At 48.4% G+C, this 71827-nt stretch overlaps 3 protein-coding genes across 5 annotated transcripts; all 3 read left to right on the forward strand.

Annotated features, from left to right (window-relative positions):
• The first annotated feature begins 1791 nt into the window (after positions 1-1791).
• LOC125541210 lies at positions 1792-5382 on the forward strand. 2 transcript variants are annotated; one of them, XM_048704673.1, is made up of 3 exons: positions 1792-2175; positions 3483-3557; positions 5204-5382. In XM_048704673.1, the coding sequence occupies exons 1-3, from the start codon at positions 1809-1811 to the stop codon at positions 5299-5301; spliced, it is 540 nt and encodes a 179-aa protein (XP_048560630.1). In that variant the 5' UTR covers positions 1792-1808; the 3' UTR covers positions 5302-5382. The 2 variants fall into 2 exon arrangements, with proteins under 2 accessions (XP_048560630.1, XP_048560631.1); XM_048704674.1 differs by lacking the exon at positions 3483-3557.
• A 3743-nt stretch (positions 5383-9125) lies between these two features.
• LOC125541211 lies at positions 9126-12878 on the forward strand. Of its 2 annotated transcripts, XM_048704675.1 has the most exons (3): positions 9126-9678; positions 10960-11034; positions 12687-12878. In XM_048704675.1, the coding sequence occupies exons 1-3, from the start codon at positions 9312-9314 to the stop codon at positions 12782-12784; spliced, it is 540 nt and encodes a 179-aa protein (XP_048560632.1). In that variant the 5' UTR covers positions 9126-9311; the 3' UTR covers positions 12785-12878. The 2 variants fall into 2 exon arrangements, with proteins under 2 accessions (XP_048560632.1, XP_048560633.1); XM_048704676.1 differs by lacking the exon at positions 10960-11034 and having other exon boundaries at positions 9160-9678.
• Positions 12879-43063: 30185 nt separating this feature from the next.
• LOC125536157 (15-cis-phytoene desaturase, chloroplastic/chromoplastic) lies at positions 43064-44922 on the forward strand. The gene has a single exon (XM_048699306.1). The coding sequence runs from the start codon at positions 43302-43304 to the stop codon at positions 44724-44726; it is 1425 nt and encodes a 474-aa protein (XP_048555263.1). The 5' UTR covers positions 43064-43301; the 3' UTR covers positions 44727-44922.
• The last annotated feature ends 26905 nt before the right edge of the window (positions 44923-71827 follow it).

Raw genomic sequence — 71827 nt, forward strand, 5'->3', positions numbered from 1 at the left:
ACTATTAATTTGAATCTGAAATTTGTGCACAATAAGTTGGTAAATTAGAAATTTGTGGAGACGGTCCAGGTGGGCCTAGCCAGGCCCATCTGGGCGACGGACGAACGAGAAAATTGAAGGTAGCGTACGAGCAGAAGCAAATCTAGAGTGCAGGTTGAATAACAAAATCCATATGGGCTTTTATGCAAAATTACGTGACAGTGAACTGCCGGAAGCACTGCGTGCTTTATTAATAGGTTTATTAATAATTTAATTTTATTCACTTATTCAGAAAATGACCTAGGTTCAAACCATGTTTGAAATTTTCAAAAACGGTATTTTAAAAAATGTTCCGCTTTCAAATTTTGTTCACAAATTATAAATTTGTTCATGATTTTTCAAAATTTATTCAGGTTCTTGGAAGCTTTTCGAATTTTTGAATATTTACAATTTATGATCATTTTAAAATTTCATGAACAATTTTTTAATCCATGAACTTTTTTGAATTTATGACCTTTTTAAAATTCATGAGTTCTTTTTGAATTTGTTAACTTTTTAAAATTAATAAGTAATTTTCAAATTAGTGAAAACGTAGAAGGAAAATCAAAACATTTTTTTGAGGAAAAAACAAGACGTGAATGACCAGGTGAGCAACAGCTAGCAAGCGAGGCGGCTCAATGGGCCGGCCCACCATGTTAGCGGTCAAGTGGGGGGTGTACGCGACACGAGCCATATTGCTTGCAGTGAGCAATACCCAGCAGCACCCGGATCGATCACATGCGGGCGAGCTCGTTGGGGCCTCACCGATGCGCCGACTCCATTCTCTAGGGAGGGGCAAAACTGAAGCGTCATTGTGGCTGTTCGGTGAAGCGGCTGAGTGATGCTAATCCACCAGGTGGAAAAGTCAATCATCGGTTCATGGAAGCATTCATGGTTGCTAATGTGCGCCACTTTCGAGCGGCAATTAATGGAGGTATGTGTTTCAATTTCTAAAAACGGAGTTGCTTTTGTATATATACTCCGTCGTCACGAGCAGGCTAGCAGCACAGAAGGAGACAGAAAGAGAGATGCAACAATGAGCGTCGGGCCTCACCTCTATGGCGACAGAGTCAAACTAGGTGCACCTTCGCCGCTATTATCTTCAATCGTACCCCATCTGATCTCGTTCTCTGCCTCCAGCTCGCCTGGCAACGGAGAATTCGTTGACGTGTCTGTGTCTCGATTGGCCTCTGGAGATGCTTTTCCTCCCATCTGTAACACCCCCAGTGTCAAGCTACAGTATTCCCCTACTAATGATGCCAAGTCATCACTGTTATTGTTGCTAATCTCACGTTGATTCAAAACCAATTCAAATTCAATTTTAAAATAAAGTCAAAAATTCAAATTTGCCAAACATGAAAACTAAAATGTTCAAAGTGTGGAAAATAATCACTGAGTAATTCTCATGTTGGAACCAACCTCTTCTGAATTCCCAAAATGCCCATGGGAATTAACTCAGTGCTCCAGCAGCATTTAATTTGGCCTTTTCAATTTCTAAAATTAGTTAGGCAACTCCTTTTGGCCCCAAACTTTTTGTGCCATCTAATATTGTTGTTCTTGATTTATGTGCAAAGTTTTACAAGTAACAAAGCTCATTTGGTAGCTAGAATAAATAGAAAACAGTAGCAGGAATATAAAACAATAAAAAAAAGAAAATGAATAAAGCCTATTATGCCACTGGGCCATAAGTGGCCTCAGCACACAAGGCCCAGCCCACCAAGAGCCATCCTCCTCCATGTTCACAGCAGGAGGTCGTGGCACACATCCGACCACCATGGCCGCGGCTGTGGATGCGTGTTGGACATCCTGCGGCTTACCCCGGCGCCTACTTGACGCCCCGAGCTCTCCTCTCTCTCCCTGGTAACCCTAGTCCCCCAAATCCCCTCTCGTCACTCATATCCGACGACCTGGAAGAGGCCAAACTCGCGGTCGTCGTCATCGTCGTCGATCCCGCGGCCACCGGCCTCCATTCGTCGCGCCAAGACGTCGAGGAGCTCCGCCATCGTCGTCTCCTTCGCCCTCGCCTTTCGGTTGGAGCTCGGACGGACTGCTGCCTCGCCATCGCACGGTCTTCTCCGCACGGCTGCCGCATCTCGTCGACGAGCGCGGCGCGTCCAGCCACCCCTGCACCTTCCAACCATGTCCATGAGCTCCACCGTGAGTTCCTCTCCCGACCCCCCCCCCCCCCCCCCCCCCCCCCCTTTCCCCTGCTCGATCCGCGCCGTAGCCGTCGTCCCCGAGCTCATCTTGGCCGTGGCCGTGGACCTGCTCCTGCGCGTGCCTGCCCGCGCCTAGCCCCGCGTCCCGCGGCGCCCCTGGCTGCGAGCTTGTGCGCCTCACCCACGCCCCGCGTCTATCCCGTACACGCGCGCCCGTGCGTTGTTGCTCGTGTTGCTTGCCCGCTGTTTGCCGCTCCACTGATGCTAGTTGCCGCTGCTGCTTTAGCTTCTTGCTGCTCTTGCCGTCGCCGCTGTTCTTGCACTGCTACTGCTCTTGCTTGCTGCACCGCTGCTACTTTGCTAGCGTTGCTTGCTAGCGCCGCTTGCTGCTGCTCTGTATTGCTACTACTCGCTGCTTCTCCATGGCCGTGTGTGTGCGTGCTCTGTGTGTGATGTGTGCTATGCTGCGTCCTGTGTGTGTGCCTATGGCCGGTTGGGTCTCTGGATGAGACGTGGCACTGTTTAGATTAGTAGCTAGCTTTTTTAATTTCACATCGAGTAACCCCCTGGACTGCCCTAAACAGTGGCTAAACAACTTCTAACAAGAGCAAAAATATTATTGGGAGGTAGTATACTTGACAAGGCTCAAATGTTTCAAGTGAACCAAATCCTTTCGATACGTGGATTAATTCCTATAAAAATCACAAAGTTCTATGTTTTGTTAAAAAAAACCAAAAACTGCTTTATTTTCATACCTACTTTAGAGCTATTGATGATCAGGCAAATGACCTCTAATATGGATGGAAGTGATACTAACATGTAGATCGCAGAGAAGTGCTCACAATTGATATAAGGCACAAAATCATAGGATATATAGAACAATAGCTATAGTCTCGAGAAAACAGTTAAGTGATGTTTTAAACTTTTGAATTCTTAGACTTAGTAGAATTTCAGGGATTTTGAGGATATTGTTAAATTTTTGAAAAATCATAGAAAATTAACCGTAGCTCGGATCGAAAAACTTTATATATGAAAGTTGCTCAGAGCGACGAGACGAACCCGGATACGCAGCCCGTTTGTCTGCCACGCATCCCTAGCATAGCAAACACGCAACTTTCCCCTTCCATTTTATCTGTCCGAAAGCGCGAAACACCGGGGATATTTTCCCGGATGTTCCCCCCCTTCACTGGTACCACCACTTACCGCATTAGGGCACCCCCCAGCACCGATATTTGTCATGTTATGCATCGCTATGCATCTGTTTGCTTAATATTTATTGTTTCTTCCCCCTCTTCTCTTTGATAGACTACGAGACCGACGCCGCTGCTACCCAGTACGACTACGGTGTTGACGACCCCTCTCTCTTGCCAGAGCAACCAGGCAAGCAAACCCCCCTTGAGCATTTCGATATCGCCCATTTCTTTCCCTCTCATTCTTGCATTAGAACTGCTACTGCTTTATGTATGATCCTACTCTGATGCATAGCATGTTGTTGTTACCTGCTTTCATACCTTACCTGCTTATCCTAAACTGCTTAGTATAGGTTGGTTAGTGATCCATCAGTGACCCCCACCTTGTCCCAGTTGCCCCGCTTTATGTTCGATGAATCGATCATCGCGATCGACGTCCAAGCCCCGACATCGCACATCACCCCCCCCTAGTTGGACAACTCTACAGAGTTACCGTCGAGTGCCGAGGGTGGAACCTCTTACATCACTTCTGATGAGATCTCTGTAGTGTAGCTATATGGTAGAGGTCATCGAGGGTGATTTCCTCCTTAAACACTTCCGTTACCGCTCTGTCGTGCAACCCCTCAAGTGTGAACCTCGAGGGTGGTTCCTCTTACGTTCACCTTGATGATAACATCGAGTTGGATTCACTAGGGGTGATTCCTTGGGTTTTCCCCTTGGTGTTAGACACACAGTTACTATGGTTACTATGACTTTGCACTGAGCCATGTTACTAAAGACGGGTCGACCCTAAGGGGTACACGCGCGAGCTTAATTGCGAGTGATGTGGAGACGGGTTGACCTGGAGGGTGCCCGTGAGATAATTACGAGGCGTGGCCGGGCATTCCTAGCCCTTGCCGCAAGTCCTCGAGACGGGGCAACGGGGTCACATCTTTCATGAGTCTCTGCTTGTTACCGCGCGTTCCTAATCCACTATGATTTGGATATTTGATCTGAGGGGCCTCTGGCCCGATAGCACTAACCATCACGTGGGCATAGTATGGGCGTTCTACGTCGTATGCATCAGCCGAAGCTTAATAGACATCAGCGATTGAGCGGCGCGCGCCGAGTTGGACTAGTAAGCACCTTCCTTTTTGAAGGAGGTAGCTAGGTCTGCTCACCGGCCGCCCTCGCAACGTGCAGGAGTTCCCGGTGAGATGGCCCATGATCCCTGGGGGCATAGGTTTAGTTCGGCGTGCTGGCCTCTCTATTAAGCCTAGATCGGGTTGCGGCGTATTGTTTGGCCGAGGCCGGGCATGACTCAGGAAAGTGTGTCCGGCCGGAGTTAATCGAGCGTGGTGGGTAAGTTGGTGCACCCCTGCAGGGAAGAAAACATCTATCGATAGCCTGTCCTACGGTAACAGACACTTGGAGTTGTATCCCGATCGATACAACTAGAACTGGATACTTGTGATGAGAAATGGATTGTGATGAGAAACAGATGGTGATGAGAATTGGATTATGATTGGAACTGGATAGTATGGCTCTGGGATTGCTTTCTCGGAGGGAGTCGAGAAAGGATCTCTAGCCGAGGTTGATAACACTTCTACTACTTTACTTTATGCTACTCTACTCCCTCCTGTTGCTTCAAGATGGTGGATTCCAGAAGATGCTAGTCTTCGATAGGCTAGGCCTTCCCCTTCTCTTCTGGCATTCTGCAGTTCAGTCCACATATACTACCCCTTTTCATTGACACCGATGCATATGTAGTGTAGATCCTTGCTTGCGAGTACTTTGGATGAGTACTCACGGTTGCTTTGCTCCCCCTTTTCCATTCTTCTCGGATGTCGCAACCAGATGGTGGAGCCCAGGATCCAGACGCGACCTTCGACGACAACTGCTACTACACTGAGGGTGCCTACTACTACATGGAGGCCGCTGACAACCAGGAGTAGTTAGGAGGCTCCCAGGCAGGAGGCCTTGCCTTTTCGATCGATGTTGCTTTTGTGTTAGCCTTCTTAAGGCAAAAACTTGTCTAACTTATGTCTGTACTCAGATATTGTTGCTTCCGCTGACTCTTGTGTATTCGAGCTTATGTATTCGAGCCCTCGAGGCCCCTGACTTGTAATATAAAGCTTATATTATTTTAATTTGTGTCTAGAGTTGTGTTGTGATATCTTCCCATGAGTCCTTGATCTTGATCGTATACATTTGCGTGTATGATTAGTGTACGATTGAATCGAGGGCGTCACAAGTTGGTATCAGAGCCGACTGCCTTTAGGTAGCCCCCTTTCCAACTCCTTGGCCGAAGTCGAGTCTAGTTACTGAAAAACTTTTACTAACATGGATGTGTGCCTTACAGGCCCACGTTGCCATTTGGGTGGTATTAGGATCTTTTATTCCTCGTCTATACTCTGGGACTCTGATCTCTCTTCTATTCGGGTTAAATGGTTTTACTAACTTGAGCATTAGGATCTCGTGATCACATCCGCCCGGAGAGCCCCTTATTTCATATGATCGCCTGCTGCATCAGAAGATTCCGAAGATACTCTACGATATTCTCTCGAGACTTTGTGCCTGTTGCCTTTGCAATTCCCTACCACCGAAATATCCTTATGGATAGCTACACACACTTGCCAATTTTACATCCTAACCCATTGATCTTGTTATTACAAGATGCCCTGAACTGCTCTCCGTTGTTCCGAGAATCCCCTGAGCTTACTGCCTTGCAGTTCCTTGTCACCTGAATACCCCTTCGGATAACTTTGTGCACCTATCAAGTACCCGCTAATCCTCAGTTGATTTATGTACTTCACAAAAGCCTTCGTAATACCATTCGTTCTTGTGAAAATCCTCAACAGCCTTTTGTTCTTGAATTTCTTGCTTGCTTGCATTATGGTTAATACCATAAGTCTAGTAATCTTATTGTCATCCTTTGTCTCTATCATTTTGAGTCCGTTGATACAATATGTTGCGAATGATCGCAATCCTCAGTCAGATCCTAGAATTCATCCTTCCGGCTCAGATTTCATTTTAACATGTGTTGAATCTCGATCAATCAAATCGCCATCGATTGTACCTCTAAGGCTATTCTACCTATCCATCCCTAATCAGAGCATTGCTTATGATCCCTTGTCTTGGAATTCATAATTCCTTTGCAACTGAGCTCTCAGTTAGTCAGTTGTTTCTATAATCTGATCTCCTTGCATTCTTTCTTCCTCTGGTTGAATATTGATGCTCACATCAGATCCACATTGTGGACCACCAGACCCCTTTTTCGGATTTTATCCAACAACATTCTTCATATTCAATAAGCTTGTGAGCCTTTCCTCGGATACATAATGCTTTTGGTAAATTGTATCCTCCACTTTCTCAAGCATGCTCTACTACCGAGCTTGTGTTACTTATTCTCAAAATTTATGATATATGTTCCTAAGATGCCCCGATGGGTTGAACCTATGCCTTCCCTAATCTGTGTGAACTCGAGAGTTACGCGGGTTATACTCTACTGGCTTTTCGTCAGATAAAAGTTCAATACTATAGCTTCATCAAGAGCGAGAAGTAAAATGAAAGGTTATGCATTGTAGAAGTGGGAGTCGACCTTGAACCTTTGTGTTCATGCCCACGGACACGGTGTGGAACTTATCATGAAAGCTTCTTGCAAGGATATTTAATCATTTGAATAATTCTTCTGGTATCGTAAATTGGATCCCTTGCAGTTATGGTCTCGGCCATATTTCCTCCTTGATCCCATTGGGTAAGTTAAAATTACTTATCCTCTACAAATTGTTTCCCCTGTCCAACCTCTACTCCGATTTACCTTCTGGCATCACACCTAGTACTTGGTACTGGGAAGCTTTATACCCCATCACATCATTCCTAGCCTGGTCGGCTATATTTTTATCGTGTCAACTTTTAACTGTGTCACCTGGTCCTCCTTCCCGGAGCACAATTTTCGACGATGAGCTAAGCTTACGTCCATTTTCCTCATCATATCATTTCACCTTGAACAACAAGCTTGATTTCGAGTTTGTGACGTACCCATGGTTCCAATAACCTTTTGCTTCATCATTCCTTTGACTTGGTGTCGTCGCTGAATGATTACATCTTCAGGAAATCTCTCGACAAATGTGTCGTGATCATCATTAGCCTTATGAGCTCTTCTAGGATATCAATCGAATGAGAAATACAATCCTTCCCCTCGATGATTTATGTTATCATCGACAACATTCTTGCCTTCCCCAACACAAACTTGTTCATATAATTTTGGAAATACATCCTTTTTGGCATGTCGATGGATTGTGGCTGAGCGCGTCGGCCACACCCTCATCTTTTTCCTGCTAAAATTGTATGACTTATTTTCTAAGTTGTTTCCGATGGATCCTTGGTGTATCTAAAGTTTGACCTTTGCTTGAAACTATGTCAATGCTATCTCGAAGCATGTCTGTGGTAATCCGATCTCCAATAAGAACATTTGAAGCATGGTACTAAATTTTCTTTATCAATTTTCCAAACACCGTTGTATGGGTAATGTCATGAAATTTCTTTCCCTTTACCTAATTGGTTATCTACTTACTATCCTGTCATGGATATCTTGCTCTGTCTGTCCTTGGGAAGGATATACCCCTGAAATATGTGTTTAAACACATTTTCCTTTCCATTGTTCTATTTAATTGGACAATTATATTTTCCTTTCCATTGGTTTGCTTAACCTTTCTTGTGATCTATATATGTTATAAGCAGAAATAAATCCCTGCTTATGGAAACACCTCGGTATACAATTCTGTCAGTGTGACCCTGTTACTATTGCTGACGACATCCTGGTAACCCCCGATGGACGAGAACTTTGCCTATTGGTCCACCTCATTCAACGAGCAGGAAAATGGTTCTCTTCGTCCCTCTCCCTTGGTACCGACGTTGTTACCGACATAATTGACAGGCTGCCCTCTAACATGCCTTGCTATCATGATCGTGCAAAATGCTAGCGCCCTTTCTACTTTTAACCCACATGGTGGGCCCAATAACCCACAGTTCCACAGGATCGAAACCTAACTCTCCTGTACCCCCTGTTTCTAAGGTTATTCCTCCCGCTTGGCTTCGTATCATGTCACGAGCCACCTTCTAAGAGATGATCTATTCCGGATGCTCTGAACTCCTTTCTCACACTCGGTTCAGGTATCAATCGTTTGTCCATCCGCTTGAAACTTCCTATTGTACCTTCATATTTTGCCCTCGATGTTTTCTTAAGTTTCAACTCGAGAGACACTTCTGCCACATTCCCTGAATTGTTCACCAGATAATTAACCCTATAAGGGTCAGTTCTTTCGAAGTTACTCTTTACTTCCGCACTTAAATCTCGGGACGAGATTTCTTGTAGTGGAGGAGATTTGTAACACCCCTAGTGTCAAGCTACAGTAATCCCCTACTAATGATGCCAAGTCATCACTGTTATTGTTGCTAATCTCACGTTGATCCAAAACCAATTCAAATTCAAATTTAAAATAAAGTCAAAAATTCAAATTTGCCAAACATGAAAACTAGAATGTTCAAAGTGTGGCAAATAATCACTGAGTAATTGTCATGTTGGAACCAACCTCTTCTGAATTCCCAAAATGCCCATGAGAATTAACTCAGTGCTCCAGCAGCATTTAATTTGGCCTTTTCAATTTCTAAAATTAATTAGGCAACTCCTTTTGGCCCCAAACTTTTTGTGCCATCTAATATTGTTGTGCTTGATTTATGTGCAAATTTTTACAAGTAACAAAGCTCATTTGGTAGCTAGAATAAATAGAAAACAGTAGCAGGAATGTAAAACAAAAAAGAATAGAAAATGAATAAAGCCTATTGTGCCACTGGGCCATAAGTGGCCTCAGCACACAAGGCCCAGCCCACCAAGAGCCATCCACCTCCCTGTTCACAGCAGGAGGTCGTGGCACACATCCGACCACCATGGCCGCGGTTGTGGATGCGTGTTGGACATCCTGCGGCTTACCCCGGCGCCTACTTGACGCCCCGAGCTCCCCTCTCTCTCCCTGGTAACCCTAGTCCCCCAAATCCCCTCTCCTCACTCATATCCGACGACCTGGAAGAGGCCAAACTCGCGGTCGTCGTCATCGTCGTCGATCCCGCGGCCACCGGCCTCCACTCGTCGCGCCAAGACGTCGAGGAGCTCCGCCATCGTCGTCTCCGTCGCCCTCGCCTTTCGGTTGGAGCTCGGACGGACTGCTGCCTCGCCATCGCGCGGTCTTCTCCGCACGGCTGCCGCATCTCGTCGACGAGCGCGGCGCGTCCAGCCACCCCTGCACCTTCCAACCATGTCCATGAGCTCCACCGTGAGTTCCTCTCCCGGCCCCCCTTTTCCCCTGCTCGATCCGCGCCGTAGCCGTCGTCCCCGAGCTCATCTTGGCCGTGGCCGTGGACCTGCTCCTACGCGCGCCTGCCCTGCGTCCCGCGGCGCCCCTGGCTGCGCGCTTGTGCGCCTCACCCACGCCCCGCGTCTATCCCGTACACGCGCGCCCGTGCGCTGTTGCTCGTGTTGCTTGCCCGCTGTTTGCCGCTCCACTGATGCTAGTTGCCGCTTCTGCTTTAGCTTCTTGCTGCTCTTGCCGTCGCCGCTGTTCTTGCACTGCTGCTGCTCTTGCTTGCTGCACCGCCGCTACTTTGCTAGCGTTGCTTGCTAGCGCCGCTTGCTGCTGCTCTGTATTGCTACTGCTCGCTGCTTCTCCATGGCCGTGTGTGTGCGTGCTCTGTGTGTGATGTGTGCTATGCTGCGTCCTGTGTGTGTGCCTATGGCCGGCTGGGTCTCTGGATGAGACGTGGCACTTTTTAGATTAGTAGCTAGCTTTTTTAATTTCACATCGAGTAACCCCCTAGACTGCCCCTAAACAGTGGCTAAACAACTTCTAACAGGAGCAAAAATATTATTGGGAGGTAGTACACTTGACAAGGCTCAAATGTTTCCACTGAATCAAATCCTTTCGATGCGTGGATTAATTCCTATGAAAATCACAAAGTTCTATTTTTTGTTAACAAAAAAAATCGAAAACAGCTTTCTTTTCATACCTACTTTAGAGCTGTTGATGATTAGGCAAATGACCTCTAATATGGATGGAAGTGATACTAACATGTAGATCGCAGAGAAGTGCTCACAATTGATATAAGGCACAAAATCATAGAATGTACAGAACAATAGCTATAGTCTCGAGAAAACAGCTAAGTGATGTTTTAAACTTTCGAATTCTCAGACTTAGTAGAATTTCAGGGATTTTGACGATATTGTTAAATCTTTGAAAAATCATAGAAAATTAACCGTAGTCCGGATCGAAAAACTTTATATATGAAAGTTGCTCAGAACGACGAGACGAATCCGGATACGCAGCCCGTTCGTCTGCCACGCATCCTTAGCATAGCAAACACGCAACTTTCCCCCTCCTTTTCATCTGTCCGAAAGCGCAAAACACCGGGGATATTTTCCCGGATGTTTCCTCCCTTCATCGGTACCACCTCTTACCGTGTTAGGGCACCTACCTAGCACCGATACTTGTCATGTTATGCATCGTTATGCATCTGTTTGCTTAATATTTATTGTTTCTTCCCCCTCTTCTCTCCGATAGACTACGAGACCGACGCCGCTGCTACCCAGTACGACTACGGTGTTGATGACCCCTCTCTCTTGCCAGAGCAACTAGGCAAGCAAACCCCCCTTGAGCCTTTCGATATCGCCCATTTATTTCCCTCTCATGCTTGCATTAGAACTGCTACTGCTTTATGTATGATCCTACTCTGATGCATAGCCTGTTGTTGTTACCTGCTTTCATACCTTACCTGCTTATCCTAAACTGCTTAGTATAGGTTGGTTAGTGATCCATCAGTGACCCCCACCTTGTCCTAGTTGCCCCGCTTTATGTTCGATGACTCGATCATCGTGATCGACGTCCAGGCCCCGACACCGCACATCACCCCCCCTAGTTGGACAACTTTGCAGAGTTACCGTCGAGTGCCGAGGGTGGAACCTCTTACATCACTTCTGATGAGATCTCTGTAGTGTAGCTATATGGTAGAGGTCATCGAGGGTGATTTCCTCCTTAACCACTTCCGTTACCGCTCTGTCGTGCAACCCCTCAAGTGTGAACCTCGAGGGTGGTTCCTCTTACGTTCACCTTGATGATAAGATCGAGTGGGATTCACCAGGGGTGATTCCTCGGATTTTCCCCTTGGTGTTAGACACACAGTTACTATGGTTACTATGACTTTGCACTGAGCCATGTTACTAAAGACGGGTCGACCCTGAGGGGTACCCGCGCGAGCTTAATTGCGAGTGATGTGGAGACGGGTTTACCTGGAGGGTGCCCGCGAGATAATTACGAGGCGTGGTCGGGCATTCCTAGCCCTTGCCGCAAGTCCTCGAGACAGGGCAACGGGGTCACATCTTTCGTGAGTCTCTGCTTGTTACCGCGCGTTCCTAATCCACCACGATTTGGATATTTGATCCGAGGGGCCTCTGGCCTGATAGCACTAACCATCACGTGGGCATAGTATGGACGTTCTGCGTCGTATGCATCAGCCGAAGCTTAATAGACGTCAGCGACTGAGCGGCGCGTGCCGGGTTGGACTGGTAAGCACCTTCCTTTTTGAAGGAGGTAGCTAGGTCTGCTCATCGGCCGCCCTCGCAACGTGCAGGAGTTCCCGGGGAGATGGCCCATGACCCCTGGGGCATAGGTTTAGTCCGGCGTGCTGGCCTTTCTATTAAGCCTAGGTCGGGTTGCGGCGTATTGTTTGGCCGAGGCCGGGCATGACCCAGGAAAGTGTGTCCGGCCGGAGTTAATCGAGCGTGGTGGGTAAGTTGGTGCACCCCTGCAGGGAAGAAAACATCTATCGATAGCCTGTCCTACGGTAACGGACACTTGGAGTTGTATCCCGATCGATACAACTAGAACTGGATAGTTGTAGTGAGAAATGGATTGTGATGAGAAACGGATGGTGATGAGAATTGGATTATGATTGGAACTGGATAGTATGGCTCTGGGATTGCTTTCTCGCAGGGAGTCGAGAAAGGATCTCTGGCCGAGGTTGATAACACTTCTACTACTTACGTTATGCTACTCTACTCCCTCCTGTTGCTTCAAGATGGTGGATTCCAGAAGATGCTAGTCTTCGATAGGCTAGGCCTTCCCCTTCTCTTTTGGCATTCTGCAGTTCAGTCCACATATACTACCCCTTTTCATTGACACCGATGCATATGTAGTGTAGATCCTTGCTTGCGAGTACTTTGGATGAGTACTCACGGTTGCTTTGCTCCCCCTTTTCCCCCTTTTCCATTCTTCTCGGATGTCGCAACCAGATGGTGGAGCCCAGGATCCAGACGCCACCTTCGACGACAACTGCTACTACACTGAGGGTGCCTACGACTACGTGGAGGCCGCCGACGACCAGGAGTAGTTAGGAGGCTCCCAGGCATGAGGCCTTGCCTTTTCGATTGATGTTGCTTTTGTGCTAGCCTTCTTAAGGCAAAAACTTGTCTAACTTATGTCTGTACTCAGATATTGTTGCTTCCGCTGACTCTTGTGTATTCGAGCTTATGTATTCGAGCCCTCGAGGCCCCTGGCTTGTAATATAGAGCTTGTATTATTTAAATTTGTGTCTAGAGTTGTGTTGTGATATCTTCCCGTGAGTCCTTGATCTTGATCGTATACATTTGCGTGTATGATTAGTGTACGATTGAATCGAGAGCGTCACACCATCCCAGCGCACCTGCAAGGCAGTGTTGCATGTCTTCACATGGCTGTGGAAGACAAGGTGTTCTAATTAGGATTGGGGTGAGGTGGGTCCAACCATGCCTCCACTCCCTATGTAAATATGTGTTTCACGATTGGCCATGGGTTTTCCCTTCTCAATTTTTTAGCCCTGGACACCTTCCTTCTTGCTAGGTGGACTCCCTTCTATGCCCCCTCCTATTGTTGTATTTTGCATTCGTACTTGTGGGCATCATACCGAAAATATTAAGAGGTACAAATATTGTTCCACCTATACGACAATAACAACTCATATGTGTGTGAGAATACATTTATATTTATTTCCATCCTCCTCCTTCCCTGTTATGTTTATAGATCAATGTTCTTGCTTGTATCCCCTTTCAAACATCTTGGAAGATCATGTCAGAACTATTGGGGAACGCAGTAATTTAAAAAAAAATCTATGCACACGCAAGATCTATCTAGGTGATGCATAGCAACGAGAGGGAGGAGTGTTGTCCACACCCTCGTAGACCGTAAGCGGAAGCGTTATAACAACGCGGTTGATGTAGTCGTACGTCTTCACGATCCGACCGATCCTAGCACCGAAGGTACGGAACCTCCGCGATCTGCACACGTTCATCTCGGTGACGTCCCACGAACTCTAGATCCAGCTGAGTGTCGAGAGAGAGTTTCATCAGCATGACGGCGTGATGATGATGATGATGAAGCTACCGGCGCAGGGCTTCGCCTAAGCACTGCAACGATATGACCGAGGTGGAAATCTATGGAGGGGCACCGCACACGGCTAAACAATCAACTTGTGTGTCTATGGGGTGCCCCCTGGCCACGTATATAAAGAAGGGGAGGGAAGAGATGGCCGGCCCTAAGGAGGCGCTCCAGGTGTGGGGAATCCTACTAGGACTCCCCAGTCCAAGTAGGATTCCCCTCCTCTTTCCTATTCGGAGTAGGAGAGAAGGAAAGAGAGGGAGAGGGAGAAGGAAAGGGGGGCCGCGCCCCCACCCCTTGTCCAATTCGGTTTGGGCAGCGGGGAGGCGCGCTCCACCTCTTGGCCCTTCTCCCCTCTCTCTCCACTAAAGCCCAATAAGGCCCATTACTTCTCCCGGTGAATTCCTGTAACTCCCCGATACTCCGAAAAATACCCGAATCACTCGGAACCTTCCCGATGTCTGAATATAGCCTTCCAATATATCGATCTTTATGTCTCGACCATTTCGAGACTCCTCTCATGTCCGTGATCTCATCCGGGACTCCGAACAACCTTCGGTACATCAAATCACATAACTCATAATACCAATCGTCATCAAACATTAAGCGTGCGGACCCTACGCGTTCGATAAGTACGTAGACATGACCGAGACACATCTCCGGTCAATAACCAATAGCGGAACCTGGATACTCATATTGGCTCCTACATATTCTACGAAGATCTTTATCGGTCAAACCGCATAACAACATACGTTGTTCCCTTTGTCATCCTTATGTTACTTGCCCGAGATTCGATCATCGGTATCACCATACCTAGTTCAATCTCGTTATCGGCAAGTCTCTTTGCTCGTTCTGTAATGCATTATCCCGCAACTAACTCATTAGTCACACCGCTTGCAAGGCGTATAGTGATGTGCATTACCGAGAGGGCCCAGAGATACCTCTCTGACAATCGGAGTGACAAATCCTAATCTCGATCTATGCCAACTCAACAAACACCATCGGAGACACCTGTAGAGCATCTTTATAATCACCCAGTTACGTTGTGACGTTTGATAGCACACTAAGTGTTCCTCCGGTATTCGGGAGTTGCATAATCTCATAGTCATAGGAACATGTATAAGTCATGAAGAAAGCAATAGCAATAAACTAAACGATCATTATGCTAAGCTAACGGATGGGTCTTGTCCATCACATCATTCTCTAATGATGTGATCCCATCTATCAAATGACAACACATGTCCATGGCTAGGAAACTTAACCATCTTTGATTAACGAGCTAGTAAAGTAGAGGCATACTAGGGACACTCTGTTTGTCTATGTATTCACACATGTACTAAGTTTCCGGTTAATACTATTCTAGCATGAATAATAAACATTTATCATGATATAAAGAAATATAAATAACAACTTTATTATTGCCTCTAGGGCATATTTCCTTCAAGAACACATAATATTCAAGTAGGAGACTTGATCTAATATGCAAAGAGATTAATTGATGATAGCAACAGACGTGTACTTAATGTATATTTTTCACAAGGAGATAGCTTTTTAATCATCTCCTTGCCAGATAGCAAACTCTTTATAGGTGCAACATATTGATTTTGTAAGTCTGAAGTCATGTTGTAAGTCAAATACGTACCTTCTAAATTTCCATCTTAGCAATTCATTTCATGTTGTAAGTCAAATAACTACCTTCTATACCATCTCTTAAATTTTAGAGGGGTGCTAAGGTACCAATAGGGCATCAACTTAATTAATGTTGTAGGTCTGAAGTCATGCTACCCTACTTAGCTCTCATCCTTTTCTGCAATTTTCTTTTCCTCTTCTGGAATTTAAGCAATTGACAGAAAACAAATGTCTATAAATGACGGAGCCAACAAATTATATACTCCCTCTGTCCCATAATGAAAGACGTTTTTTTATATTACACTATTGTTAAAAAAACGTCTTACATTATGGGACAGAGGGAGTAGCACAATATACAGTAGTCCAACACCATCTTCAATTTATGTTGCTATTATCACCATTTGAAATTTAATCTTGCTCATCATTGTGAGTATTTTGCCCCAAACCATGTGGTCCATTTTCAAGTATATATAAGTACACATGAAATGCACCACATAGGTGTGTAATGCAAAGACAATGCATGCTGACTTTTAGGTTAGATTGTGTATCTCATCTCCAAGTCAATAATATGGGGTTTTCTATTTTGATATCCCATATTTTTTATTTTGAAAAGGAGGAATACCTCCGGCCTCTGCATCAGTCGATGCATGCAGCCATATTATTAGAAATCATAACAGAGTCTTAACATCCAAGGAAGCACAAAATTCGAGCAAAAAAAGAAGAAAATAAATATGTAAAGCGCCACAACCGGCAATAAGGCGCCACATCTGGCGATAAAGAACAGGCTACGATGCCTACACACCTAGCCTATTATTAACTCGCCATCCAAATCGGCCGAAGATAGCCCGTGCTACCGTCTCCCAGCGGTTGCACCCAATAACCATAGGACCCCTGTAGTCTGCATGAGTGAGTAACGACCACAAATGGATCCAGGCAGTAGCTCTGTAGATAAGCTGCAAAAGATTGGTGAATGTTGTACCATTAAAAATCATATCATTTCTAGTGTTCCATATAGCCCATAATAAAGCACATATCCCTATCTGAATATGTTTAGCTATGTGTATGTCTACTCCATTAAGTCACGTCCCAAATAACGTGTTTATGCTCATTGGAGGTTGGATGTTAAAAGCTATATGAATAGATCGTCATAACAATTTTGCAAGTGGACACTCGAGAAAGAGGTGTTTAATCATTTCGTTTTGATCACAAAAACAGCACTTGGGGTTACCAACCCAATTCCTTTTCATCAGATTATCTTTGGTCAAGATGACTCCTTTGTGGACGAACCACCTAAAGATCTTGATGTAGAGTGGAACTTCAATCTTCCATGTGCAAAGACCTCGACAATGGCCCAGAGTCAATTAAGTCCAGATACATGGATTTCACAGAGAATAATCCATTTGTGGTTAACTTCCAACTAATTTTATTTGCCTGGTCTGAAAGATGAACATCCATCAACCTACAGACCAGGTGTAACCAAGCATTCCAACATTCTCCTACAATTGGTTTAGGTTTCTGATGGATATGAGTGGATTCAACCGACGTTAGTGGTCTTCAAAGTTTCTACAAATCCTTGTCGATGTTTTCTTCTTCGGGGCAGCGATAGCTTTGCAGATGGTTGATGACCCACAAGTATAGGGGATCTATCGTAGTCCTTTCGATAAGTAAGAGTGTCAAACCCAACGAGGAGCGGAAGGAAATGACAAGCGGTTTTCAGTAAGGTATTCTCTGCAAGCACTGAAATTATCGGTAACAAATAGTTTTGTGATAAGGTAATTTATAACGGGTAACAAGTAACAAAAGTAAACAAGGTGCAGCAAGGTGGCCCAATCCTTTTTGTAGCAAAGGACAAGCCTGGACAAACTCTTATATAAAGGAAAGCGCTCCCAAGGACACATGGGGATTATCGTCAAGCTAGTTTTCATCACGCTCATATGATTCGCGTTCGTTACTTTGATAACTTGATATGTGGGTGGACCGGTGCTTGGGTACTGCCCTTCCTTGGACAAGCATCCCACTTATGATTAACCCCTCTTGCAAGCATCCAGAACTACAAAAGAAGTATTAAGGTAAACCTAACCATAACATGAAACATACGGATCCAAATCAGCCCCTTACGAAGCAACGCATAAACTAGGGTTGAAGCTTCTGTCACTCTAGCAACCCATCATATACTTATTACTTCCCAATGCCTTCCCCTAGGCCCAAACAATGGTGAAGTGTCATGTAGTCGATGTTCACATGACACCACTAGAGGAAAGACAACATACATCTCATCAAAATATCGAACGAATACCAAATTCACATGGTTACTTATAGCAAGACTTCCCCCATGTCCTCATGAACAAATGTAACTACTCACAAATCATATTCATGTTCATAATCAGAGGGGAATTAATATGCATAAAGGATCTGAACATATGATCTTCCACCAAATAAACCAACAAGCATCAACTACAAGGAGTAATTGAAGGAAATATGCCCTAGAGGCAATAATAAAGTTATTATTTATTTCCTTATAATCATGATAAATGTTTATTATTCATGCTAGAATTGTATTAACCGAAAACATAATACATGTGTGAATACATAGACAAACAAAGTGTCACTAGTATGCCTCTACTTGACTAGCTCGTTAATCAAAGATGGTTATGTTTCCTAACCATGAACAAAGAGTTGTTATTTGATTAACGAGGTCACATCATTAGTTGAATGATCTGATTGACATGACCCATTCCATTAGCTTAGCACCCGATCGTTTGGTATGTTGCTATTGCTTTCTTCATGACTTATACATGTTCCTATAACTATGAGATTATGCAACTCCCGTTTACCGGAGGAACACTTTGGGTACTACCAAACGTCACAACGTAACTGGGTGATTATAAAGGAGTACTACAGGTGTCTCCAAAGGTACATGTTGGGTTGGCGTATTTCGAGATTAGGTTTTGTCACTCCGATTGTCGGAGAGGTATCTCTGGGCCCTCTCGGTAATGCACATCACATAAGCCTTGCAAGCATTGCAACTAATGAGTTAGTTGCGGGATGATGTATTACAGAACGAGTAAAGAGACTTGCCGGTAACGAGATTGAACTAGGTATTGGATACCGATGATCGAATCTCGGGCAAGTAACATACCGATGACAAAGGGAACAACGTATGTTGTTATGCGGTCTGACCGATAAAGATCTTCGTAGAATATGTAGGAGCCAATATGGGCATCCAGGTCCCGCTATTGGTTATTGACCGGAGACGTGTCTCGGTCATGTCTACATTGTTCTCGAACCCGTAGGGTCCGCATGCTTAAGGTTACGATGACAGTTATATTATGGATTTATGCATTTTGATATACCGAAGGTTGTTTGGAGTCCCGAGATGAGATCACGGACATGACGAGGAACTCTGGAATGGTCCGGAGATAAAGTTTGATATATATGATAATAGTGTTTGGTCACCGGAAGGGTTCCGAAAATCACCGGAAGGGGTTCCGGATGTTTCCCGAAATGTTTGGGTACGAGAACACTTTATTTGGGCCAAAGGGGAAAGCCCACAAGGTTTTTGGAAAGTGCAAAAGGAAGTTTTGCGGAGTCCAGGGGCCAGATGCCAGGGTCCCTGGCGTCTGGGTCCAGACGCCGGGATCCCTGGCGTCTGGCCCTGGAGTCCGAGAAGGACTCTTGCCTATCGGGTGAAACCGACTTTGTGAAGGCTTTAACTCCAAGTTTCGACCCCAGGGCTCAAGATATAAATAGAGGGGCAGGGCTAGCACCAAAGATAGATCAAGAAACACAAGTTGATCCACGTGATCTATTCCTTAGCCGTGTGCGGTGCCCCCAGCCACCATAGTCCTCGATAATACTGTAGCGGAGTTTAGGCGAAGCCCTGCTGCTGTAGTACATCAAGATCGTCACCACGCCGTCGTGCTGACGGATCTCTTCCCCGACACTTTGCTGGATCGGAGTCCGGGGATCGTCATCGAGCTAAACGTGTGCTCAAACTCGGAGGTGTCGTAGTTTCGGTGCTTGATCGGTTGGATCGTGAAGACGTACGACTACTTCCTCTACGTTGTGTCATCGCTTCCGCAGTCGGTCTGCGTGGGTACGTAGACAGCACTCTCCCCTCTCGTTGCTATGCATCACATGATCTTGCGTGTGTGTAGGAATTTTTTTGAAATTACTACGAAACCCAACAGTAATCAATACTACTAGCAACCCACAGGTACCAATCTGAGGTTTTGAGACAAAGATTGGATACAAGAGATGAACTAGGGTTTCAGATGAGATGGTGCTGGTGAAGATGTTGATGGAGATTGACCTCCTCTCGATGAGAGGATCGATGGTGATGACGATGGTGACGATTTCCCCCTCCCGGAGGGATGTTTCCCCGGCAGAACAGCTCCGCCGGAGCCCTAGATTGGTTCTGCCTCGAGACGGCGGTGCTTCGTCCCGAAAGCTTCCTTCTAATTTTTTTCTAGGGCAAAAGACTTCATATAGCAAAATACGGGCACCGAAGGCTACCAGGGGACCCACGAGGCAGGTGGTGTGCCCAGGGGGGTAGGGAGCGCCCCCACCCTCATGGACGGTGGGTGGCCCCCTCTGGTGTTTTCTTCGCCCAATATTTTTTATTTATTCCAAAACTGACTTTCGTGGTGTTTCAAGACTTTTGGAGTTGTGCAGAATAGGTCTCTAATATTTGCTCCTTTTCTAGCTCAGAATTCCAGCTGCCGGCATTCTCCCTCTTCGTGTAAACCTTGTGTCGGAGTAAATAGCCATGGGTAGCCTAGCCGGCTTCCCCTGGCACTTCTGCAAAAACTACGAGCCAGCCCGGCTCTCAAGAATCCAAGACATAGGGCCGCCTTCCCCTAGCCGGCTTTCGAAAGGCGGTCCAACTTTAACCCTCATGAGAGGGCCGACTCCAAGACGCCGGCTGTGAGAAGGCCGACTCCTTCGAGCCGGTTCCCCGCAAAGCAGTCAAGACCGTACCCACAAAGTTTGCACCCACCTAACGGCGGTACGACGGGGCGTGGCCACAGAAGAGCCTGCCACAGTGCGCCATACGGGGTAGGCATGACTCGTCCGGCGCAGCACTGTTGCCATGTTGACCCATGACGGGCCGCCAGCGCGGCCCACAGGCGGTGGGCCCCTTTGCGCAGAGAGACGGCCGAAGGCGGCCACGCTTCCAACCAGCCGGCCCAAGACGGAGCAGGCTCCCCGCCGCCGGCTCGCCGCCTCCCTCGAAGGAGACGCCCCATTAAGGAGACAAGATGCGGTAAGGCTACAGCAATCGTCCGACAGGCGGCGGCACTGTAAACGCGCTTACCACGATGAAGCTCACGTCAACAAGATGAAGCCACAATGACCAGCCGCTGACCAGGCCCGGGGCATTGGGGCCCGCTTGCTGACCAAGGAGCTGGCAGCCGGCGGGACCCACCAGTCGGCGGGCCCCAGCAGCCGGCGCAGGAGCCGGCGAGCACAGTCACAGACGGCTGGGCCAGCGCCCAGCCAGATTACCATTGTACCCCCGGGGGGTAGGCCTATATAAACCCCCCGGAGCACCCATGCAAAGGGTTCGACCCCCTGCTAGTTCTAGACACCATACAAGGAGAAGAAGCAGGCTAGCCGTGCCCTTTCTTCCTCCCCCCCCCCAAAAACAGCTCAAGGAGCGTTGTGTAGCTACTTGATTCATCGAGTGAGCATGCGGAGACCCCGCAGAGCAGCAGTAGGGGTGTTATCTCCTTGGAGAGCCCCGAAGCTGGGTAAGATCCGCCGGCGTGCATGTCTTCGCCTCATACCGCTTCCAGGCACCGGCGATGTCTTATTGGTTCCCACAAAGATAAGCCACCCGTTGGCATATGTCGCACCTACCACCCGACATTTGGCGCCCACCGTGGGGCCAGGCGCACCGTCGTCCGGAGACCTGTTCTGGACGGGAACCCTCTTCCTCCCCAGCGAGCGTAGCCAGCCCGGCACGCCCGATGGCGCTTGCCACGACGCGCTGCAAGGCGTCACCAGCATCTGCGCGGCAAGCGGCCTCGCCGATCTCCCCGACGAGACCTTCATCCCCGACGAGCTCGCCTCCGATGCGGGCACTGACCGCCTCGCCAACCTTCTCGGCCAGCTCCATGTCTCCAGCGAGCCCGCTGCGGACCTGGAGTCGGTTGGTTCCACCGACCCGATGCCTGTCGACTCCGACACGGCCTCCTACGATGCCTTCCCCACCAACGTCGCGATCTACAACGACCCGCTTCCTCGAGCCGACGGGCACGATGCTGTCGCCGCCGAAGTGATGGTTGTCGGCCACGGCGGCCCGGCCGACGAGAGCACCCGCGATGCCTCGCGCGCGGCGGCCCACGACTTGTCCGCTCCTCTCCCGGCCGACGCCGACGACGAAGCCCTGGAAGCACGCCGCCTCGCCCTCCTCGCAGAGGGCCGGAGGCTGGCCTCCGTAAGACGCCTCACTGAGGCCTACCGGCGCGAGGCTGACCGCGCCGCCTTCGGCACGCCGGCCCCGGGCGGGCCAAGCCGGGCCGGCCTTGTCAAGCAACGTGGCTCCGTCATCGCCGACACACTGGGAGTCGACTGCCCGGTCTATGCCACTCCGCTCGAGAACTTGCGTGCCGCCCAGGCGGCCGTAGACGAGCTGGACGGCCTGGAGGCCGAAGACCTTCCCCACATGACCCGGCGCATCCAGCAGTTGATTGGCGCCGCCACGCAGCGGCACGAAGCCGACGCTCGCGCGGAAAGCCTTCCCCCGCGCCGAGAGCACGGCGCGACGTCCCGGACGCCGACTACGAGCGATACCCGCGCGCGACGCGAGAAGGAGCCGGCTACCAGCCGCAGCCGGACCCGGATCTCCATCGAGCGGGACGCGGACGGTCATCCCCGAGCCATGGAGTGGCGGGGCGACCCGCCTCCGCCTCCGCCCCGTGGAGAGAGATATCCCGCCTCACCGCCAGTGGCGCACCCGACTCTCAGCGGCCGGCTGGGCCGCCGCGAAGGAATCGGCGAGAACGCCGCCTGTCATCGGATCGACCGCCTGGCGCGATCCCTGGCATTGGAAGAAGAAGACGATGTCGGCCCGCCTTGCTTTGGCCCCCGCATCCGCGACGAGCCATTTCCCAAAGGGTTCTCGCTCCTAAGAGACACACCCAAGTACATCGGCTCTGTGAAACCGGAAGATTGGTTGATCGACTACTCCACCGCAGTTAGCATCGCCAATGGCAATCGGCGCGTCGCCGTGAAGTACGTGCCCCTCATGCTGCAGGGCATGGCGCGGACCTGGCTCAACAGCCTCAAGCCGCGTAGCATCAACAGCTGGCTAGACTTCACAGAAGCCTTCATCCGCAACTTCACCAGCACCTACAAGCGGGCTCCCAAGCCTAGACAGCTTTCCTTGTGCGTGCAAGGCCCCGCCGAGTCCACTCGCGATTACCTCACACGTTGGGCCGAGCTCCGCAACTCCTGTGAAGGGGTGCACGAGGTACAAGCCATAGAGTACTTCACAGCCGGATGCCAAGAAGGCACCCTCCTCAAGCACAAGCTCCTCTGCGACGAGCCGGCTACTCTCGACGAGCTTCTGGACATAGCGGACAAGTACGCTACCGCCGACTCCTCGATGAAGACCGAGCTTCGGGTAGACGCGTCCGGAAAGGTGCTCAACCCGACGCCCAAGACGCCGGCCGGAGAACCCGGCCGACACCCCAACTCGAACGACAACAAGTGCAAGGGCCCCGCGCCACCTCCCGCTAGCCGGCAGGTGGCCACGGTCGAAGATGCGCCGCCTGAAGAACGACCGGCGCCCAAGAAGCCCAAGGGCAGCAGGCCGGCTTGGCAGCCCGCCTTCTCCTACGAGCAAACCCTCGACGCCCCTTGCAAGTTCCACAGCGGCGCGAAGCCGTCCAACCACACGACCCGGAAGTGCAACTGGCTCACCCGAATCTCTAAGGGCGAGGGGCTCTTGCCACCTCCGCCTGCCGGCCCGCCGCCTCCGCCTCCGCCGCCTCCGGCCGCTCGGCCCGCAGTCGGAGCCGTGCATGACGAGTTTCCTGATGAGCAAGCAACCTACGTCGTCTTCACCAGCCAGCCCGAAGACCGGCGCAGCAAACTCCGAGAGCACCAGGAAGTCAGCGTGGTCGCTGCCAACCCCGCTGGACACATGCATTGGTTAGAAAAGCCCATCAGCTGGAGCCGGGCCGACCACCCGGAGGTGATGCCGTCTCCCGGCTCTTATGCTTTGGTCCTGGAAGCCACCCTTGCAACGGACAGACGTGCCGCCCGCTTCTCTCGTGTGTTGATAGACGGCGGGAGCAGCATCAACATCTTGTATCGTGACACCCTGGAGAAGTTGAACGTCAAGACAAAACAACTCACGCCCACTCGGACAGTGTTCCACGGCATCGTACCCGGCCTGTCCTGCACCCCCATTGGCAAAATCAAGATTGATGTACTTTTTGGGGACAAGGAGCATTTCCGCCGGGAAGCGATCTGGTTTGAAGTGGTGGACCTGGAGAGCCCTTACCATGCATTGCTGGGCCGACCTGCCTTGGCCAAATTCATGGCGGTTCCCCACTATGCATACCTCAAGATGAAGATACCAAGCACCAAAGGCGTCATCACCGTAGCCGGCGACTACAAGAAGTCCTCCGAGTGCGCCGCGGCCAGCAGCCGGCTGGCCGAGTCCCTTATGATCGCCGAAGAGAAGAAGATGCTGGACCGAGTCATGGCCATAGCCGGCAAGCAGTCGGCCGTGTCCCCCGACCCCAAGGAGCATGATACTCAAGGGTATTTTCAGCCGGCCAAGGAGACGAAGAAGATACCTCTTGACCCCGAGCGTCCAGAGAGGTTTGCCGTCATCGGGGCAAACCTGAACAGCAAATAGGAAGGCGAGCTCGCCGATTTCCTCCGTGAGAATCGGGACATCTTTGCGTGGTCCCCCAAGGACATGCCGGGTGTTCCGAGGAAATTCGCCGAGCACAAACTACATGTTCGAGAAGACGCAAAGCCAGTCAGACAACCCCTTCGCCGGCTGTCGGAGGAGAAACGCAGGATTATAGGGGAGGAGATAGCCCGGCTCTTGGCGGCCGGCTTTATCATGGAAGTTTTCTTTCCAGAGTGGCTCGCCAACCCGGTCCTTGTGCTGAAGAAGAATAACAAGTGGCGCATGTGTATAGACTACACAAGTCTCAACAAGGCCTGCCCCAAAGATCCTTTTGCCCTGCCAAGGATAGACCAAGTGATAGACTCCACAGCCGGATGCGAGCTGTTGAGTTTTTTGGATGCTTACTCCGGATATCACCAGATAAAGCTAGACCCGGATGACCGCCTGAAGACCGCCTTCATCACGCCGTTCGGAGCCTTCTGCTACCTGACTATGACATTCGGCTTGAGAAATGCCGGTGCCACCTTTCAGCGTTGCATGCAGAAGTGCCTCCTCAAGCAACTCGGCAGAAACGCTCACGTATACGTGGACGACATCATGGTGAAGACGGAGAAGCGTGTCACCTTGCTGGAAGACCTCAAGGAAACATTTGAGAACCTGCGCCGGTTCCAAATCAAGCTCAACCCTGAGAAATGCGTGTTCGGGGTGCCAGCCGGCCAGCTCCTAGGCTTCCTGGTCTCCGAACGCGGCATCGAATGCAACCCGGCGAAGATCAAGGCCATCGAGAGAATGGCGATCCCTACCAAGCTTCGAGACATTCAGAAATTCACCGGGTGCTTGGCCTCCTTGAACCGCTTCATGAGCCGGCTCGGAGAGAAAGCTCTCCCCCTCTACCGCCTCATGAAGAAGAGCACTCACTTCGAGTGGAACGACCAGGCCGACCAAGCTTTCCACGAGTTAAAGAAGATGCTAACCACGCCGCCTGTCCTCGCGGCGCCGACCGAGAAAGAGCCCATGCTCCTTTACATCGCTGCAACCAGCCGGGTGGTCAGCACCGTCATCGTAGTCCAGCGCCCGGAAGAAGGCCGAGCCCAGCCGGTCCAGAGGCCGGTGTATTATTTGAGCGAGGTGCTGTCCGCCTCAAAGCAGAACTACCCGCACTACCAAAAGATGTGTTACGGCGTGTACTTCACCGCCAAGAAGCTGAAGCCCTACTTTCAAGAGCATCCCGTCACGGTCGTATGCACTGCCCCGCTAGCCGAGATCATAGGCAGCCGGGATGCATCCGGCCGGGTGGCGAAATGGGCCATCTAGCTGGCCCCATACACGATCTTCTACCAGCCCCGCACTGCCATCAAGTCCCAAGCACTGGCCGACTTCCTCGTCGACTGGGCCGAGACCCAGTACCTGCCGCCGGCTCCCGACTCCACCCATTGGCGCATGCACTTCGACGGGTCCAAGATGTGCACCGGCTTGGGATCCGGCATCGTCCTTACCTCTCCCAAAGGCGACAAGCTCAGATACACGCTACAAATCCACTTTGCCGCCTCCAACAATGTGGCCGAGTACGAGGCGCTCATACACGGGCTCCGGCTTGCCAAAGAACTTGGCATTCGCCGGATCCTATGTTATGGCGACTCGGACCTGGTAGTCCAGCAGTCATCCGGTGACTGGGACGCCAAGGACGCGAACATGGCGAGCTACCGTTTCCTGGTCCAACAACTCAGCGGATACTTTGAAGGATGCGAGTTCCTCCACGTACCTCGAGCCGACAACGAGCCAGCCGATGCCCTGGCTCGAATAGGCTCCACCCGGCAAACAATTCCAACCGGCATCGCTCTACAACGCCTCCTCAAGCCGTCCATCAAGCCGTCTCCGGAATCCAATTCCATCTTCGTGCCGCCTGACCCCGATGCGGCCAGGTCCGGCTCGAAGAATCAAGTAGCCGACCCCAAGACCCCCGTAGCCAGCCCGGCGACTGCGGTAGCCGGCCCGGGGACTGCGGTAGCCGGCCCGGGGACTGCGGTAGCCGGCCCGGGGACTGCGGTAGCCGGCCCGGGGACTGCACCAGCACTACAGCCGGGGCTGACTCCAGCACCTCACCGCCCAGCCCGCCCACCCTGGTGGCAGTAGCCACTTTGGCAGTAGAAGAAGTCGCAGCCCCGTCATGGGCTCAGTCCATCCTCAACTTCCTAGTAAACCAAGACCTGCCGGCTGACGAAACAGAAGCAAGACAAGTCCAGCGCCGAGCCGGAGCATACACAATCGTCAACAGAGAACTACTCAAGCGCAGCGTCACCGGAGTCCTCCAGCGATGCGTCGAGCAAGAGAAGGGCATTGCAATCCTCGCAGACATTCACCAAGGAGAGTGCGGCCACCATGCGGCCTCAAGATCACTTGTCGCCAAAGCCTTCCGCCATGGTTTCTTCTGGCCGACTGCTTTGGACGACGCCAAAGAATTAGTCAAGCATTGCAAGGGATGCCAGCTCTTCAGCTCCAAGCAACACATGCCGGCTTCGGCACTCAAGACCATTCCCCTCACTTGGCCCTTTGCCGTTTGGGGACTGGACATGGTGGGCCCATTCAAGACGGCGCGCGGCGGCATGACGCATTTGCTCGTCGCCGTGGACAAATTCACCAAGTGGGTTGAGGCGAAGCCGATCAAGAAGCTGAATGGGCCGACTACCGTGATGTTCATCGCGGACATAACAACTCGGTACGGCATGCCGCACAGCGTCATCACCGACAATGGCACGAATTTCGCCAAAGGAGCCTTGGCACGTTTCTGCGCAGCCCAAGGTATCCGGCTGGACTTAGCATCCGTCGCCCACCCGCAGTAAAACGGCCAGGTCGAGCGAGCCAACGGCCTCATCCTCTCCGGCATCAAGCCCCGACTGGTTGTACCTCTGGAGCGCTCAGCCGGCTGTTGGCTCGATGAGCTGCCGGCTGTCCTCTGGAGTCTGCGCACCACACCAAACAAGTCAACCGGCTTCACCCCTTTCTTCCTTGTTATGGTGCCGATGCGGTCATCCCAACTGACATCGAGTTCGACTCGCCTCGAGTAACCATGTACACGGAAGCGGAGGCCAAGGAAGCACGAGAAGACGGCGTCGACCTGCTGGAAGAAAGCCGGCTGTTAGCTCTCAGCCGGTCTGCAATTTACCAGCAGGGTTTGCGCCGCTACCACAGTCGGAAGGTCAGGCCAAGATCTTTCCAAGAGGGCGACCTTGTGCTCCGGCTGATTCAGCGAACAGCCGGCCAGCACAAGCTCTCAGCCCCTTGGGAAGGCCCTTTCGTCATCAGCAGAGCTCTAGGCAACGACTCCTACTACCTGATCGATGCACAGAAGTCGAAGGCACGCAAGAGAGACGACTCCGGCAAGGAGTCGGAACGGCCATGGAACGCCAACCTCCTTCGAAGATTTTACAGTTGAAAGGCAGTATGTATCACACTAACTTTTGTATTAAGTACAAGACAATAGGCTCCCCGAGGAGGGCTCGGGGACTGCCATCCCTTATTTATGAATGAAAAACATCATGCTTGTCGCATCATTTACTTATTCCGTCCGGCACCGAGTCCAACTAGTCGGCTCGGGGACTGGCCGACTGAAGTTATATTAGAAGTCCTACCCGCAGTCAGACAAGTAGTGTGCCGGCTCTCAAGCCTTCCCTTGCCAAAAGTCGCAGTTCGAAGAACCGGCTGTCCGGCTGGTAAGGGTTAAAGGTAGGAACGACCGCCCACACGAAAAACGGCTAGGGACTAACGGACTAATATAACAAAGCCGGTTTTTCCCACACCGCCGACCGGCTACCAGAGTAGCCGGCCGGCCGGTTTCCATTCACTTTACTTTAAATCCAAGAAAGCTCAAGTACTTGCCTCCCCAAAGAGGGAAGGCGGCAAAGGAAAAAGCCTAAGGATAAACAAGCATACGCGAATGGAAACCAAACATGCACATGATAATATTTACACAAAAAGACCTCCCAGAGGCCAGCATTCAACATAGTTTGGATACACCCCCAGTGGGTGGAACTGCGAAACTTAACAAAAGATTGTTCAAAGACAACAAAGCAGGAAAGATAAAGACGGCAGGTCAAGCTGGCGGAGCGGCCGACTGGTTGGCGGAGACGGTCGCGCCGGCTGACGAACTTCGGTTTGGTCGCCGCCTCCCGCAGAGGGCGCGCTTCCACGCGCCTCGTTGCTGGAGACACGATCGGCCTAAGGTCGGCTGGTTGTTCCACCAGCCGGCTCGACGTCTCCGCCGTCGTCGTCTTCGTCTTCTTCGCCCTCGTTGCTGGAGGCGATCTCCTCCGCCGAGTCCTCGCCCACTGCCGGGTTCAGCCCGAACCACTCCTCCGGCTGCGCGACACCGTCATCATCGATTTTGGGTGCGAAAACGCTGATGTCGGTGCACTCGGCGATCGTTGAAGCCCGCTGGGCGATAGCCGGCCTCACCGCCTCCAGCTCCGCATCGGCCTCCATCCGCCAAGTGCGCAGCTGGTCCAGGCTCAGCCCTGGGTACCAAGCCCGGATGAATTCCAACGCCCGCCCGGCTCCGAGGCGGGCCGCTGACGCTTTCCAAGCTTCGAAGCGACCAACTGCGACTTCCAGCCAGTCGGCAGTTCGGCTCGGAGTGCGGGGGATCATCTTGCCGGGCCAGAGGGCGGCCAACACTTGCGCCCCGGCACGTTGGAGCCGGCGAAGCATCCGATGAGCCGGCTGCAACCGTGCCTGGACAGCCAGAAGCTGCTCCTCAAGGGTCCGGTTTGCATCCGGCGCGATGTCGGCCCCCGCTCGCCGGCGCGCCTCGCGATGGGCCTCAATGCTTTGGGCGGCGAAGGCGGAGTAGCCTGGGAAGTAATCTGCAAGAAACAACAAGCAAGAGCTCAAGATAAGTCAAAAAACCCAAGCGGCAAGTGGCAGGAGAGGACCGAGGAAGGCAGCTTACCGTCGATCAAGTCTTCGATCCGGCCGAAGCCTTCGTCCAGGCCTCGCCGGGTCTCAAACCAGGTCGCCGCCGCCATCTCATACTCCGCCATCAAGGCGTCTTCACTTTCCCGCGCCACCCGCAGGGCCGCTTTGTGGCTTTCCTCTTGATCGGCCAGCTTCTTGGCCAGGCGATCCCGTTCCTGGGCCAAGGCAGTGCACTCGGCCTCTTTGGCGTAAAGGGCGGCCTTCGCTTCGCCAAGCTCCTTCCTCAAGTCGGCGTTGGCCCCTGAAGACAAAGAAAGAAGAAAGATCAATAAGGAAAGAGTCGTCAAGAAAGATTCGACCCGACTGCGCAGCAGTCGGCCCGAATCTCGGGGACTACACCCAGTGGGTGCGCTGACGCGCCCCCATAGGAGATAAACAAAACCAAGTACTTACTTCGGCTGTCGGCCAGGTCGTCGGTCCGCCGGCTCAACTCTCGAGCCTGGGAGTCGAAGGCGGCAGCACGAAGGTTGTGGTATTCCTGAAAGTTTAGAAAGAAAGCAAAGTAAGGTGGCCGTCGAGAAAGATCCGACCCGACTGCACAACAGTCGGCCCGGATCTTGGGGACTACACCCAGTGGGTGCGCTGACGCGCCCCCACGGAAGAAATCAAGAAAGCAAAGCAGCTAAGAGCGAAGGACTCACCCGGATAGTGGTTCGCGTTGACAAGAACTCTTGGTTGAGCTGTTGCAGCAGGGCGGCTTGAGCTTGTAGCCGGCTTCGGACCCCTTGAGCCGCCGCATCTAGCTCGCTGGTCCCCCCGCTGGGAGTCCACTCGGACACGGCGGTGCTGGCCGCCTCCAGATCTCCAGCCGGCTGGCCTGCGCCCGCGGCTCGGCGCAACTCCGGCGGAGCAGCGCCTCCTCCAGCACGCTGGCCCGTCGCCAGCTGCACCTCGAGGCCGGCCCTGCTCTCTGGCTCACCTCCGGCCGGCTCCTCCGGCGCCGCTGATGATTGACCGCCCTGGCCCGCTCCGGTTGGCGCCGCAGGCGGCGCTCTCCCGGCCAAGGCCACGGGCTCCTCCTCCCTCTACAACAGCGGCGGGTCTTGGATGATCTCCTCCGCCAAGGGCAACGGGGTGTCGGGGGCCACGGCTCGGAGAGGAACGGCGAGCAGCGAAGGTTGGCTGCGCAAGCTTTCCGCCTCCGTCTCTGCGGGAGCCACCTCCCTCTGAGCCTTGGCTACCGCTTCAGCCTGCCCCTTTGCCGCCTGGGCGGCCGCCTTCTCCGCCGCCTCGCGCTCTTCCCGCGCTTCGCGGGTGTTCCGCTCTGTGGCCTCCCTAAGATCGGCGCGGGGGTCCACGCGGCGGGAGCTCGAAGACCCTCCAGCCAGCCCCACGACGGAGCCGCCCGGGCCCCGCTCAAGAGAAAGCGGCGCCCTGTCCAGCAAGCGAAGAAAAGTTAAGAAGACATTCGAAGAAAAGAGAACAACGACGAGACTGCGGCAAAGCAATTAAAGACTTACGCCGAGACCGCCTGGGGCTGTTTCACAGCCTTGCGGAAGCGGGCCGCCTTCGCGGCCGCCTCTTCTCGCTTCGTCGCCGCGGCGGAAGGTTTGGACTTCTTCGGCCGACTGCCGAAGAGGCCTAGAGTGGCCCGACGTTTCTGCGCGCCGCCGGCAGCCGGCGCGACGGACGAGCCCGCGCCCTGTTGGTCGTCCGCCGGCTGGCGACGCGGAGCGACTTCGGCTTCAAAGTCGTCCGGCCAGTCCTCGAAGCTCGCGGTGAACCTTGAGCCTCCGGGCTCGGCACTGTCCCCCACGACGGCGTCTTCCATGGCAGCCGCCCCCAAGTCCGGGTCGTCAACATCATCCACCGTGCGGTCGGGGGCGTACTGGCGTTCGATCCCTGCCGCCCCGGCCGGCGGCGCAAGAAGAGGGTTCTGCACAGAGAACCGGCTGGTCAGAAGCCGGCCGTCACGAAGCCGGCTGACGACGAAAAGAAGATAAAGAGAGAAACTTACCACGGGTGGAGGATTTGCGCGAGAATACGGTGCCTTGCCGTACCGCCAGTCCCCGCTGAGCTTGCAATTGGCAATGTAGTTGACCATAAGCGCCACCTCCGCGTGGGGCATCTCCCATGTGCTCAGCCGGCTTGGGTCGAAGCGGCCGCTCATCTGACACATCATATGGGGCTGGCTCTGGAGAGGAAGGATCCGGCGCTCCACGAAGGCGGCCACCAAGTCGGCCCCGCGCAAGCCTTCCGACTGAATCAGCACCCGAAGCCGGGAGATGGCGGCGTTCCCGGCCGGAGACAACGACCGGGATCGGAAGCTCCACGAGGGCTGCCTCCCAGCCGGCGGGCCGGCTAAGTAAGCCGGCAGGTTGATGTAGTCTTCTTGCTCGGCGACGTTCTTCACATAGAAATAAGATCTCTGCCAGACCTTTACCGACTAGATCAGGGGGATGGGCGGGAACGGATTATTCTCGCTCGCCCTCCTCATGGCGATGAAGGCTCCGCAGGGGGCAGGCACGCCGGCGACGACTGTGCCGAGCTTGCTCTGGAAGAACTCTCCCCAGAGCTCCAGCATGGGGAGCAGCCCTAAGAAGCCTTCGCAGAGGGAGACGAAGGCCGACAGCAGCATCACCGCATTGGGCGTGAGGTGATGCGGCTGGAGGTTGTAGAAGTCGAGGAAGGAACGCAGAAACCCGCTCGCCGGGAGGCCGAAGCCGCGCAGGCAGTGCGAGCGGAAGACAACCCGCTCGCCCTCCTCCGGCGCCGGCGAGATCTCCCTCTCGGGCGCCAGGCGGACCTGAACGCGGTCGGCGCCGGGCAGGCGCCGGGTCTGGCGAAGGAACTCCACGTGATCCTCATGGACGTTAGAGACGTCCCAGGAGCTTGACAATGCCATGGGAGCGAGGTGGTGTGGAGACGCGACGGCGCTGAGACAGGAGGCTGCGGCGGCAGTGAGAGGAAGAAGACGAGAGTTAGGAGGGACGGAGTGGGAGGGAGCGCGCGAACCTCTGTCGCTCCCCCTCCTCCCCCTACTTATAGGCTCACGTGGCGGAGCCGAGGAGGCATGGCGTGGGGAAGCGTGGGGGTCGATCGTGCCCACTTCCCATGCCCCGCGATTACCGATCCTTAATGGCGAGACGAAAACTGCCTTGAGAAGGCGAGCGGCCCTGTGGGCCACGGGAGATCCGCGCCCGGACCGAGGCTCGCGAGTGGCGGGCCCGGGCCTGCGGCGGCGTCCCATCGCGCGCGTGCGCTCGCAGGATCCTGCCGCCACGTGGCCGCGAGAGGGCCCGTGGTCAGCATGCAGGCCCCCTCTCCTCCCGCCTACGCGGGGTTATCTGAAGTCGGCGTACGCCCGCGAAGCCGGCTCTTCAGGATAGGAAGCTGACCAAGCTTCTCGTCCCCTTGTTCACCTCAGAGCTTGATCAGCTTCGGGGACTACTGTCGGAGTAAATAGCCATGGGTAGCCTAGCCGGCTTCCCCTGGCACTTCTGCAAAAACTACGAGCCAGCCCGGCTCTCAAGAATCCAAGACATAGGGCCGCCTTCCCCTAGCCGGCTGCGATCTAGGCCGGCTTTCGGAAGGCGGTCCAACTTTAACCCTCATGAGAGGGCCGACTCCAAGACGTCGGCTGTGAGAAGGCCGACTCCTTCGAGCCGGCTCCCCGCAAAGCAGTCAAGACAGTACCCACAAAGTTTGCACCCACCTAACGGCGGTACGACGGGGCGTGGCCACAGAAGAGCCTGCCACCCTCGAATCCCGGGGCACGCCTGGCACAGTGCACCGTACGGGGTAGGCATGACCCGTCCGGCGCAGCACTGTTGCCATGTTGACCCTGGCCTCACCCACGACGGGCCGCCAGCGCGGCCCACAGGCGGTGGGCCCCTTTGCGCAGAGAGACGGCCGAAGGCGGCCACGCTTCCAACCAGCCGGCCCAAGACGGAGCAGGCTCCCCGCCGCCGGCTCGCCGCCTCCCTCGAAGGAGACGCCCCATTAAGGAGACAAGACGCGGTAAGGCTACAGCGATCGTCCGAGAGGCGGTGGCACTGTAACCGCGCTTACCACGATGAAGCTCACGTCAACAAGATGAAGCCACAGTGACCAGCCGCTGACCAAGCCCGGGGTATTAGGGACCGCTTGCTGACCAAGGAGCTGGCAGCCGGCGGGACCCACCAGTCGGCGGGCCCCAGCAGCCGGCGCAGGAGCCGGCGAGCACAGTCACAGACGGCTGGGCCCCACGCCCAGCCAGATTACCATTGTACCCCCGGGGGGTAGGCCTATGTAAACCCCCCGGAGCACCCATGCAAAGGGTTCGACCCCCTGCTAGTTCTAGACACCATACAAGGAGAAGAAGCAGGCTAGCCGTGCCCTTTCTTCCTCCTCCCCCCCCCCAAAACAGCTCAAGGAGCATTGTGTAGCTACTTGATTCATCGAGTGAGCATGCGGAGACCCCGCAGAGCAGCAGTAGGGGTGTTATCTCCTTGGAGAGCCCCGAAGCTGGGTAAGATCCGCCGGCGTGCATGTCTTCGCCTCATCCCGCTTCCAGGCACCGGCGACGTCTTATTGGTTCCCACAAAGATAAGCCACCCGTTGGCATATGTCGCACCTACCACCCGACACCTTGTAAAATAAGAGAGAATAGGCATAATTTTTGTGACATAATGTGTAATAACAGCCCATAATGCAATAAATATAGATATAAAAGCTTGATGCAAAATGGACGTATCAACTCCCCAAGCTTAGACCTCGCTTGTCCTCAAGCGAAAGCCGATATCGAAAAATATGTCCACATGTTTAGAGATAGAGGTGTCGATAAAATAAAATACGGACATGAGGGCATCATGATCATTCTTAGAACAACATATATATATATATATTGTCATATGATTTCTTATGCTAAAGTAACAATCTATTCACAATGTGAAGCATGAATCAGAAACTTCATTGAAAGCTAGCAGACTATAATCTCAGTCATTGAAGCAATTGCAATTTATCATAACATCGGAAAGATCCAATATAAGAGCTTTTCAGCAAGTCCACATACTCAACTATCATTTAGTCTTTCACAATTGCTAACACTCACGCAATACTTATGGGTATGGAGCTTTAATCGGGCACAGAGACAGATAGGGACTCATAATTTTGCCTCCCAACCTTTTACCTCAAGGGTAATGTCAACAATAATAGTTTATGAAAACCCACATCCAATTAGCTATATATATCAGGATCTTTCCAACACACAGTGCTTGCCAAAGGATAAAATGTAGAAAGGGAAAGGTGAAGATCACCATGACTCTTGTATAAGGTATAGGACAAAAATAAAAGATAGGCCCTTCGCAGAGGGAAGCAGAGGTTGTCATGTGTTTTTATGGTTGGATGCACGAAATCTTAATGCAAAAGAACGTCACTTTATATTTCCACTTGTGATATGGACCTTTATTATGCAGTTCGTCGCTTTTATTTCTTCCACATCACAAGATCGTATAAAACTTATTTTCTCCACACTAATAGATCATACATATTTAGAGAGCAATTTTTATTGCTTGCAATAATGACAACTTACTTGAAGGATCTTACTCAATCCATAGGTAGATATGGTGGACTCTCATGGCAAAACTGAGTTTAAGGATATTTGGAAGCACAAGTAGTATCTCTACTTGGTGCAAAGAATTTGGCTAGCATGAGGGGGAAAGGCAAGCTCAACATGTTGGATGATCCATGACAATATAATTTATTTCGGATGTAAGAAAGCATAACCCATTACATTGTCTTCCTTGTCCAACATCAACTTTTTAGCATGTCATATTTTAATGAGTGCTCACAATCATAAAAGATGTCCAAGATAGTATATTTATATGTGAAAACCTCTCTTTCTTCATTACTTCCTATTAATTGCAACGATGACCAAAACTATGTTTGTCAACTCTCAACAACTTTTATTCATCATACTCTTTATATGTGAAGTCATTACTCTCCATAAGATCAATATGATCTTTTTATTTGTTTTTATTATTTCTTTTATTCCCTCAAGGTCATTGCAAGATAGCAAAGCCCTCGACTCAAAACTAATCTTTATTATATACAGCTCACGGACTCGATTACATAGAAGGATCATAAAGCAAAACTTTAAACTAGATCATACTAAAACTTTATTCTGCTAGATCAAGATATTACCAAAAGGATCGAACTAAGAAAAACGGTAAAGATAAAAGTGTGATGGTGATACGATACCGGGGCACCTTCCCCAAGCTTGGCAGTTGCCAAGGGGAGTGCCCATACCCATGTATTTATGTCTCTTTCTTTGGTGGTGAAGAAGATGGTGGTGATGATGACAATTGTGCCTTCAGCTTTTTCATATTATAGTGGAGGAGAGCAATTTCCTCCTTTAAATCATCGACCTCCAACTCCAGCTTCAAGATCTTATCACATAAATCTCCTTTGCTCTTCTGCCAAAAACGAGAAGGAGGGGATCGGTTATTAGACAGGTTAGCCCTCTTAGGGAGACTAGACTTCTTGAACTTCACGCGCATATCCCTGGGTTAAGGTAGAGGAACATCCTCCTCCTCCGAACTTGAATCATCGATCCTCATCAAGTGAGCATCCTCCTCATCATCTGTAGTTCGGCCATAAGGAGATAGGTCCCCATAGGTCTTTGGGTCAGCAATGAGGTGTGAGACATAGCTCTCTCCGTTGGAGTCTTGAGATGACATCTTGCTCTAAATCTGCAGCAGAGACAGCTCGAAACACAAACAGAGGATATTTGCGTGGTACGGTGGTCAAAACCTTCGGGATATTATATAATGATTTTTTACCGAACAAAAGAAGTATCGTGCAAGAAATCGGAGTCCGGAGGGCACACGAGGTGCCCACGAGGCAGGGGGCGCGCCTAGGGGGGTAGGGCGCGCCCTCCACCCTCGTGGATGCCTCGTTTCCTTTCCAGACTGCTTCTTATTTTCCTATTTTCTTAAATATTCCAAAGCAGAGAAAAATTGCTATTAGAACTATTTTGGAGTCGGTTTACTTACTGTACCACATACCTATTCCTTTTCGGAGTTTAAACGTTCTGGAAAGTGTCCCTTATGTACTCTTCCGGGGTTACAGTATTAATAACATTGGTTTCAACATTTATGGGATTACATGAGATATAATGTTTGATTCTTTGATCGTTCACCACCCTCGGATTCGTGCCTTCGAAGTTGTTGATTTTTATGGCACCGGAATGATAGACCTCCTCGGTAACATAAGGACCTTCCCATTTAGAGAGAAGTTTTCCTGCAAAAAATCTTAAACGAGAATTGTATAACAATACATAATCACCAACATTAAACTCACGTTTTTGTATCCTTTTGTCATGCCATCTTTTCACTTTTTCTTTAAACAGTTTGGCATTTTCATATGCCTGGGTTCTCCACTCATCAAGTGAGCTAATGTCAAATAGTCTCTTCTCACCGGCAAGTTTGAAGTCATAGTTGAGCTCTTTAATGGCCCAATATGCCTTATGTTCTAGTTCGAGAGGTAAGTGACATGCTTCTCCATAAACCATATTATACGGAGACATACCCATAGGATTTTTATATGCAGTTCTATAGGCCCATAATGCATCATCAAGTTTCTTGGACCAATTCTTTCTAGATCTATTAACAATCTTTTTACAAAATTAATTTAATCTCCCTATTACTTAGTTCTACTTGACCACTAGATTGTGGATGGTATGGAGATGCAATTCTATGATTAACATCATACTTAGCAAGTATTTTACGAAAAGCACCATGAATAAAATGTGAACCACCATCAGTCATTAAGTATCTAGGGACTCCAAACCTTGGAAAAATAACTTCTTTAAGCATCTTAATAGAGGTGTTATGATCAACACTATTAGTTGGAATAGCTTCTACCCACTTAGTAACATAATCAACAGCAACTAAAATATGTGTATACCCATTAGAGGAAGGAAATGGTCCCGTATAATCAAAGCCCCAAATATCAAATGGTTCGATAACAAGATAGTTCATAGGCATTTCTTGTCGTCTACTAATATTACCAATTCTTTGACATTCATCACAAGACAAGACAAACTTATAGGCATCCTTGAAGAGAGTAGGCCAATAAAAACCGGATTGCAATACCTTATGTGCAGTTCTATCTCCAGCATGGTGTCCTCCATAAGCCTCGGAGTGACACTTGCGTAGGATCTGTTCATGTTCATGCTCAGGTACACAACATCTAATAACACCATCCACTCCTTCTTTATAAAGGTGTGGGTCATCCCAGAAGTAATGTCTTAAATCATAGAAAAACTTTTTCTTTTGCTGATATGTGAAACTAGGTGTTATAAATTTAACAACAATGTAATTAGCATAATCAGCATACCATGGAGCAGTACGAGAAGGATTTATGAGAGCTAATTATTCATCAGGAAAGCTATCATCAATAGGTAGTGGGTCATCAAGCCATTTTCTAACCTAGACAAGTTGTCTGCAACGGGGTTCTCAGCTCCCTTTCTATCAATAATATGCAAATCAAATTCTTGTAGCAAGAGAACCCATCTAATAAGTCTAGGTTTAGCATCTTTATTTTCCATAAGATATTTAATAGTAGCATGATTAGTGTGAACAGTAACTTTAGAATCAACAATATAAGGTGATCTGAACTTATCACAAGCAAATACAATTGCTAAAAATTCTTTTTCAGTAGTAGCATTATTTCTCTGGGCATTGTCTAGAGTTTTACTAGCATATTGGATAACATTCAATTTCTTATCAACTCTTTGTCCTAGGGCAGCACCTACAGCATAATCGCTAGCATCACCCATAATTTCAAAGGGTAAATTCCAATCAAGAGGCTGAACAATAGGTGCAGAGATCAAGGCTTTCTTAAGTATTTCAAATGCTTCTACACAATCATCATCAAAGACAAAAGGAACATCTTTTTGTAAGAGATTAGTCAGAGGCCTAGAAATTTTTGAGAAATCTTTAATGAACCTCCTATGAAAACCGGCATGACCAAGGAAACTTCTTATACCTTTAATGTCCTTAGGACACGTCATCTTTTCAATAGCATCAACTTTAGCTTTATCAACTTCAATACCTCTTTCAGAAACTTTATGCCCCAAGACAATACCTTCATTAACCATAAAGTGACACTTCTCCCAATTCAAGACAAGATTAGTTTCTTCACATCTCCGCAAAACTCAATCAAGGTTGCTTAAGCAATCATCAAAAGAATTTCCATATACAGAGAAATCATCCATGAAAATCTCAACAATCTTTTCACAAAAGTCAGAGAATATAGCAGTCATACATCTTTGAAATGTAGCAGGTGCATTGCATAAACCAAAAGGCATACGTCTATAAGCAAAGGTACCGAAAGGGCAAGTAAAGTTGGTCTTTTCTTGATCCTCTTTTGACACAAGTATTTGAGAGAAACCAGAATAACCGCCTAGAAAGCAGAAATGTGTATGTTTAGATAATCTTTCTGGCATTTGATCAATAAAAGGTAAAGGGCAGTGATCCTTTTTAGTAGCTTTATTTATTTTGCAGAAGTCAATTACCATTCTATAACTTGTAACAATTCTTTGTGGGATCAATTCATCTTAACCATTAGGAACAACAGTAATGCCTCCCTTCTTAGGGACACAATGGACATGACTTACCCAGTGACTATCAGCAACGGGATAAATTATACCTGCCTCCAAAAGTTGGTGATCAACAACCAGTTTAGTGTCTTTCTCCAATTTTATTTTGTGCTGGCATAGAGTGGGACTAATGCCCTTGAGATCATCAAGAATATATCCAATAGCAGCACGGTGCTTCTTCAGAGTTTTCAATAATTTCTCTTCTTCCTGCTCTGAAAGGTTAGCACTAATAATAACATGATATATCTTCTTTTCATCAATATAACCATATTTAAGTGTATCAGGTAATGGTTTAAGCTCAAAACACAGGATCACCCTTGGGTGGAGGAGGATCCCCTAGAATTTAAACAGGCAAGTTGTGTTTCAAAATAGGTCCCTGTTTAAAGAATACTTCATCTATTTCTCTTCTTTCATTCATAAACATATCATTTTCATGGTCTAACAAATATTGTTCTAAAAGATCATTAGGAGGCACGACAATAGAAGCAAGACCAATAATTTCATCTTTACTAGGCAATTCTTTATCATGGGGTTGTCTACGAAATATAGAAAAATTAAAATCATGAGACATATCCCCTAAACCAACAGAAACAATATCCTTTTTACAGTATATCTTAGCATTAACAGTATTCAAGAAGGGTCTACCAAATATAATGGGACAAAAGTTATCTTGTGGGGAAGCAAGAACAAGAAAATCAGTAGGATATTTGATTTTCCCAATCGGTGACATAGTATCTCTATTAGCAAGCTTAATAGTAACATTAATATCTTCTATCTCAGCAGGTGCAATATCATGCATAATTTCTTCATATAAGGTATAAGGTATTGCACTAACACTAGCACCCATATCACATAAGCCATGATAACAGTAATCTCCTATTTTAACAGAAACAACAGGCATGCCAACAACAGGTCCATGTTTATCTTTAGTATCGGGTTTAGCAATTCTAGCAGCTTCATCACAGAAGTAAATAACATGCCAATCAATATTATCAACCAAGAGATCTTTAACCATAGCAATACTAGGTTCAACTTTAATTTGCTCAGAGGGTTTGGGTGTTCTAATATTACTTTTGTTGACCACAGTTGAAGCTTTAGCATGATCCTTTATTCTAACAGGGAAAGGTGGTTTCTCAATATAAGCGGTAGGAACAATAGGATCGGCATTATAAGTGATAGTCTTTTCTTCAACTTTAATAGGTTCAACTACTTTTACTTCAATGGGAGGATGATATTTAAACCACTTCTCCTTAGGGAGATCAACATGAGTAGCAAAGGATATACAGAAAGAAGCTACTATCTCAGAGTCAAGTCCATATTTAGTGCTAAATTCACGAAAAGCATCGGTATCCATAAAAGAATTAACACAATCAAACTTAGGTGTTATACCTGACTCCTTACCTTCTCGAGTTCCCAATCTTCACAGTTGCGTTTAATTCTTTCCAATAAATCCCATCTGAATTCAATAGTCTTCATCATAAAAGAATCAGTACAAGAAGTATCAAGCATGGAGCGATTTTTGAGAGAAAGCCGAGCATAAAAAATTTGAATAATAATTTCTCTTGAGAGCTCATGATTGGGGCATGAATGTAACATTGACTTAAGCCTCCCCCAAGCTTGAGCAATACTTTCTCCTTCGCGAGGCCAAAAATTATATATGTATATATATATAATTACGATCACGATGAACCAGATGCATAGGATAAAACTTATGATGAAATTTCAATTTCAATCGGTTGTAGTTCCATGATCCAATATCATCGCATGGCATAAACCATGTCAATGCCTTTCCCTTCAAAGATAAAGGGAACACCTTCTTCTTGATAACATTTTCAGGCATACCTACAAGATTAAATAATCCACAAACTTTATCCACATAGATTAGGTGCAAATCGGGATGCAACATTCCATCTCTTGTAAAATGATTAGCTAGCAGTTTCTCTATCATACCCGAAGGAATTTCAAAGTAAACATTTTCAGTAGGTTCAGTAGGTTGAGGAGCAACTCTTTGCTCTACTGGTCGGGTGAAGATACCCCGAACAAACCCCTCAAAGAATTATTTTCCATAGTAACAAGTGACAGTAAATTTTAGCACACTATATAAAATTTTTCTTACTAAATTCCACCTACCAAAGGCACTTCACTCCCCGGCAACGGCGCGAGAAAAGAGTCTTAATGACCCACAAGTATAGGGGATCTATCGTAGTCCTTTCGATAAGTAAGAGTGTCGAACCCAACAAGGAGGAGAAGGAAATGACAAGCGGTTTTCAGTAAGGTATTCTCTGCAAGCACTAAAATTATCGATAACAGATAGTTTTGTGATAAGGTAATTTGTAACGGGTAACAAGTAACAAAAGTAAACAAGGTGCAGCAAGGTGGCCCAATCCTTTTTGTAGCAAAGGACAAGCCTGGACAAACTCTTATATAAAGGAAAGCGCTCCCGAGGACACATGGGAATTATCGTCAAGCTAGTTTTCATCATGCTCATATGATTCACGTTCGTTACTTTGATAATCTGATATGTGGGTGGACCGGTGCTTGGGTACTGCCCTTCCTTGAACAAGCATCTCACTTATGATTAACCCCTCTTGCAAGCATCCGCAACTACAAAAGAAGTATTCCTAACCATAGCATGAAACATATAGATCCAAATCAGCCCCTTACGAAGCAACGCATAAACTAGGGTTTAAGCTTCTGTCACTCTAGCAACCCATCATCTACTTATTACTTCCCAATGCCTTCCCCTAGGCCCAAACAATGGTGAAGTGTCATGTAATCGACGTTCACATGTCACCACTAGAGGAAAGACAACATACATCTTATCAAAATATCGAACGAATACCAAATTCACGTGACTACTTATAGCAAGACTTCCCCCATGTCCTCAGGAACAAACGTAACTACTAACAAATCATATTCATGTTCATAGTCAGAGGGGTATTAATATGCATAAAGGATCTGAACATATGATCTTCCACCAAATAAACCAACAAGCATCAACTATAACGAGTAAACAACACTACTAGCAACCCACAGGTACGAATCTGAGGTTTTGAGACAAAGATTGGATACAAGAGATGAACTAGGATTCGAGATGAGATGATGCTGGTGAAGATGTTGATGGAGATTGACTCCCTCCCGATAAGAAGATCAATGGTGATGACGATGGTGACGATTTCCTCCTCCCGGAGGGTTGTTTTCCCAGCAGAACAGCTCCGCCGGAGCCTTAGATTGGTTCCGCCAAGGTTCTGCCTCGAGACGGCGGCGCTTCGTCTCGAAAGCTTCCTTCTAATTTTTTCTAGGGCAAAAGACTTCATATAGCAAAAGATGGACACCGGAGGCCTGCAGGGGGCCCACGAGGTAGGGGGTGCGCCCAGGGGGGTAGGGCGCCCCCTCCCTCGTGGACGGTGGGTGGCCCTCTCTGGTGCTTTCTTCGCCCAATATTTTTTATATATTTCAAAACTGACTTTCGTGGAGTTTCAGGGCTTTTGGAGTTGTGCAGAATAGGTCTCTAATATTTGCTCCTTTTCTAGCCCAGAATTCCAGCTGCCGGCATTCTCCCTCTTCGTGTAAACCTTGTAAAATAAAAGAGAATAGGCATAAGTATTGTGACATAATGTGTAATAACAGCACATAATGCAATAAATATCGATATAAAAGTATGATGCAAAATGAACGTATCAATGGCTGTCGTGCGTATCTCCTAGTCTGCATCAATGACTTCTCGACCTGCTTCTATAGGTTTGTGGGTTTAAAAAAGTTTGCTCCGCCGGTGCGGAAGCCCAGAGGCAGCATTGAGTTATGCTCACAACGCCGTCGATGGATGCGGAAGAAAGAAGACTTCGGCAACCCCAAATTTTTTAATATGATTTTATCTTTCTGTACGAGTGTGTTTACAAGGATCTACGATACTTAAGCTGTGTTCGGAAATCCACCGCTCCGTCATCAGGGAGCGGAGCGCGCGGAGTGCATTGTTTGCCGCTCTCCGTATTTCTACGGTATGCCGCTCCGCTCTGCGGCGGAGTGACGAAGCGGAGTGACTCCGAACGGAGCCTTAATATATGAATGAGTTTGGGCATTTTCGAAAGAAAATAACACTCCAAGAAAAACAGTGGCACGTCATCCTGTCTCGCTAAACTCTGTTTGTCGTTGGCACTCGGGATCGCGGCGGAGCAATTCCCTTCCTTCTCCCCGGGACCGAGAGGATAACACCCACATGGCCACGAGCCTGCCCTGCACCCAGTCGACAAACACCCACCCACATTTCCGCTAGCGGCCCCACTATGGCCACCGCTCCATCCAAACGCCAGGTCCACGCGACGGATCACCATATCCACAACTCCATGGACAACCGCCTACACCTCCCGAACCGTACCCCGCCACGATTCCCCGTTTCTGCCCAGTCTCTTCCCGCCACTCGCCGCAACCGCAACCCCCATGCGCGTCCACGCCGCCCACCTCCTCGTACCCGCGCCTCCCACGCCCCGCCGCCATGCCACCCTCCGGTTCGCCGTCTCCGCCGCGGCGACATCGGTGAACGTGAACCAGGCCGACGCTGCTGGCAAGCAGGCCGTCATCGTCGGCGGCGGGCTCGCGGGCCTCGCGGCGGCCACGCACCTGGCCTCCCTCTCCGTGCCGTTCACGCTCCTGGAGGCCTCGGACCGCGTCGGCGGCCGCGTCGCCACCGACGAGGTCGACGGGTACCTGCTCGACCGGGGCTTCCAGATCTTCCTCACCGCGTACCCCGAGTGCCAGCGCCTCCTCGACTTCCAGGCGCTGCGCCTCCAGCCGTTCTTCCCCGGCGCGCTCGTCTACATCGGCGCCGGCGAGGGCGGGTCGCCGTTCCACATGCTCTCCGACCCGTTCCGCTTCCCCATCCGCTCCCTCTCTTCGGTCTTCTCCCCCGTCGGCACCCTCCCCGACAAGCTCCTCGTCGGCATCACCCGGCTCCGCGCGGCCGCCACCCCGGACGACGTCATCCTCTCCTCGCCGGAGACGACCACCGCGAGGCACCTGGAGAAGCTCGGGTTCTCGCCGTCCATCGTGGAGCGGTTCCTGCGGCCGTTCCTCGCGGGGATATTCTTCGACCCGGCGCTCGACACGTCGTCCCGCCTCTTCGAGCTCGTGTTCAAGCGCCTCGCCCTTGGTGACAACGCCCTGCCGGAGGCCGGGATCGGCGCCATCGCAGCGCAGCTCGCGGACCGCCTCCCCGCGGGCTCCGTTCGCCTCAACGCCCGCGTCGCCGCCATCGACCCGTCGTCCGGCGTGACGCTCGACACCGGCGAGACCGTGTCCGGCAAGCTCGGCGTCATCGTCGCAGTCGAGCAGCCGGAAGCAGAGAAGCTCCTGCCGCAGCTACCTGCGAGACCCAAGAACAAGAAGGCGGCCGAGAGGAGCACCGTGTGCCTCTACTTCTCCGCGGACCGCGCCGCGGTGCAAGAACCCGTGCTGCTCCTCAACGGGTCGGGCAAGGGGATCGTGAACAACATGTTCTTCGCGACCAACGTGGCGCCGTCGTACGCACCGGCGGGGAAGGTGCTGGTGTCCGTGTCGCTCGTGGGCTCCTTCGCCGACCGGGAGGACGCGGAGCTGGCCGGCGAGGCTGTCCGGGAGCTCGGCGGGTGGTTCGGGGCGGGGGAGGTGGCGTCGTGGGCGCACCTGAGGACGTACCGCATCGGCTTCGCGCAGCCGGACCAGACGCCGCCCACGGAGCCAGCGGGGCGGGACCCCAGGGCCGGCGACGGCGTGTACGTGTGCGGCGACCACTGGTGCTCCGCCACGTTCGACGGCGCGATGGTGTCTGGGAGGAGGGCGGCCGAGGCCCTGGCCAAGGATGGGGGGCTGTCCCAATCCTTGAGCTGAGGAAAAGGGCTTCTGTGCGCGAGGATTCCGTTGTTCTTACTGTTCGAGTGGCAAGGCAAAATGCACGTCCGAGCACATCTCTGGTTTGTGTAAATTTTAGTTCGAACGGAAATATTTTTTGTCACAAAACGCGTCTCAATATGGTTGGGTTGGGTACTTATTTCTATGACAAAAAAAATGAGCTTTTCACCCTAGACGGGATGACAGCGCATCTGCACGAGGTTACTTGGGCGTTTCATGGCGTAAAAAATCGTGATAGAAGTAAAAGCGAGAAATTTTTGAGGATTTCTCCGCATCACATGATATGCGGTGGGGTGGTCGAGAAAGGTGGTTTGCGTGTTTTCTCGTACTAGTCAATGTGTATGTGCAATGCACGTTAATTTGAAAGTATATTAAGTGCACGCGGATATTAAATAGGATATTATTTGTATATAATTATTATTATATTTGGCATGAAATTAACTATACACTAAACATGTTGAGCGTTCAACATTAAAGCAGTTTAGGTCGTTGGATTGACATGATTTGATGACCGAGATTAATTGGATTTGCCCTTTTGGGTTTTTCATTGCCCTGGACAAGTATATGGAGTTTAAGGGATCATTTGCAGTCTGGTCAGTATATGGATATTTTATTAAGTGAAGAAGTTTGGCACTCTGAGTAAGCACTCGATTCCTTGTTAGGTCCTGCTAGATTGATCTTTAAGGGATCATTTTAGTCTGTTCTCCGACCAAACACATTACAAACGGGTAGGAAATGATTCTTTTCTGATCCACCTTGATCTTCTTTCGGATCCATTCCTAATTCTCTACTTCTAATGTATGACTTGGTAGCCTCGTCTCCATGTTTTTTTTCGTCAGGTTTTTTTGTCTCGCCTCTCATTGGTTTTTATCTCTTTATTTACAAAAAATCTGGAGCCCATACATAGTTTATTCGCTCGACCCTCTCGGATGACCTCTCGCTCACACCGATTTCTTCCCGACTTTCAAAAAAAAGTATGTCAAGCATCAACCACATCGATTTGTATCCAAAGAAAGCACACCTTTCAGATCTGGTTTTTATTACCGATTTTTCTTGCCATACGATAGGAGGCTATATCCCACCTAATCAATATCTTCCTACAAAAATTTCTTGCGCCCATACATCGATTCCAGAAATCTCGGATATCACTTGTTTTATTGATCTGATTCTGAAGCCCTCCTCTTTCTTGCGGCCGAGAGGTGCCATACTTAACGCAGGTGATGGCAAAGTATCTCAAGTTTGCATGCCAATGATATTTATCGGACTCGAAAGACGATGCATCCATTCAAATTGGGTATCGCTTCTACATGGCATTTGGTGTGACCTGCCAAATATCTCTCAGGCATAACTGATTATCTATATCTATACCTAATATTAAAAGACGCAAGCTTTCATAGTTCTCCATTCGTTATCACTTTATATCCGTTAATTTTATGTTAACTACAAAGATTGACGGCTGAGATTTAAAAGGAGGAAAAGGCTTTTTTAGTCAAAAGAAATGAGATATTCCTTTATGTTCGCTCAGTGCCCCGATTCGTTTGTACGTCTCCTCTTCCAAGTGCACGCTGAATTGGGCTGGGCCTCCGGTGGGCCTGCAAAAAAGTGTAGGCTCCTTTTTTTCCTATATCACCCAGAAACAAAAACCAAATACAACTCGATCAAAGATCGATGCTCGCACGTTCGCCATCAGAAACCTCCCCCATCATATAATTGCTCTCCTCTTCTTCCCCAAACAAAGTTAGTCCATCGGTTTGCTACCAATCTCGAGTTCTTGACATTCCTATCGATCAAAAACCAGGTCCCCCACACCCGATCAATTCTGGAACGCCCTGAAGGAGTCAAGGTCTGGGAATCACCCTCGAGGACGGGCTCGCATATGTCTGCGCCTGGCCTTCCCGTGCCTGACACCATCGGCAAGCTGTTTCACGCGTCATACCTCTGGAACAAGATCACCTCGATCCGACCACACGCGTCTGTCTCGAGTAGCCGGACACTATGTAGATGATACTGTTGGGGAACGTAGTAATTTCAAAAAAAATCCTACACACACGCAAGATCATGGTGATGCATAGCAATGAGAGGGAAGAGTATCGTCCACGTACCCTCGTAGACCGTAAGCGTTATGAGAATGCGGTTGATGTAGTCGTACGTCTTCACGATCCGACCGATCCAAGTACCGAACGTACGACACCTCCGAGTTCAGCACACGTTCAGTTCGATGACGTCCCACAAACTCCGATCCAGCAGAGCTTCACGGGAGAGTTCCGTCAGCACGACGGCGTGATGACGGTGATGATGTTGCTACCGACGCAGGGCTTCACCTAAGCACTGCTACGATATGATCGAGGTGGATTATGGTGGAGGTAGGGCACCGCACACGGTTTGGAACAATCAACTTGTGTATTCTAGGGTACCCCCTGCCCCCGTATATAAAGAAGCAAGGGGGGGAGGCCGGCCGGCCCTTGCAGGGCGCGCCAGGAGGAGGAGTCCTCCTCCTATTAGGAGTAGAACTCCCCTTTCCTACTCCTACTAGAAGGGGGAAAGGAAGGAGGAGAGGGAGAAGGAAGGAGAAGGAGGAAAGGAGGAAAGGGGGGCCGGCCCCCTAGTCCAATTTGGTTTGGGCTAGGGGGGCCGTGCGCCCTGCCTCCTCTCTTCCACCACTTGGCCCATGAGGCCCAATACTTCTTCCCTGTATTCCTGTAACTCCCCGGTACTCTGAAAAATACCCGAATCACTCGGAACCTTTACGATGTCCGAATATAGTCATCCAATATATCGATCTTTACGTCTCGACCATTTCGAGACTCCTTGTCATGTCCTCGATCTCATCCAGGACTCCGAACTACCTTCGGTACATCAAATCACATAAACTCATAATACCGACCGTCACCGAACGTTAAGCATGCGGACCCTACGGGTTCGAGAACTATGTAGACATGACCGAGACACGTCTCCGGTCAATAACCAATAGCAGAACCTGGATGTTCATATTGGCTCCTACATATTCTATGAAGATCTTTATCGGTCAAACTGCATAACAGCATACGTTGTTCCCTTTGTCATCAGTATGTTACTTGCCCAAGATTCGATCGTCGGTATCTCAAAACCTAGCTCAATCTCGTTACCGGCAAGTCCCTTTACTCGTTCCGTAATGCATCATCCCGCAACTAACTCATTAGTTGCTTTGCTTGCAAAGCTTATAGTGATGTGCATTACCGAGAGGGTCCAAAGATACCTCTCCGACGATCGGAGTGACAAATCCTAAAATCGATTTATGCCGACACAACAAGTACCATCGGAGACACCTGTAGAGCACCTTTATAATCACCCAGTTATGTTGTGACGTTTGGTAGCACACAAAGTGTTCCTCCGGTAATCAGGAGTTGCATAATCTCATAGTCATAGGAACATGTATAAGTCATGAAGAAAGTAATAGCAGTAAACTAAAACCGTCAAGTGCTAAGCTAACGGAATGGGTCAAGTCAATCACATCATTCTCCTAATGATGTAATCCCGTTTATCAAATGACAACTCATGTCTATGGTTAGGAAACATAACCATCTTTGACCAATGAGCTAGTCAAGTAGAGGCATACTAGTGACACTCTGTTTGTCTATGTATTCACACATGTATTATGTTTCCGGTTAATACAATTCTAGCATGAATAATAAGCATTTATCACGAAATAATGAAATAATAATTACTTTATTATTGCCTCTAGGGCATATATCCTTCAGTTTCCCACTTGCACTAAAGTCAATAATCTAGATTACACAGTAATGATTCTAACACCCATGGAGCCTTGGTGTTGATCATGTTTTGCTCGTGAGAGACGCTTAGTCAACGAGTCTGCAACATTCAGATCCATATGTATCTTGCAAATTTCTATGTCTCCCACCTGGACTTGATTGCGGATGGAATTGAAGCGTCTCTTGATGTGTTTGGTTCTCATGTGAAATCTGGATTCCTTTGCCAAGGCAATTGCACCAGTATTGTCACAAAAGATTTTCATTGGATCGGATGCACTAGGTATGACACCTAGATCGGATATGAACTCCTTCATCCAGACTCCTTCATTGCTGCTTCCGAAGCAGCTATGTACTCCATTTCACACGTAGATCCCGCCACGACGCTTTGTTTAGAACTGCTCCAACTGGCAGCTCCACCGTTCAATATAAACACGTATCCGGTTTGCGATTTAGAATCGTCCGGATCAGTGTCAAAGTTTGCATCAACGTAACCATTTACAACGAGCTCTTTGTCACCTCCATAAACGAAAAACATATCCTTAGTCCTTTTCAGGTATTTCAGGATGTTCTTGACCGCTGTCCAGTGATCCACTCCCGGATTACTTTGGTACCTCCCTGCTAAACTAATAGCAAGGCACACATTAGGTCTAGTACACAGCATTGCATACATGATAGAGCCTATGGCTGAAGCATAGGGAACACTTTTCATTTTCTCTCTATTTTCTGCAGTGGTCGGGCATTGAGTCTTACTCAACTTCACACCTTGTAACACAGGCAAGAACCCTTTCTCAGCTTGATCCATTTTGAACTTCTTCAAAACTTTATCAAGGTATGTGCTTTGTGAAAGTCCAATTAAGCGTCTTGATCTATCTCTATAGATCTTGATGCCCAATATATAAGCAGCTTCACCGAGGTCTTTCATTGAAAAACTCTTATTCAAGTATCCTTTTATGCTATCCAGAAATTCTATATCATTTCCAGTCAACAATATGTCATCCACATATAATATTAGAAATACTACAGAGCTCCCACTCACTTTCTTGTAAATACAGGCTTCTCCAAAAGTCTGTATAAAACCATATGCTTTGATCAAACTATCAAAACGTTTATTCCAACTCTGAGAGGCTTGCACCAGTCCATAAATGGATCGTTGGAGCTTGCACACTTCTTTAGCACCCTTTGGATCGATAAAACCTTCAAGTTGCATCATATACAACTCTTCTTTCAGAAATCCATTCAGGAATGCAGTCTTTACATCCATTTGCCAAATTTCATAATCATAAAATGCGGCAATTGCTAACATGATTCAGACGGACTTAAGCATCACTACGGGTGAGAAGGTCTCATCATAGTCAACTCCTTGAACTTGTCGAAAACTTTTTGCAACAAGTCGAGCTTTGTAGACAGTAACGTTACCGTCAGCGTCAGTCTTCTTCTTGAAGATCCATTTATTCTCGATGGCTTGCTGATCATCGGGCAAGTCAACCAAAGTCCACACTTCGTTCTCATACATGGATCCCTGTCGGTGTCAAAACCGGCGGATCTCGGGTAGGGGGTCCCGAACTGTGCGTCTAAGGCGAATGGTAACAGGAGGCAGGGGACACGATGTTTTACCCAGGTTCGGGCCCTCTTGATGGAGGTAAAACCCTATGTCCTGCTTGATTTATTCTTGATGATATGAGTATTACAAGAGTTGATCTACCACGAGATCGGAGAGGCTAAACCCTAGAAGCTAGCCTATGGTATGATTGTTTGTTGTCCTACGGACTAAAACCCTCCGGTTTATATAGACACCAGAGGGGGCTAGGGTTACACAAGGTCGGTTACAAAGGAGGAGATATACACATCCGTATTGCCTAGCTTGCCTTCCACGCCAAGTAGAGTCCCATCCGGACACGAGACGAAGTCTTCAATCTTGTATCTTCATAGTCCAACAGTCCGGCCAAAGGATATAATCCGGCTGTCCGGATACCCACTAATCCAGGACTCCCTCAGTAGCCCCCGAACCAGGCTTCAATGGCGATGAGTCTAGCACACAGTATTAGGGGTGGACATAAAAACCAATGAACCGAAGACCGAACCGATATCGAAACCAAAAAAACCGATTTTTTGGTTTTTGTCACTGCTACAGTAAAATTCAGTTTTTAGTTATACTAACCGAATTTAATTCGGACTGTTCGGTGTTATACCAATAACCGGGGCAGAAACCGAAGTAACGTGATCGAACACGCAAAATCCCAGCGCCCCTCCCCTGGGCCACATGTGCGAGTCATGGACGGCCTTGTACCTCCCCTGGGCCTTCCACGTACATGCACCTATCCAAGGCCCACTCTTTTGCACAATAGTTTCTCTCTGGCAGCACACTATGACACTTCACTGGATTTATCCCACCTCGGCTAGCTAGACGGGATGACACAGTGAGCTTGACTACTTAAGAAGACAGGGTACGATGGGTACTACGCACAAAACAGTTAGCCCCCGCCAAGGGAACACTTAATGCAGTGTTGTTTTGAGCTTATTCTTTCTACTGTTAATTCAGTGCATGCTGAAAAAATATGTTTTCTGTACATGATCCCTAGTTCGGTTAAAACTGAAAACCGAACCGAAAACTCGGTTAACCGGACTTTCGGTTAGTTGATTTTTTGTGTTTATTTCGGTTTTCACTTTGACTAACCGAATATCTAAAAAAACTAAACAGTAGAAACCGAAAATTCGGTTTCTACCGAACGCCCAGGCCTACGCAGTATTGTCTTCGGCATTGCAAGGCGGGTTCTTCTCCATCTTTTGAACATTTGTAAAGCAGTGTTCGGTCCCATAAATGTTTGGACCTCTTGGCTTCTGTGCCCAATAAGGGCTTTCTCCCACGCGTCGAATGAATACGAGGCGCCAGGGCATTTTTACATTCGCCCCCCTATCCAGATAAATAAATTGTCTATTAAAGGGATGGGGATCCTTAGATCCGATCCATACCATCCTCCCCCAGCGAGAGTCCATCAGAGCACGTACCGGAAAGATCCATTCCAGCATGGCCGACCTCCGCAGCTCCTCCTCCCGCCCCCGAAGCCCTAAGCCTGGTGATTGGGAGAGGTGTTCAGTCCCACACAGTCGTTTAGTCAAACTGCAGACTAAGGGATTTCTCCCTCCGACGTATGCTACGTCTTGAGCTTGCGTTGGTTTTCCCCGAAGAGGAAGGGATGATGCAGCAGAGTAGCGTAAGTATTTCCCTCAATTTTTGAGAACCAATGTATCAATGCAGTAGGAGGCCACGCTCAAGTCCCTCGTACCTGCACAAAACGATAGCTACTCACAACCAACGCGATTAGGGGTTGTCAATCCCTTCACGGTCACTTACGAGAGTGAGATCTGATAGAAATAATATTTTTGGTATTTTTGGTATAAAGATGCAAAGTAAAAAGTAAAAGCAAAGTAAAAAAGCAAAGCAAGATTAAAGTGATGGAGATTGATATGATGAGAATAGACCCGGGGGCCATAGGTTTCACTAGTGGCTTCTCTCAAGAGCATAAGTATTCTACAGTGAGCGAACAAATTACTGTTGAGCAATTGACAGAATTGAGCATAGTTATGAGAATATATAGGCATGATCATGTATATAGGCATCACGTCTGTGACAAGTAGATCAAAACGATTCTGCATCTACTACTATTACTCCACTCATCGACCGCTATCCAGCATGCATCTAGAGTATTAGGTTAAAAACAGAGTAACGGCTTAAGCAAGATGACATGATGCAAAGAGATAAATTCATGCAATATGAAATAAACCCCATCTTGTTATCCTCGATGGCAACGATACAATACGTGCCTTGCTGCCCCTTCTGTCACTGGGTAAGGACACCGCAAGATCGAACCCAAAGCTAAGCTCTTCTCCCATGGCAGGAACTACCAATCTAGTTGGCCAAACCAAACGGATAATTCGAAGAGACTTGCAAAGATAACCAATCATACATAAAAGAATTCAGAGAAGATTCAAATATTATTCATAGATAGACTTGATCATAAACCCACAATTCATCGGTCTCAACAAACACACCGCAAAAACAAGATTACATCGAATAGATCTCCACAAGAGAGGGGGAGAACTTTGTATTGAGATTCAAAGAGAGAGAAGAAGCCATCTAGCTACTAACTATGGACCCGAAGGTCTGAGGTAAACTACTCACACTTCATTGGAGGAGCTAGGATGATGTAGAAGTCCTCCGTGATGACGGCCCTCTTCCAGCGGAGCTCCGGAACAGGCGCCAAGATGGGATCTCGTGGATACAGAAAGTTGCGGCGGTGGAATTAGTTATTTGGCTCCTGTTCTGATCGTTTGGGGGGTATGTGTGTATATATAGGAGGAAGAAGTACGTCGGTGGAGCACCGAGGGGCCCACGAGGCAGGGGGCGCGCCCTAGGGGGGGCACCCCCCACCCTCGTGACCTCCTCTTTGACTCCTTGGAGTAGGGTCCAAGTCTCCTGGATCACGTTCGGTGAGAAAATCACGTTCCCGAAGATTTTATTCCGTTTGGACTCCGTTTGATATTCTGTTTCTCCGAAACACTGAAATAGGCAAAAAAAACAACAATTCTGAGCTGGGCCTCCGGTTAATAGGTTAGTCCCAAAAATAATATAAAAATGGAAAATAAAGCCCAATATAGTCCAAAACAGTAGATAATATAGCATGGAGCAATCAAAAATTATAGATACGTTGGAGACGTATCAGGCATCCCCAAGCTTAATTCCTGCTCGTCCTCGAGTAGGTAAATGATAAAAAAGAGAATTTTTGATGCGGAGTGCTACTTGGCATAATTTCAATGCTCTTCTTAATTGTGGTATGAATATTCAGATTATAAAATATTCAAGACCAAAAGTTTATATTGACATAAAAATAATAATACTTCAAGCATACTAACAAAGCAATTATGTCTTCTCAAAATAACATGGCCAAAGAAAGTTATCCCTACAAAATCATATAGTCTGGCTATGCTCCATCTTCACCACACAAAGTATTTAAATCATGCACAACCCCGATGACAAGCCAAGCAATTGTTTCATACTCTAACTTTTTCAAAACTTTTTCAATCTTCACGCAATACATGAGCGTGAGCCATGGATATAGCACTATAGGTGGAATAGAATGGTGGTTGTGGAGAAGACAAAAAGGAAGGGGAAGATAGTCTCACATCAACTAGGCGTATCAACGGGCTATGGAGATGCCCATCAATAGATATCAATGTGAGTGAGTAGGGATTGCCATGCAACGGATGCACTAGAGCTATAAATGTATGAAAGCTCAACAAAAGAAACTAGTGGGTGTGCATCCAACTTGCTTGCTCATGAAGACCTAGGGCAATTTGAGGAAGCCCATCATTGGAATATACAAGCCAAGTTCTATGTAAAATTCCCACTAGTATATGAAAGTGACAACATATGAGACTCTCTATATGAAGAACATGGTGCTACTTTGAAGCACAATATATGAGACTCGCTATATCATGGTGCTACTTTGAAGCACAAGTGTGGAAAAAAGGATAGTAGCATTGCCCCTTTTTTTGGGGGGGGGCTTCTTTTTTTCTTTGGCCTTTCCCTTTTTTTATTTGGGACAATGCTCTATTGAATGATGATCATCACACTTTTATTTATTTACAACTCAATGATTACAACTCGATTCTAAAACAAAGTATGACTCTATATGGATGCCTCTGGCGGTGTACCGGGATATGCAATGAGTCAAGAGTGACAAGTATGACAAAAAATAATGAACGGTGGCTTTGCCACAAATACTATGTCAACTACATGATTACGCTAAGCAATATGACAATGATGAATGTGTCATGATGAACTAGATGGTGGAAAGTTGCATGGCAATATATCTTGGAATGGCTATGGAGATGCCATAATAGGTAGGTATGGTGGCTGTTTTGAGGAAGGTATATGGTAGGTGTATGATACCGGCGAAAGGTGCGCGGTATTAGAGAGGCTAGCAAAGGTGGAAGGGTGAGAGTGCGTATAATCCATGGACTCAACATTAGTCATAAAGAACTCATATACTTATTGCAAAAATCTAGAAGTTATCAAAGCAAAGTATTACGCGCATGCTCCTAGGGGGATAGATTGGTACAAAAAGACCATCGCTCGTCCCCGACCGCCACTCATAAGGAAGACAATCAATAAATAAATCACGCTCCGACTTCATCACATAACGGTTCACCATACGTGCATGCTACGGGAATCACAAACTTTAACACAAGTATTCTTTAAATTCACAACTACTCAACTAGCATGACTTTAATATTATCACCTCCATATCTCAAAACAATTATCATGCTTCAATCTTTTCTTAGTATTCAACACACTCAAAAGAAAGTTTCACAAATCTTGAATACCAAGCATATTATTATTAAGAAAATTACCATGCTATTAAGAGACTCTCAAAATAATTTAAGTGAAGCATGAGAGATCAATAGTTTCTTTAAAACAAATCCACCACCGTGCTCTAAAAGATCTAAGTGAAGCACATAGAGCAAAATTATAACGCTCAAAGATATAAGTGAAGCACATAGAGCAAAATTAACTAGCTCAAAAGATATAAGTGAAGCACATAGAGCAAAACTACTTAGCTCAAAAGATATAAGTGAAGCACATAGAGCAAAACTACTTAGCTCAAAAGATATAAGTGAAGCACACAGAGTATTCTATCAAATTTTAATTCATGTATGGCTCTCTCAAAAGGTGTGTACAGCAAGGATGATTGTGGCATACTATGACACAAAGACACAAATAATACAAGACGCTCCAAGCAAAACACATATCATGTTGGTGAATAAAAATATAGCTCCAAGTAAATTACCGATGGAAGTGGACGAAAGAGGAGATGCCTTCCGGGGCATCCCCAAGCTTTGACTTTTTGGTGTCCTTGGATTATATTGGGGGTGACATGGGCATCCCCAAGCTTAGGCTCTTGCCACTCCTTGTTCCATGATCCATTAAAAGAATTCACCCAAAACTTGAAAACTTCACAACACAAAACTCAAAATAGAAAACTCGTGAGCTCCGTTAGAGAAAGAAAACAAAAGACCACTTCAAGGTAATGTAATGAACTCATTCTTTATTTATATTGGTGTTAAACCTACTGTATTACAACTTCTCTATGGATTATAAACTATTTTACTAGCCATAGATTCATCAAAATAAGCAAACAACACACGAAAAACAGAATCTGTCAAAAACAGAACAGTCTGAGGTAATCTGTAGCTAGCGCAAGATCTGGAACCCCAAAAATTCTAAAATAAATTGCTGGACATGAGGAATTTATATATTAGTCATCTTCAAAAAGAATTAACTAAATATCACTCTTCAAATAAAAATGACAGCAGTTCTCGTGAACGCTAAAGTTTTTGTTTTTTACAACAAGTTCAACAAGACTTTCCCCAAGTCTTCCCAACGGCTCTACTTGGCAAAAACACTAATTAAACACAAAAAACACAACCAAAACAGAGGCTAAATAATTTATTTATTACTAATCAGGAGAAAAAATCAAGGAATAAAAATAAAATTGGGTTGCCTCCCAACAAGCGCTATCGTTTAATGCCCCTAGCTAGGCATAAAACCGAGGATAGATCTAGGTATTGCCATCTTTGGTAGGCAATCCATAAGTGGCTCTAATGATAGTTTCATATGGTAATTTTATTTTCTTTCTTGGAAAGTGTTCCATGCCCTTTTTTAATGGAAATTTAAATCTAATATTCCCTTCCTTCATATCAATAGTCGCACCAACCGTTCTAAGGAAAGGTCTACCAAGAATAATAGGGCAAAAAGGATTGCAATCTATATCAAGAACAATGAAATCTACGGGCACATAATTCCTATTTGCAACAATAAGAACATCATTAATCCTTCCCATAGGTTTCCTAATAGTGGAATCCGCAAGATGCAAGTTTAGAGAGCAATCATCAAAATTACGAAAATCTAGTAAATCACACAAAGTCTTGGGAATAGTAGAGACACTAGCACCCAAATCACACAAAGCATAAAACTCATGATCTTTAATTTTAATTTTAATAGTTGGTTCCCACTCATCATAGAGTTTTCTAGAGATAGAAACTTTCAACTCAAGTTTTTCTTCATAAGATTGCATCAAGGCATCAACAATATGTTCAGTGAAGGCTTTATTTTGACTATAAGCATGTGGAGAATTTAGCACGGATTGCAACAAGGAAATACAATCAATTAAAGAGCAACTTTCATAATTAAATTCCTTGAAATCCAATATAGTGGGTTTAGCAACATCTAGATTTTTATTTCTTTCAATCCCACTTTCATCAATTTCATCATTAAGATCTAAATACTCCGAATTTTTAGAATGCCTTCTAGGTAAAGGAAGATCATATTCAGTTTCATCAAGATTCATATTGAAAAATAAAGATTTAATAGGAGACACATCAATAACTTTTAGATCTTCATCTTGATTTTCATAGGAATTGGAGGAACACGCTTTAATAAAGGCATCTTTGGAAGCACGCATCCTAGCGGTTCTTTCCTTGCAGTCATCAATGGAAATTCTCATGGCTTTGAGAGACTCATTGATATCATGCTTAGGAGGAATAGATCTAATCGTTAAAGAATCAATCTCAAGAGAAATTCTATCAACGTTTCTAGCCAAATCATCAACTTTAAGCAATTTCTCTTCAAGCAAAGCACTAAAACTCTTTTGTGAATTCATAAACTCTTTAACACTAGTCTCAAATTCAGAGGGCATCTTATTATAATTTCCATAAGAGTTGTTGTAGGAATTCCCATAATTATTAGAAGGATTACTAGGATATGGCCTAGGATTAAAATTCCCTCTATAAGCGTTGTTACCAAAATTATTCCTACCAACAAAATTCACATCCATAGATTCATTGTTATTCTCAATCAAAGTAGACAAAGGCATATCATTAGGATCATAAGAAACACTCTTAGTAGCAAATAATTTCATAAGTTCATCCATCTTTCCACTCAACACATTGATTTCTTCTATCACATGCACTTTTTTATTAGAAGATCTTTCAGTATGCCATTGAGAATAATTAACCATAATATTATCTAGGAGTTTAGTAGCATCTCATAAAGTGATTTCCATAAAAGTGCCTCCCGCGGCCGAATCTAAAAGATTTCTAGAAGAAAAATTCAATCCGGCATAAATTTTTTGTATAATCATCCACAAATTCAAACCATGAGTAGGGCAATTACGTATCATTAATTTCATTCTCTCCCAAGCTTGTGCAACATGTTCATGATCAAGTTGTTTAAAGTTCATAATATCGTTTCTAAGAGAGATGATCTTAGCGGGAGGAAAATACTTAGAGATAAAAGCATCTTTGCACTTGTTCCATGAATCAATACTATTTTTAGGCAAAGATGAAAACCAAGCTTTAGCACGATCTCTAAGCGAAAAAGGAAATAGCTTAAATTTAACGACATCATTATTGACATCTTTTTTCTTTTGCATATCACATAAATCAACGAAGCTATTCAGATGAGTAGCGGCATCTTCACTAGGAAGGCCGGCGAATTGATCTTTCATAACAAGATTCAACAAAGCAGTATTAATTTCACAAGATTCAGCATCGGTAAGAGTAGCAATTGGAGTGCTAAGGAAATTATTATTATTGGTATTGGTGAAGTCACACAATTTGGTAGTATCTTGAGCCATCGCGACAAACAAGCAATCTAACACACGAGCAAACAAAAAGGCAAGCAGGCAAAAAGAGGCAAATAGAGAGGGAGGATAGAGAGAGAGAGGGCGAATAAAATGGCAAGGGTGAATTGGGGGGAGAGGAAAACGAGAGGCAAATGGCAAATAATGTAATGCGAGAGATAGGGATCACGATGGGTACTTGGTATGTTGAGTTTTTGCGTAGACTCCCCGGCAACGGCGCCAGAAATCCTTCTTGCTACGTCTTGAGCTTGCGTTGGTTTTCCCCGAAGAGGAAGGGATGATGCAGCAGAGTAGCGTAAGTATTTCCCTCAGTTTTTGAGAACCAAGGTATCAATCCAGTAGGAGGCCACGCTCAAGTCCCTCGTACTTGCACAAAACGATAGCTACTCGCAACCAACGCGATTAGGGGTTGTCAATCCCTTCACGGCCACTTACGAGAGTGAGATCTGATAGATATAATATTTTTGGTATTTTTGGTATAAAGATGTAAAGTAAAAAGTAAAATCAAAGTAAAAATCAAAGCAAGATTAAAGTGATGGAGATTGATATGATGAGAAAAGACTCGGGGGCCATAGGTTTCACTAGTGGCTTCTCTCAAGAGCATAAGTATTCTACGGTGGGTGAACAAATTACTGTTGAGCAATTGACAGAATTGAGCATAGTTATGAGAATATCTAGGCATGATCATGTATATAGGCATCATGTCCGTGACAAGTAGATCGAAACGATTCTGCATCTACTACTATTACTCCACTCATCGACCGCTATCCAGCATGCATCTAGAGTATTAAGTTAAAAACAGAGTAACGCCTTAAGCAAGATGACATGATGTAGAGAGATAAATTCATGAAATATGAAATAAATCCCATCTTGTTATCCTTGATGGCAACGATACAATACGTGCCTTGCTGCCCCTTCTGTCACTGGGTAAGGACACCGCAAGATCGAACCCAAAGCTAAGCACTTCTCCCATGGCAAGAACTACCAATCTAGTTGGCCAAACCAAACGGATAATTCGAAGAGACTTGAAAAGATAACCAATCATACATAAAAGAATTCAGAGAAGATTTAAAAATTATTCATAGATAGACTTGATCATAAATCCACAATTCATTGGTCTCAACAAACATACCGCAAAAAGAAGATTACATCGAATAGATCTCCACAAGAGCGGGGGAGAACTTTGTATTGAGATTCAAAGAGAGAGAAGAAGCCATCTAGCTACTAACTATGGACCCGAAGGTCTGAGGTAAACTACGCACACTTCATCGGAGGGGCTAGGATGATGTAGAAGCCCTCCGTGATGACGGCCCTCTTCTGGCGGAGCTCCGAAACAGGCCCCAAGATGGGATCTCGTGGATACAGAAAGTTGCGGTAGTGGAATTAGGTTTTTGGCTCCTGTTCTGATCGTTTGGGGGTACGTGTGTATATATAGGAGGAAGAAGTACGTCGGTGGAGCACCGAGGGGCCCACGAGGCAGGGGGCACGCCCTAGGGGGGTGCCCCCCACCCTCGTGACCTCCTCTTTGACTCCTTGGAGTAGGGTCCAAGTCTCCTGGATCACGTTCGGTGAGAAAATCACGTTCCTGAAGATTTTATTCCGTTTGGACTCCGTTTGATATTCTGTTTCTCCGAAACACTGAAATAGGCAAAAAAACAGCAATTCTGGGCTAGGCCTCCGGTTAATAGGTTAGTCCCAAAAATAATATAAAAGTGGAAAATAAAGCCCAATATAGTCCAAAACAGTAGATAATATAGCATGGGGCAATAAAAAATTATAGATACGTTGGAGACGTATCAGCGTACATGGTGCCCGTTCGAGCTGGGCTTGCCACCTATAATGGCGGGGAGCAAGCGGAGAGCTTTCCCTGTCCCTCTATGGGGGAACGGGTCTGCCTTGTTCCCTATCTATTAAGGGGACTCGGATTTCCAATTCATCCGTTCCTCCGCGGGCTCCTGGAGTTCTACGGCCTCCAATTACACAATTTCACCCCCGCCTCCATCCTACATATCACCGGCTATGTAGCTCTCTTCGAGTTGTTCCTATGCTGCGAGGCTCACTTCAAGCTGTGGAAAAGGCTATTTTGCCTCGTCCGTCGCACACAGAGGGGGTCACTTTATCAAGTGGGCGGAGCCGAAATATGGCGCATTGCCAATACCGGATACCTGTCTAATACTCCGAAGAAGTCACCCGAAGACTGGCCTTCAGAATGGTTTTATATGGAGGATGTTCCCCTTCTGGACCCTGTTCGGCGGGGTCTTCCTGAGTTCAACAATGCTCCTCTGAAGAAACGCCAAAGTTGGTGCCCACGGAGCCCCTAGGTGGAATACAATGGAGAAGTCCTCTATCTGATGAACCGAATTAAAGCACTGGCTCGATCAGGATTGACAGTAATCGAAGTTATGTCGATTTGCATAATGCGGGGAGTGCAACGACTTCAATATCATGGGCACCCCTTGTGGTGTTATGACGGGGCGGATGACGCCACCCGCTGCGGGCGTAAGGGTCCGGACAATGCTGCCGCTTTAGCGAAAATTCTGTCTGAGTTGTTCAAGGGTGAGGAAGAGGAGTTCACCCGCATCAAGCCACAGGATGGAATCTCCATGTACAATCCTCCAAGCTAGGTAAGTTATATCTCCCTGCTCCCGTTTTTCCCGCATTCTTTGTCGTAAGTATTCACCTTGCCACTTTGCGGCAGGAACTGCGAAAAGCCATAAAGGAGGTCAGCAGCCCTTCTCCACAACCAGAGGACCCTGACCAGGCCCTCGACTTCGGCTTGAAGAAGATTCAATTATATTCGTGGAGCTGATAGACCGGCAGTTCTATCAGTTAAGCTGTGACGATGCCATGGTGGCCATTACGGCCGACTATCCCAGACTGCTCCCTACATCACACGTAAGAAAAACAAAAAATCCCAACTCCAAAACTAGGATCCCCTTTTAGACACTTCACCCACCATATACACATGGCATTTTTACAGGGAAGGCATTCGGGACGCCCTGCCGAACCCGTAGCAACGCGCCAACAGGAGGCACCGAGGCCGGGTAGGCCAAAAAGGAAGGCGATCAGGACGGAGACGCCGACGCAAAGGTATAACAAACCCCGCTCCGTGGTTGTCGTCTTTCTCGAAATATAATGACGCCCGTGTTTCTTTAATAGAAAAAACACTCGCCGGAATATGTCCGGCGATGTTACTAATCACGCTTCCACCAGCCGGGCGCCAGGACCGGACATAGAGGCGGAAGCCGATATGGGGCGGGCGCCGGATAATCCCCCTACAGAGGATGCAGATAGATTATCCGCTACAAACTCAGAGGTGGAAAGCGCCATGAATCATAGGCGCCGCCGGGCCGTACTCCGTGACGCTTGTTTCTCACCAAAGGCATTTGATGCCTTCAATTCTGGAGAGGCGTACCTCCGAGCTGCTCAAGATGGTCTAGCCAGAGCCACAGATCAGTATGTAAAGGATGTACTGGTAAGTAAATTTGACGATTTATATGTATCAGTAGCCCCTAAGACTTGAAACAGTTAGTAGAACTGATTTAAGGATCATCTTTATTGTGCAGGTTCTTACAGAGAAGAATACTAGGTTGTCACAGGAGCTAGAGGAATGCAAGACCCAACTGCGGGCTGCTGTGGCCGCATTGCAGGAACCGAAAAAGTCACCTGCTGGTAACATTTACTTTAAAGAATGATGGTTACCATATAATGTGCGGCATGGCTGCAGATCTAACAACAGATGTTGCAGATGAATTCGGAGAAAATCCGGAGGACCAACATGTTATGCGACAACTAGAGGCTGGCAAACGCGTGCTGACTGAGGTTAGGCGGGAGAAAAACAATCTATTAAGCTGAGCGTGGAACTAAAAGACGTTCGGGGCTAGCTTGCAGACTCCGAGAAGGAGAATAAGCAGCTTCGGCGCGGCATTTTCAGTAAGTGCTTGAACGAATCCTTTTAAAGGAGTTCAGCGAAGAAGCCGACTAACAACGTTATGTCTGTAGGTATGCTGACGGGTTGTCCCGCGGAGGAAATGCCCGGGTCTATGGGTGATCTTCTATCCGAGCTATCACATCTGCACGAACAAGTTCGGCAGGTGATGCAGGGTGTTGCCCAGGCCTTGTGGCCGTCCGTCTCCCTGCCAGAGGGCGTTGCAGAGCTTGCGAAGAAGCTCAAGGGAGCACGGCGGTGCTTCCGATTATGGAAGATATCAGCCTGCCGACAGGGTGCCAGAGAAGCTACCAAGGCAGACCCAAATCACATGGCCGAGGTCAGACCTGTGGGGCCCGACGGAAAAGAGATCCCCGTTAGCTTAGTTTATGGGCAAGTAGAATTAGCCGCAAAGTATTCCCAACCGGATTGTAAGCTAGACCGCCTGTTGGATGGTATAGAAGAGGAATTTAGTCAGTCCGCATGACTATGTAATGAAAGTGACATGTATAATGCCTTCTAGCCAGATTGTAGATCATTTGTCTTGGCGGACTGAGGGAGTCCTGGATTAGGGGGTGTCCGGATAGCCGGACTATAACCTTTGGCCGGACTCTTGGACTATGAAGATACAAGATTGAAGACTTCGTCCCATGTTCGGATAGGACTTTCCTTGGCGTGGAAGGCAAGCTTGGCAATACGGATATGTAGATCTCCTCCCATTGTAACCGACTCTGTGTAACCCTAGCCCTCTCCGGTGTCTATATAAACCGGAGGGTTTTAGTCCATAGGACGAACAACAATCATACCATAGGCTAGATTCTAGGGTTTAGCCTCTCTGATCTCGTGGTAGATCTACTCTTGTACTACCCATATCATCAATATTAATCAAGCAGGACGTAGGGTTTTACCTCCATCAAGAGGGCCCGAACCTGGATAAAACATTGTGTCTCCTGCCTCCTGTTACCATCCGGCCTAGACGCACAGTTCGGGACCCCCTACCCGAGATTCGTCGGTTTTGACACCGACATTGGTGCTTTCATTGAGAGTTCCTCTGTGCCGTCGCCATCAGGAAGGATGCCTCATCCCGTCTTTAAAGACGGCACTGTTGCCAAAGGAGCTTTGGCTGTCGGCCAAACTCTCCGGCTAGGTGGTTTTCTTATGACCGCCTATTCGGCCGCTACGCCGACGATGACTTCTCGGGTCATCAAAAGCAATCTGCACGTCAACTCGGAGCTCGCCGAGCAGTTAGATCCAATGGAGCTCTCTTCCCTAAACGAGCTCTTGGATCGCATCGCCGCCCTGGGAGTCGCTACAGACTACGATCAGATTGGGCCTAAACCCGATCTGAGAGAGATCAACTCTCCCCAGGTCACCCATCACGTTGCAGTGGTGGAGGAACAATGCGGCGACCCTTCATCTATCTTAAGGACTAGCTATGTCCGGATTCCTGATCCCTCCAAGCCGGATACCCGCGGAGGGGAGGACGTCACTCAAGACCTGAACCTAGAGTCAGGCAGCGGGCTAGATTTAGTGGAAAACATCCAAGAATCCAAACTTCCGAGTTCGGAAACTCCTTGGCCCCTGAGTCTCAGATTGGGTGAGGTTTTGGATTCAATTCCACCCACCCACCCAAATATAAGCGATCTATCCCAAATTAGGCGAGAGCCCGAAGAAATAGTACACCATTACTGGGCCAGATTCCTCCTGGTCATGAACATGATAAAGGACTGCCGCGAGGAAGACGCAATTTCATTCTTCTGCAATAATTGCACGGACAAGGGAATCCTCAACGCCATAAGTCGCCGTGAAATTACACGCTTTGACGACTTAGTGTCCATAGTACGAAAGTACTGTGCGATGGAAAGCGCCTAGAAACCCGAAATAAAATTTTGGGACAATCCAGCCCTGAATACAAACCCAGTCCGAAATAAAAGGGTGCATTATCGCCAAACACCCGGGTTAAACACCAAAAAGCAAAAACCCTCTACATGGCATGGAACCGTACTGGAGGGATGGCTCAAGGGACCCTGTAAAATTCACAGTGCAGAGGGCGCCACACCAACTCATAGCCTTAGAGCATGTTGGATACTCCGGCAGGTGGCCAAAAGTGGCGAAGATCTTCTAACCCCAAAAGACACAGAGCACAAGCCCAGGGATACCAGTACGGTATTAACAGTCTTCGAGACTTTTGCATCAAATAATATGCGAAAACGAACACTCCGCAGCCTTGCCGAAGTCTACCACGTGGCAACAATAAACCCATGGAGTGACACGGCTATTACTTTTAATGCCAGTGACGAACCTAAATTCCGAACAGCCCAAGCACCAGCTGCATTGGTCCTCAGTCCAATAGTGGACGGCTTTCGACTAACCAAGGTACTCATGGACGGTGGCAGCGGATTGAACCTCATTTATGAGGAAACCCTTCGAAAAATGGAAATACACTGGAACCGCATTGAGCGAAGCAGCACAACCTTTAGAGGAATAATCCCCAGTCGGGAAGCGCGCGGTACAGGAAAAATCACACTAGATGTGGTGTTCGGCACGCCGGATAATTACAGGTCCGAAGAGGTCACGTTCCAAGTGGCCCCGTTCAGTAGCGGATACCATGCTCTATTAGGGCGGGAGGCGTTTACAATCTTCCAAGCCATACCCCATTACGGGTACATGAGCTCAAAATGCCCGGGCCCAACGGAATCATCACTCTTGCTAGTGATCCGGACATAGCACTCCGCGCCGAAAATAAGACAACCGCACTGGCCCTTGAGGCACTATCCGAAGCCCTAGCAGCCGAGGAACCGACTGCGCTGCGCTCCACGGTGAACAGGGACGACGTGATACTCAATAAAAGATCCAAGTCCACCTCCTTTAAACCGGCGGACGGAATAATCAAATTCCAAGTCCATCCAACGGACCCTACAAAAACAGCTTCCATCGGGGCACAATTAAACCCTGATGTAGATGCCGCACTACGAGAGTTCCTACGCGAGAACTGGGACATTTTTTCCTGGCACCCTTCAGACATGCCAGGAATCCCACGCAGACTGGCCGAGCACAGCCTAAATATCCTAGAAGGATTCAAGCCAGTCAAGCAGGCTCTTCGGCGTTTCTCCGAACCTAAGAGACAAGCCATGGGAGAGGAACTAGCCAAGCTATTGGAGGCCGGATTCATCAGATACATAAAACATCCAGACTGGCTAGCAAACCTGGTGATGGTACCAAATAAGGAAAAATCTCGGCGCTTGTGCGTCGATTTTAAGGACCTCAATAAGGCTTGCCCAAAGGATCCCTTCCCCCTCCCCTGCATCGATCAAATCATCGACGCTACCGCAGGACACGATTCATTGTGTTTCCTCGACGCATACTCCGGCTACCATCAAATTAAGATGGTAGAGCCAGACCAAGACACAACGACATTCATCACACCATACGGCCCATTCTGCTTCAACACAATGCCCTTCGGGCTCAAAAACGCCGGGGCAACATATCAGCGCATGATTCAGACATGTCTGGCAAACCAGATCGGCAAAACAGTGGAGGCATACATAGATGACGTGGTCGTCAAAACCAAGCATGTCGAATCTCTAGTAGACAACTTGAGGCTCACATTCGATAACCTCCGAACATACGACATCAAGCTCAACCCGGAAAAATGAGTTTTCGGCGTACCGGCTGGAAAGCTCTTGGGCTTCATTGTATCCAGTAGAGGAATTGAAGCAAATCCAGCCAAGATCCGAGCTCTGTCACAATTGGACATCCCAAAGGACCTCAAACAAATACAAAAATTGATCAGATGTGTGGCGGCTCTAAGCCGCTTTATCTCCCGCTTGGGAGAAAAGGCATTACCCCTTTATCGCCTCCTCCGGCGCACCGAACACTTCGAGTGGACGGATGCCGCCATGGCCAGACTCGACGAAATAAAAGCCATATTGGCAACAAACCCAGTCCTGGCCGCGCCAAACATTGGCGAACCAATGCTATTATACATTGCGGCAACTCATCAAGTTGTAAGCACAATGCTCGTCATCGAACGAGAAACGGACGGACACAAATTCCCCCTTCAAAAGCCGGTTTACTATGTTTCCACTATCCTTACTCCATGCAAGTCACAGTACCCGCATTATCAAAAGATAGCGTACGCGGTATTTATGGCATCCCGGAAGCTGCGACACTACTTTCAAGAGTGTTCGATAACGGTAGCCTCGGAAGTACCACTTAATGATATTATAAACAACCGCGACGCGACGGGTCGGATTGCCAAATGGGCCATTGAGCTCCTCCCGTTCGACATAACTTACAAGCCACGGCGAGCTATTAAGTCGCAAGTTTTGGCCGACTTCGTCGCCGAATGGACGGAAGCCAAACTCCCTAAAGAGTACGACACATATTCCAACTGGATCATGCACTTCGACGGCTCTAAAATGTTGTCTGGTCTGGGGGCTGGCGTCGTTTTGACGTCCCCAACAGGAGATACAGTTCAATACGTACTCCAGATAATGTATACGGACTCCAACAACGCAGCCGAATATGAGGCCCTTCTACATGGTCTCCGGATGGCAGTATCCATGGGCATTCAACGCCTAGAGGTGCGCGGGGATTCGAACCTCGCAATATCCCAAATAAATGGAGACTTTGATGCCAAGGATCTGAAAATGGCAGCTTATCGCAACGCCGTCCTAAAAATGTCAGCTCGGTTCGAGGGGCTCGAATTTCACCATATAGCCCGGGAAAAAAATCAGGCAGCAGACGTCCTAGCACACATAGGCGCAAAACGCGATGCCATCCCTCCCAACATCTTCTTGGAGAGGCTGTTCAAGCCATCCGTAGTATGGGAAGGGGAACCCGGAAATAACAGCCCGGACCCAACCGCACCGCCCGACACCGAACATTTGACATAATTGGAGGCTCTGCCAACGAAATAACATCTTCAGCCCACGTAATAAATGGCAGTCATCACCCCGTGGACAGAACCATTCCTAGCCTACCTAACTAAGTAGGAACTTCCCGAGGACCAAAACGAGGCACGCTGCATAGTGCGGCGATCTAAAGCCTATAAAGTCCATGAGGGAGAGCTTTATAAGAAAAGCACCACCGGAGTCCTTCAAAGGTGCATCTCCGAAGAGGAAGGGTGGAATCTTCTGGCTGAAATTCATGCCGAACTCGGCGGTCACCACGCTGCAGCCCGGGCCCTTGTAAGCAAGGCCTTCCGTACAGGCTTCTATTGGCCGACGGCCCGGGCAGACGCTCAGGACTTAGTCCAACGATGCGTTGGTTGCCAACTTTTTGCTAACCAAAGCCATATGCCACCCACCGCCCTCCAAACTATCCCCATCACCTGGCCCTTCGCGGTCTGGGGGCTTGACATGGTTGGACCCCTTAAAGGAGGAACCCACAAGCAAAAATACTTACTGGTCATGGTGGATAAGTTCACCAAATGGATAGAGGCCAAGCCTGCTAAAACGGCCGAATCGGGACCGGTGATAGACTTCATATCCGGGGTCGTACACCATTACGACGTCCCCCACAACATCATCATTGATAACGGCACGAACTTTACGGCCGACGAGGTAAAACTCTGATGCAAAAACATGGGCATCAAGCTCGATTATGCTTCAGTCTATCACCCACAAACTAACGGTCAGGTCGAGCGAGCAAATGGTCTAACCATGAGCGGCATCAAACCCAGGTTAGTGCGGTCCCTCAAGGAATCTAACATGCACTGGGTAGAGGAGCTCGACTCCGTACTCTGGGGGCTGCGGACCACGCCGAACCGCACTACCGGATACACACCATTCTTTATGGTATATGGCGCAGAGGCAGTTCTGCCCTGCGACATAATACATGACTCACCTCGAGTGCGCATGTACGAAGAAAGAGAAGCCGAGCTCGATCGGCAGGACAGTTTGGACGCCTTGGAGGAGGAGCGTGACGTGGCAAAGGCCCGTTCCGCATTCTATCAACAGCAAGGCTCGAAGATACCAAAGCAGAGAAGTACGGGCCAAAACTTACAATGTTGGCGAGTTAATTCTACGCCTGCCGGTTAAGAAAAAGGACAAACTCAAGCCCAAGTGGGAAGGTCCCTTCGTTATTGACCAAGTCCTGACTGGTGGAGCGTACCGTCTACGGGATGCATCGGATAATCGACTCGAGCCGAACCCATGGAACATAGCCCGACTCCGAAGATTCTACGCCTAGCGCCGGACTCTGTGTTCGTCTCCTTCCTCTGTCCATTTTTTATACACAATCTGTCTTATATTTTTCTCCTTCTCCCCTTCTCTTCTCTCACAGCCTTTAAAGGCCCATTTGTGCCTTGTTTGCACGCAACTGACACACTATCCGCGCTCATCATACCTGGGGGCTTCTTTAACAGAAGCTTATTCATACGGGCTTTATGCCCAACACATGTGTTATCCTTCCACATGTACCCTTTATTCACCATTATATGCATCGATATGACTTAAGTTTTGGCCAAGCTGGGTTGCCTAGCTCTTGTATTTATGCCCTACGTTCCCGTTAATTCGGCTAGGGAATAAGGGGAGCACCTCTGCGATTGTTACTGCCGGGTCAGCCGGATGTGTACCTCAGACTGGGTGAAGCCGAAAGCTAGCGTTCTTAAGGGAATATTCGGTCGGTGAACTAAATATGATTTTTCACTTATTTACTTATGCGCCCCCAGATGTTTTTTCTGCATCTCTTCTCGCAGTCCGGACATGCACTTTAGGGCATGCCTTCCAGGGAAAGGAACCCCTAACGGAACTATTCTCCCTGGAAGATGTTTCTTACTAACCATGTAATATAACATAACTAGTTGGGCACTTGTCTGTTCAAGCACTAATGACCCCTACGCCTGGTCTCCATGCATGCCCCAGTTCTTACATAACCGAGAGGGTATTCAGATACACTCTGGACCGTCGGGTCCCGAGGTTGAAGCGAAAAGGTCTGCCACGACAAACGATCTACAATCCGGCTAGAAGGCATTATACATGTCACTTTAAATTACATAGTCAATTTGACTGGTTGAATTCCTCTTCAATACCATCCAATAGGCTGTCTAGTCTACAGTCCTGTTGGGAATACTTTGCGGCCAATTCTACTTGGCCGTACACTAAGCTCACAGGGATCTCCTTCCCATCGGGCCCCATAGGTCCGACCTCGGCCATGTGGTTTGGGTCAGCCTTCGTGTACCGCGTCTTCACCATGGCCCAGGCTTCCCTGGCACCTTGACGGCAGGCCGATATCTTCCATAATCGGAAGCGCCGCCGCGCTCCCTTCAGCTTCTCCGCAAGATCTCCAAGTCCTTCGGGCACGGAGACGGATGGCCACAAGGTCTGGGCGACGCCTTGCATCACCTGCCAAACTCGTTCATGCAGTTGTGAGAGCTCGGGAAGAAGGTCACCCGTAGAACCGGGCATTTCCTTTGCAGGACGACCTGTTAGCATACCTACAGACATAACTCTGTCAGCCAACTTCCTCGCCGAACTCTTTTTCAAAGTTCGTTCAAGCACTTAATAAATATGCCGCGTCGAAGCCGCCGATTCTCCTTAACGGAGTCCGACAGTTAGGCACGAACATCCTCTAGTCCCACACCCAGCTTGGTGCTGGCATCTAGGAGATCATTCTTCTCCTGCCTCACCCTCGTAAGCACGCTCTCACCGGCCTTCAGCTGGCATAGGAGCTGTTGCTTATCCGGATTTACTCCAGCGTCATCTGCAATTTTATCGTCAGATCTGCATATACGCCGCACTTTATATGATACTTATCATTTGAAGGATATATTACCAGAAGGGGTCTCTTTGGGCTCCCCTGCTGCGGCCAGTGTGGCCTGAAGTTGGGCTTTGCACTCTTCCAGCTCCTGGGACAGTTGGGTATTCTTTTCTCTAAGAACCTACATAACAAATGATCCTTAAATCAGTTATTCTAACTGTTTCAAGTCTCAAGGGCTACTGATATATATAATCACCAAATTTTCTCACCCGTATGTCTTTTACATACTGCTCCGTGGCTCTGGCTAGACCATTTTGAGCGGCACGGAGGTACGCATCTCCCGAGTTGAAGGCATCCAATGCCTCTTGGGAGAAACAAGCGTCACGAAGAACAGTCCGGCGACGCCTGTGGTTCATGGCACTTTCCACCTCGGAATTGGTGGCGGACAGTCTATCTGCATCCTTTGTCGGAGGAGCGCCCGGCGCATGCCTCGTATTCGTGCCCGCCTCCGAATCCGGCCTTGGAACCTGGCTGGTGGAGGCGCGATTAGTAGCCTCTCCAGATATAGTCCGGCGAGCGCTCTTTTTCCTAAAAAGAAGGCATGAGCATTAGTATGCCTCTGAGAATAATGTCTTGGAATAAATATGGCGCGCCATACTGCTGCGCCGGTGTCTCAATCCGGACTGCGTGTCTTTTCAGCCTGCCTGGCCTCGCGGCCCCTTGTTGGCTAGTCGCCACAGGCTCGGCCTTCTGCCTCGAGGACCTCCCCTGCAAAACACGGTTGTTATACGGTAATAAAAAATAGGCAAGGACGGATCCCTTTTCAAAGTACTGGGACTTCGGTCTCAGTTACCTGTGAGGCTGGAAGTAGCCCAGGGTAATCGGCCGTAATGGCCACCAAGGCGTTGTCATTGCTCAATTGGTAAAATACCCCATCGATCAGCTCCACAGATATGTCCGGATCCTCTTGGGAGGCCGGGTCAAGGGACCGTTCCGGGTCCTCGGGTTGTGGAGGAGGGTTGTTTATCTCCCTTACAGCCTGGCGCAGCTCCTGCGTTGAAATCGCTAGACTGAATACTTAACTATGGGAATATGAAATGGATGGGCGAGAAAAAGTGTCCGCTTACCCAGCTCGGAGGATTGTACATAGAAAATCCGCCGTGTGGGTTGACACGGAGGAATTCCTCCTCTTCTCCCTTGTACAAAGTGGATAAGATCTTTATTAGAGCAGCAACCGATTTCGGCCCTTTACGGCCGTAGCGGGTGGCGTCATCCTCCCCGTTGAAATCCCACATGGGGTGGCCTCTATACTGAAGCGGCCGCACCCCCCGCATAATACATGTGGCCATGACCTCGATCATGGTCAATCCGGATCGATCTAACAAACTTATCTGACTCATCAGGTAAAGAATGTCCCTGTCATCTTCCTCCTGGGGGCTCCATGGACGCCAGCTCCGGCGCTTCTTCAAAGGAGTGTTGTCGAACTCAGGGAGGCCAATTCAAATAGGGTCCGGGAGGGGGACGTCTTCTATATAAAACCATTCTGAAGGCCAGTCTTCGGACGTCTTCTTTGGGGTTCCGGATAGATATCCGGTCCCGGCAATACGCCACACTTCGGCTCCGCCCACTTAATATATTGACCCCTCCTGAGAACGGGGCACAAGGCAGAACAACTTCTTCCACAGCACGAAATGAGCCTCACAACCCAAAAACAGCTCGCAAAGGGCTACGAAGCCCGCGATATGCAATATTGAGGCAGGCGTAAGGTTGTGCAACTGGAGGCCGTAGAACTCCAGTAGCCCCCGGAGAAACGGATGAATTGGAAATCCGAGCCCTCTTACCAAATGAGGGACAAGGCATACCCGCTCTCCTTTGGAGGGATTGGGAAGGCTCTCCGCTTGCTCTCCGCCATTATAGGTGGCGAGCCTGGCTCGAACCGGGATCATGTATGCTAGGGGAAGAAATCCCTTGGTCTGAAGCATCACTAATCTGCTGTGC

Source organism: Triticum urartu, chromosome 2, assembly GCF_003073215.2.
Source record: "Triticum urartu cultivar G1812 chromosome 2, Tu2.1, whole genome shotgun sequence".
In the NCBI taxonomy this organism is placed as follows: domain Eukaryota; kingdom Viridiplantae; phylum Streptophyta; class Magnoliopsida; order Poales; family Poaceae; genus Triticum; species Triticum urartu.

Coding starts and splice junctions, on each gene's coding strand:
- LOC125541210 (XM_048704673.1), top strand. CDS start 1,809: ATGCGTGTTGGACATCCTGCGGCTTACCCCGGCGCCTACTTGACGCCC. Junction 2,176..3,482: donor CCATGTCCATGAGCTCCACC/GTGAGTTCCTCT, acceptor TCTCTTTGATAG/ACTACGAGACCGACGCCGCT. Junction 3,558..5,203: donor TCTCTTGCCAGAGCAACCAG/GCAAGCAAACCC, acceptor TGTCGCAACCAG/ATGGTGGAGCCCAGGATCCA.
- LOC125536157 (XM_048699306.1), top strand. CDS start 43,302: ATGCGCGTCCACGCCGCCCACCTCCTCGTACCCGCGCCTCCCACGCCC.
- LOC125541211 (XM_048704675.1), top strand. CDS start 9,312: ATGCGTGTTGGACATCCTGCGGCTTACCCCGGCGCCTACTTGACGCCC. Junction 9,679..10,959: donor CCATGTCCATGAGCTCCACC/GTGAGTTCCTCT, acceptor TCTCTCCGATAG/ACTACGAGACCGACGCCGCT. Junction 11,035..12,686: donor TCTCTTGCCAGAGCAACTAG/GCAAGCAAACCC, acceptor TGTCGCAACCAG/ATGGTGGAGCCCAGGATCCA.